Genomic DNA, 63,103 nt, shown 5'->3' with positions numbered 1-63,103 from the left:
AAATTACATCATATTTGTTATTAATTATTTATAGTTAACTAAGGATCAATACAACAAATTAGTATATGTTTAATATAATTAAATAAAATTACATAGTATGTTTATTCTTTTTGTTATTTTATTAGTAATAGTCTTGTTGAGTAATTTTTTGAATTAACATATGTAATATATGATGATTTGATTTTAATTTTTATTATTTGTTTAAATTTTTTTCTCAATTATTATAAATAATTTTTATAATTTAAAATTGTACAATTAAATTTATACTACTAAATATGATATAAAAATTATAATAAAATTACACTGTATTAATTAAACACATTTAAAAAATTAAAATCCATTGTAATGCTAAAATGTGTATTATTACCATAATAATGCACATTATTAAAGAGAAGCACGTGTTAAATGCTTAACACCGTTATAAGATTCAAGAGATAGAAGTGGTCATCAGTCCACTGGACTTTACCAGTGGCTCACTCCAACTAGAGAGGAACCGACAGTGTGTGGCGAAAGCAATGGGGGAAATGGGCTTCCTATCTTTCGTTTAATTAGGTTTTCCTCTATTTGGGCAAGGCAGTAATATTAAGTTTTCTGGGTTTTTTTTTTTGTAAGACGGGATAGGAGCAACTTTTTTTTTAAGTGATGGCATTAAACTCTCAATTTTTTTTATAAAAATAACCTTAAAATATTAAATAATTTCGAAAATGATCTGAAAATATATATATATATATATATAAAAATAACCAATTTGTTTCGGTGAAAGTCGATGTCATTTGACTAACTGGCGGGTATCACCTCCTTTTTCCCCAATCATTACCTAATAATCATTTGTAAATAAAAAATAAAAAATAGTGTCGCCACTATGTTAGGCAACACCTGTATGTATTTTTTGAAATACCCATTAAGAATACGGGTATTAACAATGAGAAAAAAGAAAAAAATATTTTTTAATGTGTGTCGGCCTATTAGGCAACACCGGTCAAATTTATTAAAAATATATATTTTTTTAGTGAGACAAAAATTATAAAAAAATTCGTGTCGTCGCCATGTCAGACGACATCAGTGGTTATTAGGGGAATTTTTTTTAATGGGTGTCGTCGGTGTATCAGGCGGCGCCAATGACATTTTTTTAATTAATTGGTGCCGCCATGCTATCAAGCGGCATCACCCACTATATATACCGTATCCCCGTGCAAAATCTGTATATGTTGAAGTGTTTGGTTATTTTTAAAAAAAAATTTGTTTAAGAGAAGAAAAAAAGAAAGAAAAATTTGTGGTTAGTAGTAGTGGAAAAAAAAGATAAGTGTTCAATAAAAAGGAAGAAAATAGAAAAAAAATGCTTTTTTTGTGTTCGGTGTTCGAAATTAGGGGAGCAAGATTTATTTGTGTTGGTGTTTTAGGGGGAAATTGTGATAATTTTAAGGTATGTTTGAGTTCACGGTGATGCGGTGGCGCTCGGAGACCCACAAATTTAATTTGCCATGTGGGGGGAGTGCACCATCATCTTAGAAGATGTTGCATTACAACCCGGGCTCCCAATTAACAATGGTTATTCGGTCATGAGTTCAAGTATAATGTTCAAACTTGCACAAGGAAAGCCTTATCAGTTGATGGTAGTTATGCGGTAAAGTTTAATGCCACAAGAATATGATGTTTTATAAACCTCATACATAGTTTAAGATTATAATCATTGGGAAAAAGGGGTTTAATCAACTTATTATTTTTCTCTATCAAAGTAGCACCTTTAATCTCATTGTCCAAAACCTATGTTAGATGGATGTGGAGGCAAGAAGACTTTCAAAGGGGGAGTGACTGTGACGGTGGAGAAAAGCCAAAACACCACTCGGGACGGCAACAGTTGTAGTTATTAAAGTGGTGCATGAAAGAAAGGGTAAAGTGAAAAAAATAAAACAATTGAAAAAAAAACACAAAGAAAAAGAAAATATGGTGGGAACGTGACCGCCACTATATCACGTGATTATTCTAACTATAGTTAATGTTATTATCATACAACTTAAAATAATAATAGGGATTATCATATTTGAATCTATTATTCATGTAACTAGAACTAACACGTCGACGACAGCACTAAGAATGTGGATATTTTGTGATGATGTTTGAGTTGATACTTGACAGCAGGGTAGGGTTGGGAAAAGCAAAAGGATTTTGGAATATTATAAGATGAGAAAATACTAGCTTTAGATGGAACAAAACTGTCACTAACTATATAACTAAATGTTCGAAATCCATGAAAAAGACCTCCGGTAATAAAAATTTCCAGGGTTGACCTTAATCAGATGCTAATCATCGAATCCATGCAAATTGTGAGGAACAAGACGATGGAAGTATAGATTAAGGAGTTGGGACTGAGTTGTATGGTTCAAAGCAAAAGAAAATCGGTCCATCATGTGATGAGACACTGATATTATTGGAGAAAATGATATTGCAGCACTGTCAGACAATAAAGGGTAGATGGAGTTAACTTTTAGCCTTCGAAAAATTGGATTTTAAATTAATTTAGATTTAGAAAACAATGCATATTAAGTAATAATAAATAAAGATATAATATTTATTATGAGAAAGGATTATATGAAACAGTGACGCCATGTCATCTGTATTATTTTTTAATAGTTTTATGTCACATCAATATTTTTATCTTGAATTTCAGTATTTTAATTTAGATTTAATTTTTTTAAGATAAAATCTTAAAATTCAAGATAAAAGTACTGATGTGGAATAAAACTATTGAAAATAGATACAGATGACGTGGCGTCATTGTTTCATACAATCCTTTTCCTATTTATTATTTATCAAATCTAAGAATTTGTAGGATGTTTATTTAGGAATTTGAAATTTTTGAGAAATTTATTAATTTAGAAAATGCATACTTTTTACACTTACAATTTATACAGATATTAAATACTAATCTAAATTTTGAAGTTTAAGTTCCCAAACATTGTAAAGTTGGTCCAAAAAGTTAACTACTAAATGTAGGTGGCACACAACAAAGACGTGTAACTGGTTTGACTTTTTTCATGTTATTTACCACGTGGCTATTAATTTATAATACGATCATTGATAAACATTGACCAATATAAATGAATGTTTACTTTACTAAGATTTATTTTCTACATGATCCAAATACTATAAATATCTAAATAATTATAAAATTATATAATAAAAAAAAGTGTCGCGCACCATCATGGACTAATATATATGTATTCAAAATTGTGTTCCCATCTACTTCTTAAAAAAATTGTTTTCTTATCTCTATAATTGCTCATCTCACGAGTTGCAACTTAAATTCAAAAAAAAAATTAAAATCTAAATTCATTTTTTGGTTAATTTAGCCTGACCCAAAAGCTTATTTCATTAATCAAAATATTAAAAAATTAAAAATATGTTTTTAAACTAATATTTATATATTTATAATTAATTACAATTTAAAAATACTTTTTCCCATTTAAATCGAATTCAAACTAGGTTAAACTAAAAAGGACTTTTTGTCGAAGCCCATCCTTAGTTGGATCGAGCTTTCCAGCTACCATGCCTTTGGACAATTGACTTTTACAAAATCAATTGATTTTTTTAGACATTTTAATGATTCTTTATGATTTATAGTTTTTTTAATAATTTTTACAAAATTTAAATTTTTTCATATTTAAATGAATTTAGATAAATAATTATTTGAATTTAAATAAACATTGATGTCCATTTGTTTAGGTTTATTATGGACATGTATTTTTAGTATTTTTTAATTTATTGAATAATTTTGACAATTTTTTTAATATTTTATAATATTATTAACTACGTCCAATATGAACCTGAACAAATTATTTATCCAAATTTGAATGAAGTTGACATTTATTTATCTCGATCAACGTTTGATCAATGTTGATCATCACTAATTAATGATCAACAATCATGTTATCGATCAATGGTTATGTCATTGATGACATATGAAAAAACTAAATATATGACACGTTAACATCCGTTGAGTGGGTCACATTTTTTTTAACACTATTAATTTTTTACATCAAAAACTATAATCATGAAATTATGTATATTCTAAAAACGAGATAAAAAATATTTAAGTATAAAAAAAACATAAATAATTTAGAGACCATAATCATTAAATAAACAAAAGTATGCTCGGAAAAATATTTTTTTCTAGTTTTAATAGATGAAGATTCGAGAGTTTTAGCGGTTGATGTACCTGAACTCAAGCATCTCTATTACACCGGAGATGGCAAAGCAAAACCCGAAACAAAGATGGTCTAAAAAATATATAGGATTTGACGGGTGGCGACCCACTCAACATTGCTTTAGTTGGCCAACATGATTGAAGTTTAGGAGAGACAAAAGCTGGTTTTATGTCTCATAAAAAGCATCTATATATATATGTTTTGTACAACCCATATCCCTCACTCGTAGGAGACTTGTTGATGACAAAAGCACTTCCCCCACTTGAAATAACTAAAAACTACCCACCAAAAAAAGCTTCTACCTTTAACTGCTCTGTCTGTCGTCCATCACTTGATCATAGGAAAGGATCTGCAACAATCAAAGACAACTTTTGAGCTTCACTAGTGCCTTGCACGTGGATTGTCCACAATCCTGCAATGCCCGCTGTTGATAATCAAGAATACGTGCCACTAAATTTGGTTATTTTTCTCTCAAATTTCTTGAGCAACTAGCATACATGTTATAGACATATGTATGGTATTGTTGACGTGAGCAACTAGCATGACTAATGTTTAGAATGTGAAGTGGTACAACAAATGTAGTTATAAAAAGAGGCGTTTATTTGCCTTTAAGATTGTAATTAAATGATTTTGGGAAGCACATCCGCATCTAATCAACCTATTTTGGCCAATAAATATATTATACAACATAAAGAATGTAGGTACTTAAGGCTAGAAATTGGGAGGAGCAATAGGCCAACTAAGTCTGGCTTGTGGCCAATAAGGACTCAAAAATTCAACGCAAATCTAAATATCTGTTTCTAATTTGGTTTGATTGGGTGATTTTGATTTAAACAAAACCCATTTCCTAATTCACAAGGTGGCGTATTGGCATGGGCCTATAACCAAATGTGAAGATACCTTGCTTTATTCCTGATAACAGGAGACGAGAGAAATGGGCATATCATGTAACATGTGCTATATTCATATTCACATTCTCATACAGTAATAGTAGCTTTTACCATCCATACACGTGGCATGATTTTTATTTGAACCGAAGAGGACCACAATTGCACTGCAAGGGCCAAGCCAAGGCTAAAAAGGGACCTTAAAAAATCTCAAGTCGTTTTCATCTTACCGTGCTACATGCGCTATACTAAAAACGCAGCGTTGGACATTATTGTAAGAGCACATCACATGGATCTCCATCTGTTATACCGTTGGTAAAAACTATAAAGCTGTGAAACAAGTGAAGCCAAGGAGGCTATAGTCGGCTTCAATCATCTGGGCTGGACCAGCGCCGCACCCACCTCAAGTGGCTCACAGCTAGCTGTCATTTCTCTTACACTTTGATTGGGCCAGATTACTCCAGGTCCAGGCACTTGTTTTCTATTATCCTTTCAATAATAATAAATAGTAGTGTCCGCTTACTGGAACTACAGAACCCAGGGACATCGGACAGGAATAAAATAAAAGTGTCGGTCATCGATGGTATTTGCTAGGCTACGACTTCCTTCTCAATGAAAACAAAGTTTTACATTTTAGAGAAAATAATAGGCAAGGATTTATAATTTATGAGCTATGATTAATCTTTGTCGCCATACGTACTCAGCATGTTCTGAAACTAGTTATCTCCAACAGTTTTAAATTTACTGTTATGTATTTTTATAAAGTATTTTATATGGTTTAAACCACTTCATATGAATAAAAAAGATTAAAGTAGACGCCTCCACAATGAAAAAGATAATAACCAAGCAATCAAACATGACTCCATGTGACCAAGATTAGTAGGTGTCCAATAACTAATCAAAAGAAAAGAAATGGTACACCAAATTCAATGTACTAAAAGACAAGTATTTGTATGTATGTATATATATTAATACCAACATTATTCTAAATCTCCAAACCTAAAATAATTATCACCAAACAACATGCAGTATTCACTAAAGAAAACTAAGAGAACAGCCTTACGTGTTTGATGAAATACATGCAAGACAGCGCGACAAAAAATACAAGTACTCACCACAACCATATGTTATTTCGCAGGTAGGCGGCAAGCATGATTATTTAACAAAATTCGACCACCAAATATAGTTAATCTTAGGTGTCTTTGTGTTTATTGTATTCTATCCAAAGATTGCAGCCCATCAAGGGTTTGTTTCTTGTTTAGGTTCTTTCTTAGGGGAAACAATCAAGGAAGGAGCTTTCGTAGAGATGGTTGGAAAGAACTCGAGGTTCGACCTAAAGATCATTTAACTACCCCCGAAAGCCTGAATTAACTACCTCTTTAACAAACCAAGAATCTGACAAGATCAAATACTTTTTTAGAATTGGAGAAAGATCACTTTTTTTTTACCAAAATGAAGATAAGATAAGATTTAAGCAAAAGTGGTAGCTCTAATAATGGTGATCCCGCAAATGATATCAAAGAATAGAGAATCTGGGGATGCCTTTGTCTGATATTCCTAATTCTCAAATCTAAACTAGATTATAACTACACATTAATGAAGGCGGTAATGGTTGACTGAGGATCCAAAGCAAGATATAGGCATTTCAATGAGGCAGCTTGTAAAGCACCTAGATAAGGAACCACCATGTCCCCACAAGAAATCTTTTCTACTCATAAATGTTGGAACAATAAGGGGGTGTGGTTTATTCTGAGAGTGGTTAAAGGCCAAGGGCACCCCCACCTTGGACAAATTTTCCTGATTCTTTGCTTGCTTTAGCACCACTTCCATATTATCACCTTTCAACAAAAATAAGTACTCTAATTATGCACAAGAAAGTATGCATAATATGCAACATGGTAGAAAAGAAGGAATTAGCATTCAAGCATCATAAACATTATTTGAGAACTTCTGAACAGCGCCCCAGAAATATAAAACGAAATTCCAGTAAGTTGTATTTGCAATTTCAGAAGTTGTCAAATATACAACAACTGTCACCACCTTAACCAGGAAATGAATCAGCTTCTCACCAGAAAAACAAACAAACAAAAGAAACCAGAATACCATAGCAGCAACATCAATATGTCCAAAACAAAAGGCACATACTAGAGTTTTGCAGTCAAATGTTTTCTTCTACTGGGAATTGCATCTACATTAGACAAACAAGTAGAGGGGACTCACAAATACGACAATGAATGAGTATTAAGTCATAAAAGCTGAAGAATTTACTGATTATTGGCTTAATTAATTCTTCCAGATAGAGTTTGATAGATTGTGAGATACTAAAATAAACCAACCTCCCCTGCCTGTCTGAGTTTGCTACTCAGCACCTCCAAGCTGAAGCTGAGATAAGATTCCTCTGCTGCCAGCAAAGAACAAGTGAAGCCTGGCGCTTCTCAACATGAAATCCCCTTACTTGAGCTCTCTTCACCACACAATCTGCCTGAGTTTCAGTGAAGTTACTGAATGTTACAGGGGTGAATCCAGCTGAGGAAAAAAGTGTGCTCCAAAGAGGCATCTTCTCAGGTGTTTGCAGATGCCCCAGCACGCTGCTTTCAATTCTTGGTACAAAAAGGAACCTCTCAATCTTGTTCACAGCATCAGATGTCGCATTAACAGCATCAAGTGATTCTAATAGGTTTGTATATGACTGGAAGGCATGGATCACATGTTGTGGGAATGTCAGATCATTTCTATCACACCCTTGGTCTAAAGACACCACAATTTTTGGTGAAAGCTGCTTCACAAAGCGCATAAGATGGGGCAAAGCAGAGGGCCGATTCGAACAAGACCAAACAGGGAAATTCACAGCAATTGCCTCATTTCCATTTGATTGAAACATTGGCAAAGAATGAGGGTTCTGATCTAAAGAATCGAAATTAACCACCTCAAGCTCAAAACTTAGACCAATTTCATTAGCAAATTGCATAAGAATATCACGCATAAGCCCAAGCTCAATAGAATGGTGCGTTGAAGGGGAGGCAAAGGCAGTAATTCTCAATGAGGGAGCTCCTCTACTCCTCATGGGAAGCTCCTGCATAAAGGAAGCCCATTGAGCACCAAAACCAATATCAAAGTCCACAATGTGAATCCGATCAGTATCATCAAGAGCTTCAAGGATAGCCTGATTGCAAGTAAAATTAACGAATTGGATGAGCGGAGAAACTTCAGAGAAGACCTTGTAAGCCCCCATTTTGAAGATAACATCGAAAGCGGTGGGGCTCCTTGGAGGCGGGGGAGAGACTGGGTTATTCATGAGGAGGAGTACTTGTAAAGCCTCCTTGAAGTAGAAAGCAGCCCTTTGGAGGGGCATACCTACAGGGGAGACCTGGTGATTGAGCCGCGCCAATATCAATTGCGCGTGTGAAAAATTCCCAGTCCCTACCAACTCAGCAGCCTTGTAAAGCTGGTCCAACAATGTGGCTTGTTGTTGCTGGTGTAACTGGTACTGATGCTGTGGCTGAGCCATCTCCTCTCCTGGGACCAACACTCTTTTCTTTTCGACCATCAGCGGCTGCTGCTGAGGAACATACTGGACTCCCTGAGAAAACCCCATATGCTGTTGCTGCTGTTTTCTCGTAAATAACTCATGCCCGGCATCAGCGAAGGGGAGTTTTGGGATCTGAGAAGAAAGTTCTAAGTTACCAGAATTGAGGCGCTGTGGTAAAGGCTGGAAGAGGTGATGTTCTTGAGCCAATGGCAGGAAAAAGTTCGGATATTGGGGATGCTGTTGCGGACCAATGAAAATCCGAGGTTTCTCTTCTTGATGCTGCTGTTGATAAAGGATAGGCAAAGAAACAGGAAGGCCAAAATTGCTAGCCGGAGAGCTAAACAATGGATTTTGAATGTTACAATTGGACCCAACAGTAGCACCGAGAACCTTGATATTGTTAACAAGCTCAACTGGAGAACAACTTGGTTCATTCTCATTGTTGGCATTCGGCACAAACCCAGAACCAGGTAAACCACCCAAATTAAGAGCAGCATTTGAAATCCCATTACCAGAACTAGAAGAAATTAGGCTACCAATTGGGTCAGAAACTGGACCCTGATCAACAGCCCCCACCCCTGCATTGCCTTCAAAATCAACACCCTGATTAGGACCACTACTCCCACTTTGAAGCAGCTGCTTAAGACCGAAGGAAGGGTCATCCACCTCACCAGCGACCCAACGCAGAAGCGAGTGATCTTGATTCAGAGACACGGCTGACTCAGACAGCATAGTCTCCCAATCTTCCAATCCGCTATTGCATCTCTGAGCGCCTCCAGGCCCTGGAACAAGGTCTAGTTCACTCGGGATAGGTTGAAGCTCCGAGGCCCATTCTTCCTTGCTATTGTTTGGAGCTGTAGTCTCAGGTGGTGCTATGGTGGCCGCCGTGGTGTTGGTATTTCCGGTGGAATTGACTCCGCCTCCAGAACCGGTGGCTCCGCCGTTAAAAGAAGAGAGAGTGGATGCTGATGTGGGTGGGCTTTGGCTTCTTCTTAAATGAAGAACAGAAGTTGGTTCTGGTTCGTTGTTGTAGTAAAAGCTGTTTTCAAAGTTAAAGCTATTAGCTTCTCGCTGCTTTATCCACTTGTTTTGTTGACAAATCGAAGCAAAACCCGGGAGTTCCACCGCCCCTTTAGCCTGTAACTCAAAGTGCATTTGTATTGTAATACAAACGAAAAGACAAAGACACGCTAAGTTTTTGGAGAATCAGAGATAATAGAAAGACAATATTTTTACCAAGAGCAACATAAAAAACCTTTCTTTGCCATAAAATCAATCTCCCCCAACTTCGACCAAAAAAAGAAAAGAAAAAAAGACCCATTTCACCAAACTAGCTCCTTTTGTCATCCGTCACCTTGTCCCTTCTCCCTCTTAACCTCCATCCTTATTTCCCCCCCTCCCCCCTTAGGCTTGCCAACAATCTATATTTTTCAGTTCCATCAAAGAAATTATTTTTTCCCTCTCTTTTGGGGGAAGTTAATGGGCTGAAGCTGCTGCTTGTTGGTCCTCTTCTACCCTTGTGTCGTAGCAGTACTGTGTACCCTTGGCTGTTCTGCCAAGGATGCGTGTATCATAAAAAAAGGAATAAAGTACCCTTCCTCTTCCCCGTTTCTCTCTCTGTATTCCTATCTCTCCATCTCTTTCCATATATTTTCCTCTTTTGGCTTGCTTTTTCTTTAATTTTTTTGAATAATTATTTATCTGATAATAGAGTGTTAATTACATGCCCAGATTTAATCAGATTGTGTATGTAGCTTAAGTAATACTTATTAAAAAAATAATAAATACATAATAAAAAATAGATTAAACTCTTAATTACTTGATTCCATACTTAAAAGCTCAGCACATTTCATAACGTAAGTGGTAATCTGCAAACTCCATATGATCTTGACCTTTTGGACTTTGGGGCACACTCTTCTATTGTAATTTACACAACAGGTCCCTCCTTTTTTTTAGTATTATCAGAATAGAAAATATAGGTAGCTTTTTGCTCTTTGGCAGAAACATTGAGGTAAACTATCCAATCTATATTCACTTTTTTCTTGGGTTTTATAAATTTCGTTTACTTTTTCTTTTTTCTATATATATTTTTTTGTTGGTAGTGGATCAAGAATATTTGATTTGATTAATGACTGATGTAGAGTTGTTAGAATTATTCTTTTTACCAAAAATAAATATAAAGGCCTAATAATTAAATTTACTTACTACTAATCCGTAAAACAGTGAAATGAAAAATGAAAATCTTGTGGCAATGACCGTGGCAGTGGCAGGCACATCTCTGTAATGGACTTTTCAGACTGCTAAGGTGGAGCTAAAGGCAGGGCACCCAAATCAATGAAAGATTTACACTTGTTTTTTCACCTACACTGACAGACTGACCCCTTGTTCTAACATGTAATGAAGGTAAAAAGTAAAAAAATTTAAAAAACCAAAAAGTTAATGTTCTTACTGTCCCTCAATTACCCACATCCTTTCTCTTTATTACTTGTCCAAGTAATTTGGTAATTTTGATTTGCCCCTATGATGTATTTTCTTCTGGGCCTGTCTCCTTCGCTCTTTGCAGTAGCTTTACATCTCTGCAACTACAAGCCCATATCATTGGCTTGTGAACATTGAAGGGCCCTCACCTTATTGAACACTTCAATTTTCGAAGTCAAGCCATTTTGATTATGACCCTTTTTCTTTCAATCTGCTTTGCCAGCTAAAAATGAACAAAATATCTATTGCAAAAGAAACCCTTCATATATTTTCAGCTTAAAAGGTAAGAGCGCAATGACTGGCAGTGTTGGATTTGGGAGTCAAGGCAATTCTCTGAAAAGATAAGCTCCCTTGTCTACACACTTCTTAAACAAAACAAGATTTAGGGTAATTTGTGTAGGGTGGAGGGGACAAAACTTCTTTGAAATTTATAGGAAAAACATGATATGGACATGTTTGTCAGGGTGAAGAAGGGTTTTTATTTTATGTCCAGCTCCATGTGATGCCTAACCAGACCCTCTCTCCGTCCATCTTATGAACTGGAAAGTGACACAGCTCTAGTCCTCTTTGTCCCCACAACAGTATTTTTTTATGGGTTTTTTCCCTATTTTTATTGGTTTCCTTTCCTCTCGTTGTTTTCAGGATTGTTATGAAGACATGACTTCACCAGGTCTCTTCCCTCTCATCAAGGCCAAATATTGAAGGACCCCAGTCCCACACCTTCCCCCCCTTTCTAATTTACATTTTCATAATAATATAAGATATTTAAAGTTGTCTACCAGTCCCCATTGAAGATCTTAGTGATTTTATTTATTTTTCTCTGCTTGCTGGCTTTAGAAAAGCAACTATAAATAACATGAACATACATACATACGATGTTGTTATTGACTTTCATTCACCTTAATGAATTCATGAATCTACCAAGGACCAAATCTCAAGAGTTTTAACAAATAGATTCAATCATCATATAGGATAGAGGAGTAGGAGTAGGAGAGTAGGACCATAACAAAGCAGATTTTTTTCTTGCTGGAGTTTTCACATCATAGACCAGTAAACTTTCAAGATCTTTTTTTGAATATTATAATGTATGCCTTTAAATTATTTTGGATTTTTCATTGGAATGCTTAAATCTATGTTACCCATCTTTAATGACCTTTCAAACTGTAAAGCTGTAGCCTTTTTGTTTATAGTAATATTTTAATTCATGTAACTTTGGTCAGCTTTTTAACCATTATGATAATGATATATCAGGACTGGCTTTAAGCCTGAACAAGGTAACCAAATAAAGTTGCATTCAACCCTACTGTTTAATTAATTAACCAATTACTATTACCATACATATAAAGTTGAGAATGACCACATTTGGGACCAAAAGAAAAACTAATTAATTAACCAATTATTGCTAATGACTAGAAAGTGATGGATGGCTTTAGTAGATAAAAATAGGGCATGATGAGTTGGGTGCATGTCGGGGAATGGTCACCACTCACCAGCAAATTCATTAGCTTAACAAAACTCTTATAACCAAAGTGGTAACAAAAGGAGGAGACAAAGCTTTGCTTTCGGCTGGGTTTTTGCTTCTTGGTTTGGTCTAAATTTGCCTTTGCCTCCATTGCATGCTTGACCTTTCTTTCTTCCCCTTTGCTAAATTGTTTTGTGGATGTTGCATACTATTTGTTCCCTCTGAAATGAAGAGATTAAGTGCCTTTTTCTCCTTGTTTGTTTCTCTAACAACAAAAAAATGGTCTGAAAATGATTAGATTTGGTCAAGTAGAATAAGTAAGACACTCAAAATGAATCCTCCCAAGTCTTATATATTCGTATCCAGATAACAGGAAGATATAGACATTACTAGAAGGGATATCGGTTCATATATTTTCTTTGGGTGCCATCATTCCCATGTAAAATACGAGGACTGGAGAAGAAGGATAAAGATAGATTTGGGCTCTCTTTTTTTTTTTTTTTTGAAATGTGGTTCAGCATCATTTGATCTTTGCTTTTAACATATTTCTAAAGCAGCCCACAAAAAGTTTGCTGCCAGTTTTGCTCTTAACTTGGGCTCCAATATTGGATATTCCTCTTTTTCTCCCTCTACGTTTTGCTTCCGGAGAAGCACGGAAATGACAATCTTCTACTATTAGTCCCTGTACTCTACATAAATTGTGAATTTATTTTCTATATTTTAATTTGGTTAATTTTTAGTTCTTACACTTTTTAAAATTTGAAATTTCAATCCAAACCAAATGGTAGTAGTTAAATCCATTTGGTTAAACTTTACTATTAGTCTTGTACTATGCCTAAAGTTGTAGATTTAGTCTATGTTCTCGAATTAAATCATTATTAGTTTTTATATTTTTTGAATTTTAAAATTTTAGTTTTAACATAAACGACAATCTTTAAATCCATAGTTGAACTTTTTGTAAGTAATATGTGAAAATAGCAAGTTGATATGACATTATATATATGATAATATGTTGCCACATCATATTTTGGAAATAGCATAACTTAATGAATTTAACTGTTTGATGGGGATTACAATTTTAAAATTCATAAAATATATGAACTTAAAATGATCAAATTAAAGTATAGGTATTCGATCCACAACTTACACATAATATAGGGACTAATGACAGTATTTAACCGATGGCAAAATCTTAATTCTATTACACAGTAAATGACAAACATTAATGAACTCAAGGATTTGCATGTAATTAAATCTTTTTCTCTCTGCCTAAATAACTGAGCAAACAGGTGAGTCATTAGTCTATGTTTTACTTTAACAGGGGTTGCCTCAATATTAGGATCAAATCAAACTCTTTATCATATGTAATAATTGATAAGTGTGACCATATGAATCTGAACCACCTAACTCTCGCCCTTGTAGCTACCATCTACCAAGTTGCATAAGAATTTTAGCTTTGGGTCCCAATTGGAGACCCATTATATGCAAAGGTGCACTGGATTCGGATGTGTATACATTAAGTTGGTGAGGCTCATGTTTCTCACCCTGTGTTCCGAGCCAATATGTCTTAATTCAACATGCCATGGACATAGAGAGACAAAAACTGAAACAAGAGGAAAGAGACCATAGAATCGACATGGACACTTGCTGAGGTGGTCCGTGTGAAGGGCCCAGTGACTGACGTGGCAGCATAAGATTTGTAAATAGCATGCGGTGAATGCCATGTGGCATGAGGGCGCTATGGTGGGGGAACTTGACCCTCCTTGTCCCTCCTGTGGAAACGCAAGGGGCGGTTTGGCCATGCAGCTTTGCCTTCAAACCATTGGCCTCTAACCCTTCCTGGCTTCCTCCTCCATTTCATTGTCGGTCCCATGTGTTCCATGCAGTTTGATTCAGACAAAAAAAGACACCCAAAATTTAGACTTAAAATTATCCCTGACGAATATGGTTTGTTTACGTATGAGTTCCATACATTAATATATACACACACACTCATAGTCCTAATCATCATCCTGTTCATAAATAAACGTACAAACGGATGTTACTCATGACTGATCTGAAAATCACTTCTTCAATTTCATCAATTCTCAAGGTTCATGTTTCATACATGTCCATGCGTGAGGAGTCTTATAAGTTAGTGATCGTGAATGAAAAGATAAGAACATAGGTACTCCAATCTAACTTTACAAGGTCAACTAAATTTGTGATTATCCTAAATCTAATTCCATCAGTCGATTCAAAAAGTATGTAATTTCATCGTTTAAAAAATATTAAAACATTTCATTGTATGTCTATTTCTTGGTCATAAACGACACTGCTTCCACACCTTCGATAAGAGAAACTATGTATGAAAAATGAAAAACAAATAATCCAAGGCCATGGGGTAATATTTCTGCCATACATTTTAAGGGTGGGGCAAGGAGTGGACTTCCTCATCACAAACACATGGTAGGACCTCTACTTATTTAGAAATCTCACAAATTCGAAAAACTTAATTAGTTCACGTAATTGTTATTAAAGAAAAGTTATTTGACAGTCAAAAAAATTATTTTATGGTGATATTTGAGAGTACATCACTATAATTCTTTCCTTCTTGATTTGGAATACGTCCCCTAAGGTGATTTAAAAAAGGGAAAAGTAAGGGACAAAGGGAGGCCCCCTAATATCTTGAATTTGGTTTTCAAGATTCATCATCCGAACACCTGCATGTTCTCTTAAAAGAACGGATTTCATTTCAGTACAAAACATGCATTTAATGCGCCCTCTTTGATAACTTCTATCAGTACAAATACCTGGAAAACCTAACACTGAACTCACACCCCCAGACCACATACAATCTTTTTCTCTGTTTCTCAAAGTTCTCATCTGAACTAAGCTATCTTTCATCATACAAATGTATTCGCTAGGTTTTATCTTATTTCTCCTTTGTCTTCCTATGCATGCATGCGATGCTCGTTGTCTAGGTTATGCTGCTGAAGGTATTGACAATCATGCCGATTTTCTTGCCAAGGTTAGCGCATAATATATTTATATATAGTGATTACGATAAATATGTATATATGTGTGACTTATAGTTTATATACGTTAAAACCAGGATGTCAATAAGTTGAAGCTCCACGATCAACTACAGATGAGGTCTTCAATCTCAAAGGAAGTACAAACACAAGAATATGGGGTTCACGGAATAAGAAAACAAGAGAATGAGACTGATGCAAATAATATGAAACAAACACTTTGCAACTTACTTCTCAAGGCAAAAGAAGCTGTTGAAAATGCTATTTCATCAGGTTATTTTTCAAACTAAGACGTCCTTTTTGTATTCGGAATAGTTTATCTTCTTATTTAACAGGAAATATGAGAGACATATCCTTTTGACTTACGCTATGAAATAAAATAAAAACTGGAAAAAGACCATCATTATTTCATGCTACAATTGAACTGCTTTAAGCTTTTTGCACCTTTCATTATCCTTTCACAAGTCGTCCAACTTGGTTTCGCTAAGGAAATTTCAGCAGTGACCTAAGTTCTTAAAATATAACGTGTTGTTGCGTAATCATAGACCTTAGTTTTAGCTTTAGTGTTAAACAATGTTTCATATTATTGATGATGATGATGGCGCAATAGCAATTTTGCTTATATGTTCATGCAGGATATGAAATTATCTTGTCTTCTGGGGTTGATTTCCACGGCATGGCAAAAGTAGAGGTAACTACAACAGTTTTACATTAAGTCATAAATCATGCATTTTTTTAGTATGATTAATATTCCTAAGATTATTTACTGCTTGTGTTGAGTTGGGTAGGGATTGAAGAGAGTAAGAAGGTCAAGGTCCATGTTAGGAAATTCAGGTGGTGACACTGAGGAAGATGTGGGTTCCAAGGAAAAGGATATGGTGGATGGGGACATTGACGACGTTATGGATTATTCACAACCTCATCGGAAACCTCCTATTCATAATGAAAAAAACTAGACAACACTCGTTAATATTACCCAAAATGTTAATGTTTCGTACCAGCTTCTAGTTTCATTTAAAAGAGAACCAAGAAAAGGTTATTATGGTTTCTCCCCTAAAACTACCATCTTTTGGCTACCTGTTCAAGGGTGTTTCGTATGTTATTTTATGGTCAAAATTAAAATATATATGTTAAGTCCAAGCTCCACTGGAACACTATGCAAAAGACACTTGAAATTGCCCAATGTGTTCAAAAACCTCGCTGTGAAGACGGCTTATCAGAACGTGGTGATTTAAAGCTACTGTTGTCTAGACCTTATGGCCTATTCTCCACCCGTCTGATTCGACCTAATAGATTCAATAATTCAAGTTTGAGATAAATTTTAATAACCCAAGCAGATTTGAATAAAATTACCGTTCCAACCAAAAATATCTTTTTAATAATCTCTATAAAGATAAATATCCAAATTATATATGAATTTTAGCTAAATATGTAATGTTATATATAAACTAAAGTTTTATTTAATTTTGTATATGAAATTTTAATTTGATTCATTTTTCACAAATTACAAACACAATTATTAATATAAAATCATTTTATGTTTACAAATTGCATACATAAATAATTTTATTTATTTCTTTAAATATGTATACTTGTATCAAAATTAAATTTTTATATATATATTTGAATCACAATCAAAATTTCGTGTATAATTACACGCAGTCAAAGCTCGTATGTCACATCAAAATTCATGTGTATTTTTTAGATTTATCTCTTCTATAAATGTTCTTTTTTAACTCACCTGACCTAAATCTAAACGAGGAAAAAGAGTTATTTGGACTCAAGCCCAAACCAGCGTGTGCGCATACATATTATTATATATACTGACATCTAATCCAAAGATTATGCATGTACAGACTGATGAGATAAAGTGTTCTCACCTCCCGAAACTCCTGCATTAAAAATAAAACATAATCCAAACCAACACGAGTTTCCCACATTTACATGGCTGAAACATGTTGAGAGAAGAGGACTAAAAACCGAGGCTTACATGTTTATTTAGGTTACGTTGGAGGAGGATGTTAAACGCAATGAACTGGAGCCCACTCTGAACTGTCCAAACGACAGTCTGCAATGTACTGTCCCCTGTATAGAATTCAATAACCAAGCCCAAAATTGTGCAAAACGTGGCCATCTGTAAATCATGTGCCACCATTGCCAATTAATTGATCTCGTAAAACAATCTGGAAACGGGTTAAAATGCATCACATTACTATGAAAGAAATGTTCCCGAAATTTCAGGCTCTGATCCCTAAGAAATCAAATTTTCATTCCTATCTAACAATTCCACCTTACTACATAACCAAAGTACATGGCTGTCTCCGGAGGACTTAACATTTCCAATTGCGCAATTGACTTCCAAAATTTGATAACCAAAAGAAACCAATAAAAGATAAAGCATCATTCTCGACCGGATAGGATGCCCATGTGAATGGATTTTCTTGAAGGCTTTAGTAAGTTGTCTTGAGTTTAATTTCTTTTTATTTAGTTTGTGGAATCAATGGTAGATAATTAGGTACCACTGCAGCTGACAATGAAAGGTTTGACAAAGTTTATAAATTCAGAGGTTCTGATTCCCAGCTTCAAATCAACCTCGCCTCCACCCAACCAGAAGAAATCTGGAACAAGCTTTACAATGGCTTCATCTAAAATTACCTGCAATCAGTTTCAATTTTCCCGTTACTAAGAGTATGATGAAAAGCATGAAATCTTTCTTCCTGCCTTTCATGGTGTATGCATGCATGGCCATGTCTGAAGTCATGCATTTTAGCTAATCACACAGATCATACCATCAATATGAAACAATAAACTTGGCTTTTTGCTTCTTTATGAAATTTGTAATATAGTATCTCAATTCTGATTGCTAATCACCCCTTAATGTGGACTGTCACTTTTGTATTATATGAACTTAGTCAGTTTCAGGTAAGTTACATACCCTACAGACTACATGATAAGAAAAGAAACTTCATTCTAGCACCTAAAATTTCAAAGCATCTTAGGCTTCCATCTCTAACAGTTTATGCAAGCTGTCGTCTTATGCAAAATGAATATGCTGATAAACTCCGCAGTGCATTTTCAATGTGACAGACTGACAGGAAATTATTTGAGCTGACATTAGGAACAGTGGACCAGCCAGAAAGCTGGCAGATAGATTCAAATTCATGGACAAGGAATTCATGTGTTGCTATACTCAAATGCATGTTACAGACTTAATAAGTACTTGATTTTACTTGTTCGATTTTGTATATAAACAAGCCAAACGGTCCTAAGCATGATAAGGATGGATATCTACCCAGGCAATTAAATCCTCAGGGCCCCATGTGCTCTTCCTACAGAAGGACAGGGATCGAAGGGGGGTACTGTCTAAAAGACAGGTGCCAAGAACATTTTTACACAACAAAAGCCTCTCAAAACAATGAGATTCCTAAAAGAAAAATGAACCAACATTTTTATTTGAAACTTCTGTTCTTGTTCCCTCTCTATTTTATTGTTCATTATACCATATTACAAATTGAACATAAATACTATATTGAACAATTCCCAATACATTTCATTTATACAGTAACAGCAAACCAAGTAGAAAAAACAAACAATACAAAATCAATATACTAACAAAAAACAAATAAAAAAACAAAATTCAATACATTAGATGTTATGTAAAGCTAGCATACAAAGGTTTGCATAAAGAGCACTTACTGGAATGTCAGTTTGCATACCGATGCAAGTAACTGCATTGTGCTCATAGCCAGTCAACTTTATTGATGTTTCCTCAGGAGCAAGTCTCACTGAATTATTCAAAACATGTAATAATTAACTAAATATTTCGGAGATCCCAGCATTAAATAAATCTTCTAACCATAAAGAGAATTATAGGAGCCAATATTGAACCAAAAGTTGATTGGTTTCTTCAGCCCATAAATGAAGGGAAAAAGATGACAGCATTAAGAAAACATTAATCAACAACTTGACCATACAACAGAATAATCAAAAACTTTACAAGCTGGGTTATGAATACATCTTCATAGATGATTTAACAAAATTCAAACAAATAGTTATTGCTGTTGAATCAGAAATAAGGATCACCAGATAGTTATTAACATTAGCAAAGTCATAAGCACCATTGCACCATGTTAGTCAACAGCTTTTGCCTACAACCCAAAAATGTGACGTTGAATTGGTCACAGCTTGCAGTTTATTACTCCTTAGTTCTCTCTCAATTAATCATTCAGATGATGGTGAAACTAGTCCTCGAAAACAACAGTAAGTGAACTAATGTTTAGACCATAAATGTAACAGTAAGTTGGTGATAACTTGCAATTTATTACTCCCTAGCTTTCTCTTAATTAATCATTCAGTTGATGCTGCAACTAGTTAAATGACAATAAAAGAACAAATTTCAGCCCCCGTTTAAATAAATTCTTTTTTTCTGCGAGGGATGCAAACAGCTTCAGGTTTCAACTACTTACGTTTGTGTCTACACTGACATAAAGTGCAGGCTACCAAATATAAGCAAACAAAGCTCTTGCAAGTCAGTGGTAGTAAGAATGCATTATTACCAATACAAATTCATTAGCTCTTCAAAACTGAAATAATGAAAAAGAAAAAGAAGGTGACAGCAAAGACATAAAAGGAAGGTCCATGAGACTCTGACAATTGATTTATAATATGATTCATCCTTAGCAAATTATAAGGCAACTGAATGACTAGGTTAACAAGAAAATAAGCGAAATTAGGAATCCATAGCTCTTTCCACACAAAGAGCTTAATCAAGACTTAAAGGCATCATGTATTAATGAATGAATGATGTGTACTGGCACCAACCTGCCAGAATTTAATATTAAAACAAACTATAATCAGATATGCCAGGATCTTTACACCAGACCAAGTTTATCTACTCTCTGCTACATATAGGTGCTTTGAATCATCATTACAGAAACAAGTTTGTATTGGGTTTTTAGACATAAATAACTCATTTCAGAATGGCTAGAATAATCTAATAATAATTTCAATGAAATACCCTTGAGTAGGTGTCTTTTTTTTTATCATAAAGAGGATCACAGTTCACAAATAAATAAACTTACAGTTAAATTTCTTCTTTGATATCTTTCCATTGTTGAGTGTGTAGAGAAAATTTTTGACAGTTTCAGCGATGAATCTAGCAGTATACTGCAAATATTAAAGGGTTCAAACGTAAGATCCTTTCTATATGGGGCATCATGTTGGTACATAGGGAAAAAGGAAGTTACCTGAACTACAACAACATAATACTTTGAATTGTTTCGATCACTACAATCAATTACATTGGACGGGGCTTGAGTATTAACCTGAGCAAGCAAAGCAGCCTTAGTATGGAGCCTGACAGATTAAAATGAGCAAATCAGACTTATGGTCTTTTGCACTAGAAAAAGAAAAGTCTCCACAAAAATGGGAGTGGAAGTAGGTGGGTGTCAAATATTTTGAAGGTATGAGTCGTATGACTGCCTGTATTTATTTTCATCTGTATCTCCACTACCCCTGATTCAAGAGTATGCTCTGGATGCTTTGCAGTTTAGGGTGCATTTTGTTAATGTAATGTAACATTCCATCTCGTAATCTCAAATATCACACTAAGATTACCTTGTTTGGATTCGAAACACCCCCACCACCCCATAATCTCACTTTTCCAAGTAGCATCAAGATGCCAGAATATAGGGTGTAATCTCAATACCCCTCTTCCCCCAAGTTATCTTAGATTCCGAGCATAATCTGAAATTTTGGAAAAATTTACCTTTTTTTTATTATTTAAATCAGTGTAGTCCTTTTTTTTCCCAAAAAAAATTTTAAGTCTAATAAAAACACAAAAACCTCTCTTTTATATGAGAACTATTTGAGAAAATTTTAGTTTCACTTCTCTTTTCATAATAAAAGCAACCACACTCTCGAACACAAACAATTGACAAACCATATAAATAAGTTATCATAATTAGGTTCAATTGTTCAAAACAAAAAAAGGTTCAATGGTTGTTCGATTGAATTCATGTGATAAAATTGAGGTGTAATAAAAGTGAACTTCATAAGTTATTATAATTATATGGAAAAATTGACACTAAAAATGTAAAAGGAAGTGAACTTGCAAAAAACTTTCTTTTAGATAATCTTACATTCCAACAATCAAACACCAAAATCCTACATTCCAGCCAAATGAACCAAGCAGGGTATCTAATATACCTAGTAATCTTACATTCCAATAATCCTATTTACCCAAAGTAATCTTACATTTCTTCAACCAGATGCCCCCTTAGTGTTTTAACACTCCATTAACAACCAACCACTCTTAAAAGCATCTTCAACAATCCACATGAAACCCCTTACTACAGAATCTTTCTCTTCAAACATGAACCAATTAAACAAAAACCAAGACAGGTACTAATATATTCTTTACACTCCATACGAATATGACTTTGAATGCTAAAATGCATTACTTGAAAAGAAAATAAAAAAGGAACTGAAGCATAAAATGGCAATATTTCACTGTTCATATCAAAACTTCAAGCATTTGATCATCCTAACAACATATTCTCCTCAAGACCATTAAATTTCTACACGTAGAAGGGGCAAGACCATAAATCATATCACCTCAAAAAAGCCCATCTCAAGTTGGTGATGCAAGCTTTTACGGCCGCACAATATCAACCATTTTTCCAAGATGACAAATAGGCATTTGCATAGCATTTCTCCTCCTTAACTAAAAGCAAACCAACTTGTTCACCTTCTGACACAATCAAAATCACATTCTCCTATCTGCTGCTACGGCACTTCAAATAATCTTTCTTCAATTATGTAAGTTCAATGTAAGCAATATATGCATTATTATTATACATAACTAAGATGGATAGTCTTGAAACTTCATATGAATTAAAAAATTTTGAGTGTAGATTCACTGCTTAATTACTTCCTAATCTCACATTTATCGCTAATTAATTGAATCCAATGACAAAAGTCGAACTAATGACAAGGAAGTACCAGAGCAATTAAAGAAATTCACACAGATTCACTATCTCATACTCGTAGCTAACTAAAAAAAAGGTACTAAAATGCAACTAATTGATCGATGATTATCAGTTCGAAGTAAAATAGTAGAATGACAAACCAAAACGATGCTTTTGCAAAGATGGTGAACAGAGGCGGCACCGAGAACGTCGCGGCGGGACTCGAGAGGCCAGTCGTAGTAATCGGAGGCGACTCGCTTGAAAATGAAGTCGTTGACGCCATTGGATCGTAGAATATTAGAGAGGCAAGCTTCAACATCGGAGCTAGCATCGCTGTTAGTGAGAGGGGATGAAGAAGGGATAGGTTCAGCATTTTGAGGCAGGTGAGAGAGCTCTAGCTTCGATATTCGTCGAAGGATTTGAAGCTGGACTCTCTCTAGCTCTGCCAACGCAGCCTCCATTTTCACAGGGGAAAGATCAAAGTAAGCAAACAGCTACTATTAGGTATTGCCCGCGGTTTAAAGATGCTGGAGAGAGGGACTTGACGATCTCAGGGGACGATTGGTACGATCGATTTGAATTGGTGGTTATGGTTGAAAATTAAAATATGGGCTGGGTCGGATCCGCTTAAAAACGTTTAACTCATATTTTAAAAATTGCTTTTAAAAAATAAAATTTGTTCTAAACATGGTATTCTAAAATAATAAATTTATATTTAAATAATATTTAAATTAGTTAATATTATGATATTTTAGTAAGAATATAAAAAATAATTTATTATAACTTATTTTTAATATTTTAATATATGAAATATAAATTTGAAATATTTTTAAGCAATTAATATTAATTATTTATAAAATTTAATTAGCATATATAAAGTATATTTTAAATATTTAAATATAATCATTAAATATTTGTAATCAAATATTAACAGATTTGTATTATTTTAAAAAATATTTTTTTATTTTTAATTAGTGATTTAATATATAACCCATGTTATATAACATTAGCATTTGTAATTTAAAGTTAATGAAAATTGGGAGAAGAAAAATAGAGGGGTGAAAAAGTAATAATGCTTCCATAAGTGTTTTTGGCTAAAAAAAGTTAAAATTTTCATCTTACGAGTAAAAGTGCTTTTGAAAAGTCACTCATTTCAGCAAAAAATTGTTTATTTAGCACAACTTTTCTTCAAAAAGTGTTTTTCAATCCAAAAGTATTTTTTTAAAGTATTTCTAAACGCCACATTACACAAATGATTTCACCTATTAGTAGGTCTAATAAATATGTATATATAAAATTAATTCATAAAACTAACTAATTTTTAAAAGATGAAAAAAAAAATGGTTGTGCGACAGTTTATTTGTGGCTTGGGATGTGGGTATTTGGTGTTTAGTGGTGAAATCTGATAGCCAGATTGTGGTGGACCTTGTCACGGCTGTTATTGGAGAAGAGATGTTGGAGCTCGTAACAGTTGTTCGCGGCTTTTTGCCTCTGTCATGGCAGGTATTAGCACGTCATGTTCTGCAGGGAGCTAATGTGGCAGTGAATGCTATCACCAAGCTCGTTAAGGATCACCTATTGGCGTTGCAATTGGTTTGGCATCCTCCTTCGTCTATCAAACTCATGGTTGAATGGAAAGAGAGACCATTCTTTGTCAATGACGGTTAATTTTGGCTAGCTTTTAGTTAGACCTAATAATGAGTCGGGTCATCTATCTAGGTCTAAAGGCCTGCTCAAAAAGTGAGAGAGTTTGAGTAAAAATATAAGCCCGAAAAATAGACTTTGACAAAAAATAAGGCATGTTTTTTAAATGGGCCAAGCCTAGGGCAAGATTTTTTGGCTCAACTCGACCCGAATTTGACTAATTTTTCTTTCTACTACTGTTTACTGCTGTTATGTTTTTGTTTTGTTATTGTTATATTGTTATTTTGCTATCATTTCGCTATTATATTGCTACTATTTTGTTATTATTGTTTGGATATTGTATAACTCTTATTTTATTGTATTTTGATACTATTTTAGAGACATTTGCTTGCTAAGTTGAAACTATGTTAGTGTTATTTAAGTAGAAAGATTTTTTAAATTTATTTTCAATTTGTTGGGAAATATTTATTGTAGCACCCCTAACCTGTATCCGTCGCCGGAACAGAGTTACGCAGCATACTGGAATATACAGATCAAATACAAACTTTTCATATTATTTAACATTCATGTCATAAATTATTCATAAAGTCCCTTATATGAGCCATTAAGACCCAAAACATGCATTAGAAACAAGTCGGGACTAAACTGAGTGCTCAGAGAATTTTTCGCAAAATTTCAAAATTTTGCCAAAGTGCAGGGGACACACACCCATGTGATTAGGCCGTATGGCTCACACGGTCAAGAGACACGCCTGTATCTCAGGCCGTGTGGGCATTCAAAGTAGGGAACACGGCCGTGTCCCAGCCCGTGTCCAAAATTAGGTGCTCACTGACTTGGGTTACACGGCCGAACACATGCTCGTGTACTAGGCCGTGTGAGCATACTGACTTGTATTATTTAGGTGCAGGGGTTACACGGCCAAACCACACGCCCGTGTGCTAGGCCGTGTGAACATTTCAAGCATTTTGTTTTGCAAAATTTAAAGATGCAGGGGACACACGATCAAACCACACACCCGTGTGCTAGGCGGTGTGTCAAACACGACTGAGACACACGCCTGTATCTCTGCATGTGTGGACAAAATAGGCCATTTCTAAACCTTATTTCTCACCTAATTTGTCTTCCACCTATGTTTACACTTAACCACATTCACAAGCCAATACAATACATTCAAATCAAGCTATAATTAAGTCTTATGCATGACATATCAATTCATATGTTTAACTATCTAAACTTATCAAAACTAACCATATATACATATAAATATATTTTATCCATTATTCCATCACAAATCAATCACCAATATGCCTATATGATTTTCATCATTCATTCATTTCAAACACATATCAAACATGATATGGCCTCTTATATAACCATCAAAATATGTCTAACATAAGTCATTCCAATGGCTAATCATAATCAATCACATACATGCCATCCTTAACCACCTTTAGCTTATACATACCATTATAACCTAAAATTTAATTTACTATTTATATTGAAACGATCTGATGGATAGTGTGAGACATCTCCGCCAAGCTTCCAACCTAAAGAACTTCCGAAGTACTATACGCTGATCGTTTTTGTAACATCCCGAATTAGGGCCTAGTTAGAACAGTGGTTTCGGGACCACAAATTAGACACAATAAAATTTATTTTTATTATATTTTTATGGTCTACAATTTCACAGGATTATTTCATGAAAATTTTGTTCGAAAATTTTGACGTTTGGGCACTCAATTTGGTCAAAAAGACTAAATTGTAAAAAGTGCAAAAGTTGAGTTCTACATGTTAGAGGTGTCTAATTGTTATGAAATTTTAAATTGGAGGCCATTAAATGGTAATTAGACCATTGGATAATTTTTTGGACAAAAATGGACATGAAATGGGTGAAATAGAATATTTTTAAGTTAGGGGCATTTTGGTAATCTAGTAATTAAAATGAATTAAAAACAAAATTAAAAGCCAATTTTTGTCCATCTTCCATCCCATGGCTGAAACTTGCATGGAGAATACATATCTAGGGTTTTTCAAGCTTCCAAGCTCAATTGTAAGTCCGTTCTAGCCCCGTTTTTAATGATTTTTACGTTTTTGAAATCCTCGTAACAAGATCTACTCATTTCTACCCATATTTTGAGCTAGAGTTTGTGTTTAAAAATTTTCCCATGGATGACATGCATGTGTTTTGATGTATAATGGTAGAATATGAATGATCGATGTGTAATAAAAGATTTTTACTAAGTGATTTTTGGTGAAATTATCAAAAAGGAATGTTTTGTAAAAGTTACAAAATTTGTCATAAAAGTGTGATTTAGTGGAAATTAGGGGCTACTACAGTTATGAAAATGATTCAGCTAGGCTTAAAATGCAAGAAAATTGAATAAAAATAATTTTACGAGCCTAAGGGCCAAAGTGAAAATATATAAAAGTTTAGGGGTCAAAATGTAAATTTGTAAAAGTATGATTTTTGGACCCATCTGAATAATGTGACTAATTAGTAAGCTAAATATGGTATTATAGATCAAGGAAAATGAGATTCGAGCGTAGATTGGAAATGAATGAGATTATGGACTAAATCAAAATATATAGTCGTACTCAAACCCGAGATAAGTTCATGTGATTTTAATAATGCAATATTGTATTCGAATGTTAATGCTTCGATATTACACAAGTTGTAAGTATATATATGTGAATGATTTGATATTATGTGATTATTTTGATGATATAACATGTTCTTGATGTTTTGCTATTATGATGAAAATGTTGCAATGCGATGTGATTATAAGATATTGCTATGTGAATGAAGCCACAATTCGAGTACGTCGGGTAAAGGTTTGGAAGTTTGATGGAATATGATGTTTCTTTGAAATGAATAAGTTTGCATGTAAATAATATTTCGATTCTTTTTATGTTATTATCTTTTGTTATTATATGAGATGTGGCTGCCTATAGAATGATCAATTAATGTAAACTACGAATCGGAATTGACTAAGAAAGAGTTAGTAAAATGTTGAAAAGTGAAGAATTTTCCGATTGAACCTTCAGAATAGAAGAGATACAAATGATCCATTGTGAGTCATGTGTGTAGTACTAAGTTCAGGCTACTACATGTATCAAATGGTTAAGTCACGTGTGTAGTACTAAGTGTAGGCTACTACGTGTACCAGATTGATAGGTTGCATGTGTAGTACTAAGTGCAGGCTACTATGCGTACCCGTTAACTTCGATCACGTGTGTAATACTAAGTGCAGGCTACTACGTGTATCAAATGGTTAAGTCACATGTGTAGTACTAAGTGCAGGCTACTACATGTACCAGATTGATAGGTCGCATGTGTAGTACTAAGTGCAGGCTATTATGCATACCCGTTAACTTTGATCACGTGTGTAATACTAAGTGCAGGCTACTACGTGTATCAGATGGTTAAGTCACGTGTATAGTACTAAGGGTCTGTTTGATTGGCAGTAAAATGTTTTCCGTAAAATGATTTCTGAAAAATGTTTTACTTTTCTGTAAAATGACTTACTGGAAAATATTTTCTGGTGTTTGATTGAATCTGTGTAAAATATTTTCTACTGTTTGACAGATTTCCTGAAAATATTTTTCGGAAAAGTTATTTTTTACATATATTAATATATATTAATAAATTTTTATATTTTAAATTGTTTTTACATATATTGCAATGATTTATTTATAATAATACTCAATAATAAGCTACAATATTGATCGTTATAAATTAAAAAAAATATTATCCACAATGAGTACTAGTAAGAATATTGAATAATTATAAATTACTTCGAAACCATAATGAGTACTAGAAATAATATTATCCAAATACATAATTAGTAGTACACCACATAGTAACAACATTGTCCAAGTGCATAATATTACAGCACATAAAAGTATCAATATCTTCAACCCTAAATTAACTACCAATGAACTAACAAAACGAGACTAAATTAGGAGTTGACAAAAGTCCAAACATGACAGTCTCAGAAATTTTTCCAACCATAATCATTCTTATAGAAGAACTACAATAATCTGTATTAGTATTTGACGATTATTAGAATGACAGCTCCTTCCACTCCAAAGGAAGCAATGTGTAAGAATCAAGAAACCTTCCATAAAAGATATATCAGATAACAAAGCAATGTTCTAAAAACGGGCACATCAAATTAAAAAGCAAGATTAACCAAATCTATTGGGAATTTGAAATTACTATTTATAACCTTGACAAGATAATATGTTCACAAACATGATTCATCAGGATCATCATTTAAAAAAGACATGAACAACCTCCATACATTGCAACAGTTGTTCATGTTTATACAAAACATGCTCATGAACTTCAAACAAACAGAAATAGAAAACTTATATTAGTAAGAACACATAAAAAAAGGAATCAAATTATGGACCCAAAGGCAATATACAACTCTTTGAAAAATAAAACAGTAATGCTAGAAACATAGTCTATTTATTGTAAAAAGCCAAAAAGAACTCAATTTGCTCCAAAGGAAAATATCAGCATTGCATGCAATTCTATGTCATAAAAACTTTAAACCAAGATCGAAACAGATACATTCTTCACTAAATTTACAATCTTTCATTTGTAAATTTGTTTAATGAACTTATTGAAACCTTTAATGTAATGTAATGTAACGCAGGTTCTTTATGGGCATAAATGTACTAATGGCTCACCCACCTAAAGCCTGCATATTGATATTTGTCCATGTTTACAGCAGCTACACAGACTTGAGTGCTCTGCCAAGAATTAGGACAACTAAAGAACCCATTAAAATTAGTTCATAACATAATATTTTCCAGAGAGCTAGCAGACAATAATAACATAATTATGTCTTTAGTTCATAAAATAATATCTACTCAACAAGTGGAATGTTGTTTGCATGTGAACATATTTTAGATTTCTGGGTTGTCCACTAAAGTGCACAAAATTTAAGAGTAAATGTTGTTTGCATGTGAACATATTTTAGACCTAAGAATCTAGTCACAAAAATAAATTCCAGTATCACACAAACTCCATATATTATGTAAATTGTTTGATCTTACATCAACCAGTACACAAGTAGGTACTCCAAGAAATAGAAGATAATTTAACTTGCTGAGTACTTTTCTCTTCTACTCTGACATGATTCAATTATTTTCTTATATATTTATATGATCTACCCTCAGGCACAACCAACTTATTACATGGTCATTAGTTCAACACATTCTGCTTACAGGAATTACACATAATTAATCCAACTCATGTCATGAGGGGTAACACTACTGGAGATTGTCCTACCACTAACAGGTAACATATTCTTAGACTCTTAGTGGATATAAAAGTTATGGACTGCCCATGTTTACAAAACCCTAAAGGATGCAGTTCACCAGATTGATGATTAGAAATTCCAATGGTAACCTATGGAATGCATTTCTTTTACAAACTTATACAAAAAAGGATATAGAGGTAAACCTTAAACTTTCCTTCAAGTTTGTTTGTAAACTAGCTGCCACACTCTGTCTTCAGCTGCAGCATCGCAAGAACATAACAAATTAACAATTTAATACAATCTTCTGAAGACACACCATTTAATGCGAAGAACATACTGACCTTAGAAATCATGGATTTCTCTGCATCAATAGAAGCACTCTTCCCTAACAGCAGCCTTTTAGCAAGATCTTTCTTATAGAATGCTTCAAAAACATCCTTGCCCTTAATTATCAACAAAAATGCCATTCACAACTCTAGCATTAACTAGTGAGGCAAGAAAGAAAGAAATGCACAAAAGGAAAACTGTTACTTGGGGGAAAAAAGTAAATTTAATCATTTTTGTGGGAAACTCTACCTAGATGAACTTGAATAAAACCAAAACTTTATCAAGTGTACCCTCTAATTCCTCTTCAGAAGTACCCTTATTACCATCACGAAGCTTTTCATCCAGAAACTTAGCAATAAGCTCAGCAGGTCGATTCTATTAAACACAATAAAGTTCGACCATCAGTCAAGTTCAAAATATGATGATCTAAATTAGGAATTTACTTTACTGGTTTAAAGGTAAATGAACATGCAGTTTAAAAATAAAATAATCTCCAAATACAAAGGACAAACATGCTAACCTGACGAAGATTAATTAGATGCTCAAAAGAATCCTTAATGGTGTTGCAAAATGCCTCATTCTTGGAAAAGCTTTCTTCTAATATGGAGTCAAGTGAAGCCTTGAATTCTAACAAGGAAGACACCATGTCCTTGTCTTTCTCTTCATCCATGACAATGCTCTGCCCAGTTCTCCGAATATATGAGCTTATGGCCTGCCTGAGTGATTTGCATTGACCCTTGAAAACAGTGAGTACATCCTCTGAAGGTCCTCGATACGGTGTCCATCCATCAGCATCATAAATCCCTACACAAATTAGAGAAACCATAGCTACTAAGAAGATGCAAATTCAAGGTGTTCAAAGCACAAAGAACAACCAAAAATTCAATTCACACCTTATCAAGAATGGCAGGTATATGGCGTTCCAGCAGTTGCCTTTCTGCTGTTGCTATAAGCGGCTTTCTCGTAAAAGCATCCAGGTAGAGTAAGCATCTTTCATTTTCTTCATTTAACCTCATCTGAAGGAATACGCACAAAAAGCCATTTCCACCTTCTGGGGTTCCTGATTCAGGGCAGAATTCCCAGACTTGATGAACGCCGGTGTCTGGTGTTAAGAATCGGTGTTGGCTGATGGCAAGCAGAAGATCAGGTGTCAAGGATAGGGGAAGGGGAAGGGGAAGGGAAAGGGAAAGGAAAATTTTCCTGAAAATGTCTTACCGAATCAGAAACGGTAAGACATTTTCCAAAACTAAAGGCTACTATTTCCCGTGTTTGTAATTGATTTTACATAGGGAAAATATTTTCCAACAAACAAACACCGGAAAATGTGGAAAACCAATTCCGAAAAATATTTTCCCCCTATCAAACAGACCCTAAGTGTAGGCTACTACGTGTACCAGATTGATAGGTTTCATGTGTAGTACTAAGTGCAGGCTACTATGCATACCCGTTAACTTCGATCACGTGTGTGGTACTAAGTGCAAGCTACTACGTGTATCAGATGGTTAAGTCACGTGTGTAGTACTAAGTGCAAGCTACTACGTGTACTAGATTGATAGGTCATATGTGTAGTACTAAGTGCGGGCTACTACGTGTATTAGATTGATAGGTCACATGTGTAGTACTAAGTGCAGGCTACTATGCTTACCAGAGAGCTTCAGTTACAAGGGTGGTATATGCACGGCCACCGGGTATCTATTATTATTCCGATGAGTTCAACGGGAAATTTACTAAGTGAAAATACATATGTACATGACTATGAGATGAATAAGTGCAAATATATCTATGTGAAAAGTTGTGAGCAATGTGCTCGATAGTTGAGCGAATCTTTTGGTAAGATAAAATGGAGTAAGTGAAATTATGTAAAAGTGAAATTTTGTAATAAAATAATTTTGGACAGCAGTAGTTGTGTGACTTTGAAAAATCACCAAAAATGATAGAAATTTAATTAGAGGTTTAATAAGATATTAAATAAATCTTAATGAGTCTATTTTCTCATAAAAGAAACGATGAAGGCAAAAGAATTTCATATTCTGTGATAATTGGATTTTTGTGAGACAGGGTTAGAATGATTTTGAAATCCCCTATTCTGATTTAGGAAAATCATTAAAAATTATAAAAAATACTTATGGGTCATAATTTGTATTCTTAAAATCCTTAATGAGTCTAGTTTTTTGAAAAATTAGCGGTTCTCAATTTGGAGTCCAGTACCATGAGATAAATATTTTTTAGTGAAGAGAGGTCAGAACTGTTAGATAGTGAAATAGGGGTATATTTAATGAATAAATTGTACTTATTGGCTAGGCAAAAAATTATTAAAATTTTATGATAATAATATATATGAGTCTAGTTTCAAAGAAAATTAACGGGTCTTAATTTTGAGTTTTTTAGCTCCAGATATAAATAAATTAGTAACTATGACTCGAGAAAATAACATGACCAGAAAATCAGCAAAAGTGTAGTTATGATTACATTTTCATGGAATCATGTTGATAATTTGCTTATTATTTTCATATGGACTTACTAAACTTTAAGCTTACTCCTTCCTCTCTATTTCCTTAGTGTTCTCAGGTCAGCTCGGGGTTTGAGACCGTCGGAAGTAGCATCACACTATCAAGCCAACAACTCTGGAGTATTGTCATATGTATCTTAAATACTTTCAAGTTAGTGGCATGTATAAGGACTAGTTTTTATGTTAGATGTTGTTATTATTAGCCAAATGTATCGGCTTATATTGATTTATTGTATATCGCCATGAGATGTGGCTGAAATGGTTATAGCTTGTAAGCCTAATTATTCTTGCTATGTGTTAATGTTTGTGATGTGTTTATAATTGGCTGTTATGAATGATTAGTATAACACATTGTAACAATCAAATTATTCAGTGGTGTCGGAAACAGGGATTCGAGATCACTAAATCCGACGAGTAATTTTAGAAATTTTAACAAATAATAATTATAGGCCAAGCGCGAACTTAAAAGAATTATTTTTTAATTAGTGAATTTTGCGACTTTAAAAGAATTAATCAAGAAATTAGGGTGAAAACGAGGTATCGAGGCCTCGGATTCATAAACCGAGCCATAAATATTTTTATAAATATTTATGGAGTGTTATTAAGTTAGTATTAAAGTTTCGTTAGAAAATTTTAACGTTTGGTTAGTCAATTAATTAAAAAGGACTAAATTGAAAATAGTGCCAAATTTATTAAATTGTGATTAAATAGTTTAAGTGATTAAAAAGGAGGGATTTAAAAGGCAATTGGACCCAAATTATATGGGCTGGACGGTGGGGCAAGAAAATCAACAAAAAAGACAAGGAGAAACAAGGGCAAAATGGGAAATTTTGTAAATTAAACATATAAAACAAGACAAATTTGAAAAATCTAGAGATATCATCATTTTTCTTCAGCAAAAACGCCATGGGAGGTCTGAAAGCTGCTGGTTTTTCATACTTTGACATATGTGAGTTCAATTCTTGCCCTTTTCTTTGATATTTTTATGTTTTTGTGACTTTTACAATTAGGTCCAAGTGTTTAATTCATTAGTTTTTGATTTTATGAACAAAATTAAAAGCTATCATTGATAAGTGTTGGCTGTTTATGATGATATAAAATGAATTTGAAGCTTTGATTTTGTTGTTTGATGATTTTATCAAGTAATTTCAATAGAAATTGATTTTAGGACCTAAATTGTGAAAAAGTTGTGAATTAAGGTTTAGTGTTAAAATTTTGATTTTCAAAGGTTGTGTAATAGTTTAGAATGATGGAATAAAATGTTAATTGAGAAAAATTAGCTTAATAGATGGGCTAATTGAGCAAGGACTGAATTGTATGAGCTGTGAAATTTAGAGGAAAAATGGTAATAAACATCTTGAACTAAAACAGTTTTGGACAGCAGCAGTAGGTTGACTTTGAAAAATTACCATAAATTGTATAAATTGAATTATAGGATGAATAAAATATAGAATTAAAGCTTATTGAGTATAGTTTCTTATAGAAGAAACGATGTAAGCAATTGAATTGTAAATTATGAGATATAATGAATTTTGTGAGACAATGTTAGAACGAATTCGGGTTCCCCTGTTTTGACTTTGGAAAATCACCAAAAATTGGATAAAATTAATTAGAGGCTCAAATTGATATTCTTAGAATCCTTAATGAGTTTATTTTCAATAGAAATCAATGGGAACATTATCCGAGTTCTGTACTGTGATATAATTAATTTTTAGTGAAGAGAGGTCAGAACCGTAGGATAGTGAAACATGGGAAAATTAAATGAATAAACTGTACTAATTGGCTAAACCAAAAATTCTAAAAATTTTATGGTGGAATGATATTTGAGTCTAGTTTTAGGAAAAATTTACGGATCTTAATTTCGAGCTCTGTAGCTCAAATTATAAATGATTGAATGACTATGACTCGTGTGAACAGCTTGATGTGAGCATTAATAAGTAAATTGTGAAATTGTACTTACAAGAATGTTATATACATTAAGGATGTGGAATGGAGACGAGGAGGAGGAAAACAAATGATATATGTTTATAAGAAAACAGTATGAGAATGATGCATATCATGACATGTATATATATGACTAGTTTCAATATGATGCTTGTTGGGTATGAAGTTGGATTGAAATGTCTAAGGCAAGTATTTTATTCCGCGCATCTGAAATGTGGTATTTTATAAAGATATGATCTAGCTTTAAATATATATGCTTGATGATTAGGATGAAAATATTTGGTAAGATGATAATCATGGTATAAAAGTATAAGTGGTACCATAATAGACAAGGTAAAATGAGTATGAGAGACACATGTATGATGACATACAAATGCTATGTTTGTAGTTTAATTGAGAATGTTTAATCATTAAATGAATACCATGTTATATGCTTTTAATTTTGTATAAGTGTGTAAGAGATTAAGGTTGACCAAGGCTTGGAAAATAGCTTAGATATTGACCACACAGGCAGAGACATGGCCGTGTGTCTCAGCCGTATATGGAACACGACTTTAGGACACGGGCGTGCGATGTGGCCGTGTGCCCCTAAATTGATGATGATATCATAAACAGAAAGCTCCACGGACAAGGGACACGGACGTGTCTCAAGCCACACAGGCATGTGGAATCCACACGACCTAATCACAAGGGCGTGTGGGTACTGTTCACAAGTAAACTTTTTTAAAAAAAATTAATTAAGCGAAAAATTTTACGAGAAATCAGTTGAGCTCCGACTTGATTTTAATGTTCATGTTGGGCTTCAAGGGCCTAAATAAAGGTCGTTATATATATACGATCTCAGAAAGTGAATAGTAATGTTTCGATTAATCTATAAATGTTCTGTATGTATTGGTAACACTCTGTAACCCTGTTTCAGCGATGGATACGAGTTAGGGGTATTACACACATGTACATGATTAATGCTCTAAGACCATTCGAGGTGGTTGTGGCCATGGAATGAATGTGTGGCATGGTAGTAAATTGATAATGATTGAATATGGAAAATTGTAGAATGTGAATTGGAATGTCTAACTTGGTGTAACATGTGTATAGGTAATAAACACATGTATGACAACATGTAAATGCTGTAACGGAATTTTACTAAAGGATAATTAATCATTAAATTGATGTTATAAGATGTGTTTATAATGTGTATAAGTATGGGAGAGAATTAAGGACAACATAAGGCTTGAAAAATAGCCTAAGTTCTGGCTACACGGGCTGAGACATGACCATGTGTCTCAGCCGTGTGGAGGACACGGCCTAGCACACGAGCTCGTGGCTTGGCCGTGCGGATCAATTTGTTTTTTTGACGTCATAAACAGAGAGTTACACAGCCTGAGGACACGACCGTGTTGAAGACACACGAGCGTGTCCTTGTGTCCACATGGGCATGTGACCCTGTTTCATGAAAATTTCTCTAAATTTTCCCAGAGCTTTCTAAAGTCCTCGGTTTAGTCCCGAACCACCCCGATATATGTTTTAGGCCTCGAAGGCCTGCATAAGGGACGATCTACATGTGTTTGAAAAGTTTTAATTTGGATGAAATTTTATGGCCCGGTTTTGTATGTTTGTGAATGTTTAAGTCTGGTAACGCCTCGAACCCTATCCCGGCTTCGGATACGGGTAAGGGGTATTACATTTTTATGAACCACTAAACTAGACTACGATCACAACTAAGGCAGGTGCACCATCGAATGGTAGTATAGTTACGGTGAGTCTAGAGTATCGTATCCACAATGACCAAAAGTACTAGTATTAACTTTCTTTCTATTATTTAGCCTAAAATATAAGGGATTTGTTTTAATCTAAAATTAACTAACTAATTAACTATTGAACGTGTGTAACACCCCTCGCCCGCATCCGACGCCTGGACGGGGTTCGAGGTGCTACCTGACTTTTACTAACACTTCCATACTAAACAGGACCATGAAATCTCAAATAATTAAAAACTTTTCTTTTCTCATGCAATCTGTCCTTTATGCGAGCTTACGAGGCCCAATACATGCATTCGGGATGGTTCGGGACCCAACCGAGAACTCATGAAAAACTTAGGAAATCTCTTGTATCAAGGCTCCACACGCCCGTGTAGGTATAGAACACACGCTCGGGTGCTAAAAACACGCCCGTGTCCCGAACCCATGTCCAAAACCTGGACAAATACAAGGCTATTTTCCAAGCCATTTTGTCACACTCACAACACATGCACGCATACTTATACAATAGCATACAACATGGCAAAATTAGGCACTTAAACCTTCCTAACATGACATGACCATGGTAATTTCACATGCAACCATTACAATAAGTTTTTCTTTCATCTTTACCATATTAATGCTATAGCTATCAACATGTCATCAAACCTCATGTCCATCACAAAGCATAAATAATCATATCCACAAACCATTCATGAAGCATTATTAACTATTTACCAATCACTTAATCCTGCATTAGTTATTAGCTCATCAATGAATCTCAATTCAATCTCTAGGCATACATGTTGTAAGCCACATCACAAGAGATAATAACATACATGCATAAGAATAATCATATGGCCCATAACGATATTAGCCGACATAGGCCAATTTACATGACTAATACTACCTTAATAACAAGCCAATGCCTTTGGCTAAATCATAATATTACATACTCACATTAAAACCCTATACATGCCATAGACTAGAATCACTTGAGTTTACTTACGCCGATAGCGTTAACTCGACAGTGTGATAATATCTCTGACGGCCTTCAACCCGAGCTAACCTGGAAACTCTAGAAAACATGGGAAAGAAGGGGGGGTAAGCTTTCGCTTAGTAAGTTCATATGAAAACAATAAGCAACTCATTAACTTGTTTTATCAATGTTTACAACATATTCTCAAGTTCACTGCAAGCTGTCTTCCTGAGCAATAGTCACTAAATTATTTATATCTGGAGCTACGAAACTCCAAATTAAGTTCCGTTAATTTTCCCTGAAACTAGACTCATTTATCTTTCTTTCATAAAATTTCCAGAATTTTTGACTTAGCCAATTAGTACAGTTTACTCCTCAAGTTTGCTCCTGATTCACTGTCTGACAGTTTCAACCCTTCTGCACTAAAGTTCAATTATCTCATAGTACAGGATTCAAATAATGTTCTCGTCTATTTATCTTGAAACTATACTCATATGTATACTTACTAATTTTTTTCTAGAATTTTTGGTCAAGCCATTTAGTACAGTTTATTAGTTAAAGTCTCCCCTGTTTCAGGGTATGACCACTCTAACCCTTGTGCACTACAAACCGAATTTCTCCCTGTAAAAAATTCCAACGACGATGCCATTTTTTTCCCTTAAAAATAGACTCAATAAGGAATCCATGCATGTAAGGTATGACTCTTAATAATTTTTTTACAATTTATGATGAATTTCTAAAGTTAGAACAGGGGATCTCGAATTCATTCAGACCCTGTTTTACAAGAATTCAAATATCACACAATATAGAATTCTTTTTCTTCCTCTGTTTCTTTCATGTGAAAATAGACTCATTAAGCTTTAATCTCATATTTTATTCTGCCTCTAACTAATTTTCCACTATTTTTAGTGTATTTTCAAAGTTACATTACTACAGTAACTCAAATCTGTCAACGCTAAGTTACTCATTCATGATCATTGTTCACAAAATTAATACAACATCATTTCATCCATCATGGTAAGAACACATATTATGCATCATAGATCATCACATATCAAGGCATTCTCATAGGCTTAATATACATACTTGCACAACTCGTAACATAACTCAAGTGTATACTCACCAATGACTTACCTCGTTGGGACCATCATCAACTCTTTCCTTGGATTACCCGTTAAACACTTGGAATACTAATTGGATACTCGGAAAAGCCTTTGCACATAAGTGCCTCAATTGTAGCTAAAGCTACCTCATATCTCATGACGTTTCAATGCTCACTCTCGAGCTAGTCATCTAGACTCATAATTCCTAGTGACATGTCACTCGTATCCTATTTTATTTCTAAGGTTCAAACGGGATTTTTCCTCGTCTATTAAGGCTTTGTCTTATCATATTTCTATTAATCACATACACTTAATATCTGTACAATTCATGTCATGATAACATTTAAATACATGTATAGCATGGTATTGTTTACATACAAACTTACCTCGATACCACAAAGGTGAAAAGGACATAATCATCCCTTAATCGATTTCTTTCTGTTCTAGGTCCAAATCTTGATTTTCTTGATCTATAATATCACATTTAGCCTACCAATCAGTCACAATATTCATATGGGTATAAAAATCATATTTTTACAAATTTCCATTTTGACCCCTAAACTTTTGCATATTTGCACTTTTGCCTCAATGCTCGTAAAATAATTTTTATCACATTTCTTTACTCCTTGAGTCTAGATGAACCATTTTCATAACTATAGCAACTCATAATTTCAACTATTTTACACATTACAACTTATTTTACAACTTAGCAATCTAGCCCTTTTTTAAGGTGTTTTCATGTAATTTCTTTCACAAAAGTTGTTTATTAGACAACTAGGACTCATAATCTTCCATAAAAACACAGCAAACAGCACATTTACTCTCATGGCAAAACCCTAGACTCTTCATCATTTTGCAAAATAGTCCCCTCTTATGAAAGCTCATGCTTTAGGGGTTCCAAAAATGTAAAAATCATCAAGCAAAGACATTAAAATCACTTACAAGCAAGGGAAATATGTTGCTGAAATTTTCCTGCTTCAAAACCCTTTCTTTGCTGCATATTTCGGTGAAGGAGAAGAGAAAAATGATAGCTTTTTCTTTTTGATTTGTTAATAATAAAACTAGTCAAAATTGGTGACCAAATTTCACCTAATTTTGACTTTTCAACAATTTTGTCTCCCATGGCCGGCCATCACACTTTCAATGGCCTAATTTCACTTTAAAGACCCCCAATTTAAGATACAAGGCAATTTAACACACCTTTAGGTATTAAAACACAACTTTTACCTTTTACGCGATTTAGTCCTTTTTCGGAATTGGACTAGAAATTGCTAAAATTAACTTACCAAAATTTACATGCACTTATAAAATTATATTATAACACATAAAATAATACTAAAATAATTTTATCTAGCCTCGAAATAGTGGTCCCGAAACCACTGTTCCGACTAGGCCCAAAATCGGGCTGTTACATTTCTTCCCCCCTTTAGGGATTTTCGTCCCCGAAAATCTTACCAAAAAAAGTTGCTCTCTACTTTCACGAGTTCACTTATATCTTTTTCTCAAAACTTACAAAACAACTCAGCTGAAGCTGATACTCAGGATTTCTGTAACCTTTCCACAATTACCATAAAATTCTCGGCTCAATTCGAAATACTGAAAACTGACATTCTAAGAACTATAAGCTTAGAAACACAACTCGTCCCAATCCGTCTAACAATACCTCTGTATATACCAAAATAGTCATGCGGACTACTATCATCAATCTATCACAATCCATTATGGTATCTCTTATTTCCCGGAGAAGAGAGACATCCCGATACAAAATTCATACTAATCATTTCTCAATTTTCTCTTTCAATGTCAGCATTGACAATTATAATCTTGAATATATCTGATAATCGGCTTTCCCCGGTAGTCAATTTAACATCCTTTGGAAGAATAAACAAAAGACTGTTGTGAACTCTGTACACACTTCTCTGCATAGCCTGGAGTTTCTCAGTACCCTAATCTTACTCTGAAATAATAGTAACAGAAACCAGAAATCAAATCTTTCTTGCAATTCCAAATTAAAAGTCGAATCATGCTGTACTTGTTTAATTTACCACTTATAGCCACATTTCTATACTCTGATCATCAACTGTTTAGAAACTTTACTAACATGAATCAAATGATTCCAACTTCATAGATGTGGTCTCTTTACTAATCAGGATAACTATACTTATAACATCTCTCGGACAAGAGAAATCCAACTAATATGTTTCCATAACATACTTTTAAGAATAAAACCCCATCATTTCTGACTGTACGACTACTTACCAAAGAACATGTAATGGTATTCTCGAACCAGAGAATAAACTTAAATGCACATAACTCAGATTTACTTTTGCAGAATAACCATTCATTTCCCCAAGATTTTAAAGAAATCTCGACACTGAAATCCCCACACTTTTATGGTCGAGCCAGAAGCTTAATCATAACAGATTCTAATATCGCAAGTCAAAGATTACTTGTAAAAATAAACCAAGCTTGATAATTCTCGAAACAAGAACGAGAGAAAAATCAATATAAGAAATTCCAAGATATAAAGACTATACCAGAAATCCGAGAATATAATCCAGAAGAAAATAATGAAGATGATCCGGAAAATCCCTCAGAGAAAACCAGAAAGAAACTACTGTCTGTACGCTCTAGAATTTCTCGTAACAGAGATAATATAATTCTCGCATATATAAACCATAATCAATAGAACATCAGAACAACCTTACATAGATTTTTACTGTCAACTTCATTTCCAATATATCAGAATAGAAATCTGAAGAGATGAGGAAATGTAGATCATAACTAACTGGACCAATAGAACTTTTCATCTAATATCATAGTCACTAGCATCCTCACATAATAGAATTCTCAATCGAAAGGGATAACCATACGTATTCCCCAGAATAGAGGAAAACATAGAATACTCAAAAGAGAAAGATAGCCATCACTTTTGTTTAATTGAATTCGTCATACTCAGACATCTGTGCAAGTCCGACATTATTCCTCTAACTAATTCTATCTTTGCTAATCTCATACTATTCCATTTTTGTACTCTTCGGTTTCACTTTTGCAAGCTTATGCAACATATCTCTCGAGAATCTCATCGTATAACTCTATTCTGGTAAGGGGGCGAAGATTGTAAAGCCTCTAAACTTTTGACTCTCAAGCAAATACATATTCAACAACAACATAGCTTTACGCATATTGATTCAAACATTTCAAATTTCCAACTTGTTATAAACACATTTTCACATATCTCAGTAATACATGTAATTTTATTTCATGCGAATATTAGCTAAACATAAGTGAATTTATCATAACTCAAACTTTCATTTCTTTTTCTCAAATTGCCCTTAATGTTTTATCAAATTCTCATATTTAGTCTTAATCACTTGCCAATATTTATCAAATTGGAGAACGTCTTACGATTTTGAGTACATCGTTTACTTGATGCCATAGTTCAACTATGGTCTTGTACTAGCTCTCATCCATCTGTGTCGATGCCGTGTCCCAGACAGGTATTATACTGACTCATGTAACCGTGCTGACGCATGTCCCAGACATGTCTTACACTAGCACATCTCGTAGCCGACGCATGTCCCAGACATGTCTGACACTGGCTAACATCTCGAGGCCGATGCATGTCCCAGACATGTCTTACACTGGCTCTCATACTGTGGCTGATGCATGTCCTAGACATGTCTTACACTAGCCCTCTTCTCAATGTCGATGCCATGTCCCAGACATGGTCTTACACTGGCACACAAATCTCATGTATTGCCACGGTCCAACCATAGTCTTTTCCGTCAATTCATTAGTGAATGATCGTACACATTCCCTGCGTTCCACCCAATTTGATCTTTCATTACAACTTTCATGCTATTGTGACATTTATGATTCTGTAAGTAAGATTATAAGGCATAACATTTCGGCATCTTGACTTCATTAATCTAGACAAAAATGTCTACCTCATGTATATACTGATTACTAATCATGCAATTAAAGCATTCATACATACACTCTGTCACTTCAAGCAAATTTCTTTCTTTTCATAAACACTTGGCCAAATCAAGTTGGACATTTAACATCGTATGAATACTAACATGCATAAAAATGTTTTTCACAACTTAACTGTGTTTTACTCCACTATTTCACATTCTTTAACTCAAGAGTATCACATAGTGAATACTAGTTCATATGAAAATCATGAATATCTTTTCATACCTTTCCCATTTTCAGCATGTCACAAGTATGATTCAATAATCTCAACTTTACTCTTATCTTTATCAAGATTTGCTCGGTTCGAATTCATTCCTGTCTTAACCAGCAGTTTTGTTAGGGCCGAGAGATATCACACTATCACGAGTAATACTATGGCATGTATAGCTAGACTCTCTTACGCTAGATTAGTCCGAGAACCGACTAAACCATGCTCTGATACCACTAAATGTAACACCCCTCGCCCGCATCCGACGCCTGGACGGGGTTCGAGGTGCTACCTGACTTTTACTAACACTTCCATACTAAACAGGACCATGAAATCTCAAATAATTAAAAACTTTTCTTTTCTCATGCAATCTGTCCTTTATGCGAGCTTACGAGGCCCAATACATGCATTCGGGATGGTTCGGGACCCAACCGAGAACTCATGAAAAACTTAGGAAATCTCTTGTATCAAGGCTCCACACGCCCGTGTAGGTATAGAACACACGCTCGGGTGCTAAAAACACGCCCGTGTCCCGAACCCATGTCCAAAACCTGGACAAATACAAGGCTATTTTCCAAGCCATTTTGTCACACTCACAACACATGCACGCATACTTATACAATAGCATACAACATGGCAAAATTAGGCACTTAAACCTTCCTAACATGACATGACCATGGTAATTTCACATGCAACCATTACAATAAGTTTTTCTTTCATCTTTACCATATTGATGCTATAGCTATCAACATGTCATCAAACCTCATGTCCATCACAAAGCATAAATAATCATATCCACAAACCATTCATGAAGCATTATTAACTATTTACCAATCACTTAATCCTGCATTAGTTATTAACTATATACCGTAGGGCTAGAGAGAGGTGCGTCGCCTTCGAGTGACTCACGTCATAGTTAGTCAGGCCGCCTGTGGCTCTACCCAACATCACGAGGTCGAGTAATGAATCGGCGCTTATGAACTCCTTTGTGTAGAGTCTCAAAGTAGCACCGAACTCTGAGACACTCATGTGTCACACCAACCCGCTAAGGCAAAAGGTGATGGTGCATGACTCATTATGGACTGATATGACTTGTTGGACTGAAAATATGGTGCCGAACTCTAAGGTGAGCTCCGAATAGGTGGGCTCGACGATGGTGAAGAATCTATCCCATAGGGCTGTGGTAATAATTGCGCGCACATCGTCAACCAAACGTACCTGCTCTAACATGGCCCAACCAATGCAGCGACCCACATCGAGGGGTCGTACTCAATGAAACTGGTACAGTTCCTCTGTAACGACCCAAAATTTAGGGGTATCAAAAAAAAATAAATTTTCGGGTCATTATTTTCGCAAAATGAATTCGTAAATATTTACTAGAAATATTTACGAAGTTAGTAGTGTGGTTATTAGATTTTGGTTAAGTAAATTTAGCTTAATTAAGGTTAATTAGGTATAAGGATTAAATCGAATAAAGTGTGAACGTTTAATTATAAACTATAGAAAATTGAAGGGACTAAATTAACAAATAAGCCTTATGTGGCAAGTGTGTGGTAAGTATAAATACATGTGTATTATTTTAACTGGTACAAATATATGTATATATATGTATTTGCTTATTATTTAAGAAATAATAATTATAATAAAAAAATTTAATCTAATAATATAAATTAAAATAAAAGAAATAATAAAAAGAACAAAGAAACAATAAAGAAAAAGAACAGAGAAGTGGAACGAAATCAGAAAGAAAAAGAAAGGAGAAAAGAAAAAGAGAAAAATTAGGGTTTTGAAGCTTAAAGCTTAATTTGGTAGGTTAATTTAGTCCATTTTTTTTGTAATTTTGATGTTTTTGGAATCCTAGAACAAAGCTCTACTCAAATTATGTTGAAATTTAGGAAGTTAGTGAATTTTTAGATGTTAAATAAGTTGAATAAATAGATGAATTATGATATAAAGTGATAGAAATTCAAGTTAGAAGTGGGAGAAGGACTGAATTGTAAAAAAAGATATAAGTTTTGTTATAATAGGGACTAAATGGTCTAAATTGTAGAATTTATGTTTTATATTGAATATGAAGGGCTAAAACTTGTTTAAAGTAGGTATTAAATGAAAATATGAGATTTATTTGAAGAAAAAGAATGATTATGGTGGAAAGACTAAATTGAAATTTTTGTAAAAATTACATGGAAAATAGAAAAGTGTGTTATTAAATGATATGTATTGATGATTTTAAATGTTAATTTTTCTATAGCTAACGTAGCACCGGAAACATCATCGAAGAAGGGAAAAGAAAAAGTAAACGAAGATAACGAGTAAACTCGAGAACCACGGTTTGTATTTCTATAACCAAACTTAATAGTTATTTTGATACATATTATTGATATTATGTATGGCTATTGAAATTAAGGTAAGTATTGATATTGTGGTATAGTGTTGAATTATGAATATTTGAATTGAAATGTATATTGGTTGATGATGATGAATTGAAAGTGAAATGAAAACCCTATTCACAGTGTCGGGCTAGTCGGATATAGTTGGCATGCCATAGGATTGGAAGTGTTCAGGGATATTCTGACTTTGTGTCAATGAGATACTCAAAGTGTCAGCTACTGTTACTGTTCTGGATTCATTCCGATGAGGTACTCTATGTACCGTTACTGCTATTGTTACTGTTACTGTTACGGTGTATTCCAGCTTCAGCTGATACAACACTGTATGCTATCCCGGTGTGTAGGTTGGATCCGTGTATCTGTCTGAGTCCGAGTTATGTTAATAGGGGTAAATTACTGCACTGAAGACTGAATGATACTGGCTGAATTGAATATCTTATTGGTTTCGATCTTAATGATAAATGTTATTATGTAATTAAGACAATTAATTGAATGTTCATTATGCATTTATTTAATACTTATCTATGGTTTAAGTATAAATGCATAAATTAAGTATTGGTTTATAGAAATACCACTAAGTGTATACTCAACATATGGTTTGTTTCCGTGCGCATGTTAAGTACAAAGTGACTAATGTCTCAACATCCAAGGCAACTCCCGAACTCAAATACTTGGTGATGTATCTTATCTTGAGGAATGGTATATACCTAGGTTATCTTAATGTTATTTTGAGTATGAATATTGCTAGTGTAAGGATGATAAAAGTTAGTCTATATAAGCAAAATTTATGTTTATCAAATAGGCAATTATATAGTTTATTTTGAATTAATTTGAATGGTACTTAAGTACAAATTTTGAAGTTACTTTGTTTAATGGCTAGGTAGTAGTGTGTTAATGTAAAATGCATAATATTGGCATAGATTGGCTGATTGGTTGGTTTTAAATCGTATATAATTGTGTTTAAATGCAGGTAATGAATGAAAGAGTGAGAAAAGTGACCTAAAACGGCCTATTTTCGACCACATGGTTAGACACGCGGGCGTGTGTCTAGGCCGTGTGTGACACACGGTAAGCCCACGGGCATGTGATATGACCATGTGTCCCCTACTTCCTTAAATGTAAAGTCAGGATAATACATGGGTAAAAGACACGACCGTGTGTCTTGGCCGTATGAAGGACACGGGTTTTAAGCATGGCTGTGTGTCAAAATTATATGAAAATAGTCTAAAAATGGTGAAAAATCAGATTACCACACGGCCTAGCCACATGGTCGTGTGCTCCTCTGATGTCTAAGAATTTGCAAGTCAGATCTGTCCACGGGCTAGCCCCACGACCATGTCCCAGGCCACATGGACGTGTGCCCCTATCTTCAAGGAAAAGTTTCCAAAGTTGCCAGTTTAGTCTCGAACCACTTCCAAAGCATGTATTGGGCCTTTAAGGCCATATTAGAAACTTTATAGTGAAATTTGAAAAGAAATTATCTAGAATACAATTTTATGACTCGATTTTGTATAAATGTTAGTGTATAAGTCCGGTAACGCCTCGTAATTCTATTCTGGTAACAGATACGGGTTAGGGGTGTTACATCTTCTTGGGGGCCGCAGATAATCTGAGGTAAGGATGTCGAACCTCAGGATAGGCGCTCAAAGAAGTCGCCCTCGAGGAAGTTGCGCTAAGATCCTTCCGCTTTTTTGAAGCGGGGACGGCGACTTTGGACTTGCCGCGTGTGTTCGCCATAATGCACCTATACAAGTAAAAGAAAGTAAATAAAGTAGTACTTAAAATAAAAAGAATCAAGTAGGCCTAAAATAACAAGTACTCCTAAACGATAAAGAAACATAAAAATCTGGAAAGTAAAATAATAAGAAGTCAACTGAATAAATTATTCTAAACTAAAGATAAAGAACAATAGAAGAAGAACAGTAGGTAAAAAATATGTAACCAATGAGTAAGGAGTTAAAAATTAATAATCAAAAGTAAATCAAAATAGTGAGATAAGCAATATGATTGTAATGAAAACTAAGCATGAGAATGAAGGTTAACATATTCGACAACTAATTATCAGAAATAGGAATAAATAATGGAGAACGAATTATCAACAATCGAGAATCATATAATGAGTACGCTGAAAATAAAATAAAATAACAAATAATAATTAAAGAAAGAAAATAAAGAAATAAAGAATGAAAATAAAACAAAAATAAAGAAAAAGTTAAGGAATAACAAGAAACCAATGGAAGGTAATTTGAGGAGGGTGGGGTCTGTTCGGGTTGGCATTGTGCGCAGGAGGAGAGGGGAAGTGTGGATGTGGTTTGGCCATGCTACGATGGTGCGGTGGTTCAAACGGGGCTGGTTTGTAGGGTGTGAGCGGGACAATGTGGGGAAAGAGGATGAGAAGGAGAAAGGGGAAAAGAAAGGGGTGGGAGAAAGAAGATGATGGGAATGGGGGAAGAAATGGTTAAGGAGGGAGTCGTGAGGGAGGAAATGGGGGTAGGTGGCGGTGGCTGGAGTAGGGAAAAGGGGAGCAGCGGCTAGGGTTGATTTTGAGTGAAGAAAAAGATGAAAATGAAACTAAGGGTTAGGGCTTTCAAGGTGACACAGTCATGTAACAGCTCGTGTTGGGCCACGCGGTCGTGTCACACACCCGTGTGTCTCGAATTTCAGTCCGTGTTTGTCAAGGAAAATAATGGCCCACTCGGCCTTGGACACACCCGTGAGTCCAGACCATGTGGTTCACCGTATTGTATGCCCGTGTGCTACGTTGTTTGCTTCTCCCACGCCCGTATGTCCGAACACACGGCCGTGTACCTTGCCCGTAGAGCTCTCTGACTTGTTTAAAATTTCAAAACATAGCTCTAGCTTTCATGCGGCCATGTTGTACGTCCGTGTATCCTCTTTTAAGCCCGTGTCTTTGTTGATTTTTGGGGATTTAAGCTTCAAGGCTCACACAGCCTAGGACACGCCCGTGTGTCCAGGCCATGTGGTTGTAAAACCTGCACTTAAAACATGAAAATTAGATAAACTAAGCTATTTAGTGGTGTTAGTACTCGGGTTGCCTCCCGAGAAGCGCTTATTTAGAGTCTAAGCTTGACTCACCTCATATTTGCATGGTTATGGTGGTTAACAGAGTCGAAACTCCTCTTTCCTACTATCAATTTTATCAAAATAAGGTTTGAGTCGAGTACTGTTTACCTTGAAAGTACCAAAATCAGTATGTGTTACCTCGACTATACTGTATGGGAAAACATTTAATATCGTGAAGGGAATTGCTCTATTAGGCTTAGAATTGGTGATACGAGGGTCTACATCATCCAACAGTACCTTGTCCCCAACCTTAAATTGATTCGTTTCATCGGTAGGCTCGTCATAGATTCGTTTTGGTTCCTCTTGTACTCTCGGTTTCTCTTTAACTTGTGTTAACCATTCATCTAGTTCCTCATTCTATAATCTTTGTTCTTCAAGAGACGTCCTGTTGGTATTGAATGAGTTTGACCATGGCTCCATTACGTCTTTAAGAGGAATTTCCTGTACAGAGAGTTGAGTTGTAATGATACTCACATCAAAATGACTTGTAATATCATCTCTATCACTAGACATTTTAATAGAATCACGAGCTTAGAGAATAATTGTGTCATCTCCTACATGAAGTGTGAGTTCACCTATTCCAACATAAATGATAGATCTAGCAGTTGCTAAAAAGGGTCTGCCTAGAATTAAGGGTACGCCACAGTTCTCATCCATGTCTAAGACAACGAAATCGACTAGGAATATGAATTTGTCAATTTTAACAAGCATATCTTTAACGATACCCCTAGGAAATCTAATAGTTTTATCAGCTAATTGTATGCTCATCCTAGTTTTTTTAGGTTTCCCTAGTCCTAGTTGCTTAAACATCTTGTAGGGCATGACATTAATACTTGCACCTAAATCAGCTAAAGCATTATTAAAATTCGAACTACCAATTAGATAAGGAATTGTAAAACTCTCTAGATCTTTCAATTTGTTGGGTAGCTTGTTTTGCAAAATAGCTGAGCAAACTGCGTTAGGCATCTGCGAAAGAGCTTCAATAAACGGTAAGTTAATATGTAATTTTTTAAGTAGTTTAAGGAATTTACCGAATTGTTCATCTGTGTGGTCTTTCCTTGCCGTATTGAGGTATGACACACAAGGTCTATATTCTTTGCTTACCGGTGTTTGTATACCATGACTCACCTCAACCTTACCATTTCTTACTACAGCTTCTTGCCTCGTTTTAGATTTAGGTTCAGCTAACCCGTATTTGTCGCGCACAGTGATGCCATGGTGTTGCTCCATTTGGTTAGTTTCTGTATTACTGGGCAAGCCACTTTGTGATCGTTCAGAGATCAACTTAGTAAGCTGACCTATTTGAGTTTTGAGCCCTTGAATCAATGTTTACTGACTTTCATGTGCTATCTCGATATTCTGAAAACGAGTTTCTGACACCGAGATAAATTTTGTAAGCATCTCCTCAAGGTTCGGCTCTTTCTCCTATTGGTAAGGTGGTTGTTGAAAACCTGGAAGGTGTTGTGGCCTTTGATTCCTTTGACCACCCCACGAAAAATTGGGATGGTTCCTCCAACCTGTATTGTAAGTGTTATTATAAGGGTTATTTTGAGGTCTAGAATTGTTACCCATATAGTGGACTTGTTCTCCCTCGGTGCTGGAGTTGAAGGATGGATAGTCTGTGTTATGCATCCCTCCTCCATTTAAATCACACCTCATCACTGGATGTACCTGAGTAGAATCATACAAACATCAATCTTTTTATCGAATAGTTCTACCTGGTTAGATAGCACAGTAATCGCGTCGAGGTTGAAAACACCAATTTTTTTTTCGGCTTCGTTCTCATGACTTGCCACTGATAGTTGTTTAGTGACATCATTTCAATAAATTCGTAAGTCTCTTCAGGTGTTTTATTGTTCAAGGTTCCACCGGCAGCTGCATCAATCAGTTGCCTTGTTGAGGGGTTCACACCGTTGTAGAAGGTCTGAACCTGTAACCATAAAGGTAACCCATGGCGAGGGCACCTTCTCAATAAATCCTTGTATCTCTCCCATGCATCATAAAGTGTTTTTAAATCCATCTGCACAAAATAAGAGATATCATTCCTCAACTTAGTCGTTTTAGTCGGCGGAAAATATTTAAGCAAAAACTTTTCGATCATTTGTTCCCAAGTAGTGATTGACTCTTATGGTAATGAGTTCAACCACTGTTTAACCTTATTCCGTAATGAAAAGGGAAACAACCAAAGGTGAATGCCATCTTCAGAAACGCCATTTATTTTGAAAGTATCACAGAACTCTAAGAAGTTGGCCAAATGAGTATTTGGGTCTTTATCCTGCAAACCATCAAACTGAACAAACTGTTGAATTATTTGTATAGTGTTAGTTACAGTTCAAAATTATTTGCAGCAATTGCAGTTCTAACAATAGTCAATTCAGCCCCCGCTAAATTAGGCTTAGCATAGTCGTACATAGTACGAGGAGCAGGACTCTGATTCACTGGATTTGCAGTAACCACAAGAGGCAGTGGATTATTTTGATTTTCAGCTATCTCCTCGGTAGTATTGGTATCATCCTCTTGCTCTTCCTCTATATACTATAGACTTCGCCTTATTTCTGTTCTATTTTTACGAGCTGCGCTTTCAATTTCATTGTCAAAAAGTAGAGGTCCTGACGGGTTTCTTCTAGTCATAAACTATAAGAACCTGCCAGAAGCAAATAAAAGAAAAATTAGTAAATTAAAATAAAACAAAAATAAATTGTAAAAAAAATAAAAAGGGCTAAAGTAATAAAAATTAAGAGTTCCTAATATCATAGTCCCCGGCAATGGCGCCAAAAACTTGATGGTTATTTTATGAGCCACTAAACTAGACTACGATCACGACTAAGGCAAGCGCAACTATCGAATGGTAGTATAGTTACGGAGAGTCTAGAGTATCGTATCTATAAGGACTAAAAGTACTAGTATTAACTTTCTTTCTATTATTTAGCCTAAAATATAAGGGATTTGTTTTAATCTAAAATTAACTAACTAATTAACTAATGAACACGACAGAGAGTGAAGAAAGTAATCGAATAAACTAATAATAAAGAAAATACCCAAGGAAGAATCCACGTAAACTTTACTTATTATTTCGATTCTGAATCTAACGATTTATTCACTTATCTTGATCCGTAGAAATCCCTAAATTATGTTAATATCTCTTTCGAGACTAAAAACAACTGACTCTAGGTTGATTAATTGAAATCTCTTTCTAATTAAAACCCCTATTGTCGCATTAACTCGATCTATGGATTCCGTTATTAAATTTGACTCTAATCCGACAGATTTATATCGCCCTATTTCTAGGGTTGCATGCAACTCCACTTAATTATGTGAGATCTACTCTTAAACAGGGACTTTTGCTCCACTGAATAAGCACATCAACTTGAATCTATATCCTAAAAATATTAAAACAAGAATTAAGAAAACATAATTACGAACAAGAACAAGTATTTATCATTAAATCAGAACATCAAATAACAAGATCAGTCTTAGGTTTCATCCTCCCTAGGTATTTAGGGAGTTTAGTTCATAATGTAATAGGAAAACATCTCAAAAATAGGAAAATAAAAAAATAAAGAAACCCAAAAACTTCGAGAGAGAAATTGGAGGGAGATCTTCAGTCTTGCAGGAGATCCTACTTCCGAGCTGAATCTGTTGGCGTTCTTCGAGTAATTCCTATGTTCTACTCTGCGTCCCCCCCTTAGATCCTCTTATCGTGTGTTTAAATAGACTTTGGAATGCCCAAAATAGCCCAAAATTAGCTTTTTTCGAGTAGAATTAAAATAGGTCTCGACAGGGACACGGCCATGTGGTACGCCCGTGTGATGGTGCTCAGGCCGTGCGTAATTCTGATATGGTTTTAAGTCGACATGGCCATGACACATGGGCGTGTGGTCTACCCGTGTGTCTCACACGGGCATGTGGATTACCCGTATAGAAGTGTTTGGGTCGTGTGCAGCACTGAAATAAACCTATTTTGTCCGTTTTGGCCTTTTTCTTGCACTTTTCGCTTTCCTATGCTCATCTGGATATAAAACATGAAATTAAAGGATTAGGAGCATCACATTCACTAAATATTATAATAAATCATCCAAAAATATGCCAAGCATGGGGTTAAAATATATTACTTTTAAGGTTTATCACTATAAAATAGAGGAAATAAAACAGAGTAAACATTTAATGCTTAGTAAGTTCGTATAACAGGAAATTAACTTACCATTTAATTCACATTTAAGGTAAGCTAACTAAACATGCTCAAACCAATTTGGCCAAATGCCTAAACACATATCCTGATCAAACATGTTAGTCATGTATTTCAAATGAATATCAAGAAACATGTATGAGTTCATCAAATATCAAATTTCCAAATTCATAAACTTTCCACATCTTATGTTCATATATAAATTCCATGTATTTCACGTATATACAAGTAGTGATTCACTTTTAAATTCATATATTTTCTCATGTCAGGATTTTACCCATTGAATCATTTAAAATATCGATGGATACACGGGTAGTACACATAAAGTGTACAAAATTATAATCCGTCAATTCATGTACATGTCTATTTATACAAACATGTAAACGGGAAGCTCTTCTTAGCCATATAACGGGAAGCTCATACGAGCCATGTAACGGGAAACTCCGAAGAGCCATTAATGGGAAGATCATACGAGCCAATATCTTGAAGGTTCAAGCGAGCTAATATCTAGAAGCTCCAGAGAGCCAATTAATCGCGAAGCTCATGAAAATGCCTTTAATGGAAAGCTCCGAAGAGTCATATATCGAAGAGTTGTGGTGTGTCCACAACACATGTAGAATCACAACCAATCGAGATATTTCGAAGAGCTATTAACAGGAAACTCACAAGAACCGTATAATGGGAAGCTCATGAGAGCTAATAACCAGATGCTCTTTCGAGCTGTGGTGTGTTCGTAACACATGCAGGACCACAACCAATTCGGGAACCCTGTATCCATCGAATCTCATTTATCCAAATGAGACTTATTATTTATCGGACATTGTTGGATATGTGATCAATTTCTTATATATGACATTTATACCATTCAAAAACATAATATTCAATTTAAATATATAAACATATATAGTTTAGTTACACAAATTTACCTCGATAATTATTCGTGTATGCAAAATCTACTAATCCTACACTTTTTTTTCCTCGATCTGACTCCGTATTTGGTCTATCCGGATCTATACGAGTGAATTTAACATTAATTTAATACAATTAATACTCAATTCAATCTAATTCACACTTTAGGCAAAATTATCATTTTGCCCCTACTTTTAATTAATTACAATTTCGTCCCTAGACTTGGAAAATGAAATTCATGCAATTTAATCCTTATTCCAAGCCTAGCCGATTTTTACATGTAACATTAATAGCCCATGTATTTCATAAAATTCATAATTTTTCCATGAATTTTACATATTTATAATTTAATTTCTAAATCACAATTTCATCAAAATTCACTTTACAAATGTTGTTTATCTATCAACAACCTTTCATTTTCTACCATAAAACTTCATAATTCAACTATGTTCATCCATGGAAAAACCCTAGTACTTTCATAACTTTACAAATTAATCCCCGAGATAGCTAGATTAAGCTATTATGATCTCGAAAATATAAAAATTACTAAAAACAGGACAAGCAACATACCTAATTGAGCCAAATAAGTTTGCTCAAAACCCAAATTCCATAGCTAGGGTTTCCATATATTTTGATTTGGGAAAGATGATGAAATAAGATGATATTAGATTTTTATCATATTTAATTATTTCTCTTTCCAATTTAGTCCTTTTCTTTTCTTAAATTTTCAATGATGAATCATCACACTTATCTACTAACTCCACTAATTGGTCTATTCACCATATAAGGACCTCAAATTTTGAATTCCATTGATATTTGATACGATATTTCAATCATAATGCAGACTACGAAATAATATTAAATTAGTTTTCTTTTTGAACTTGGATTTGTGGTCCCGAAACCACTGTTTTGATTTTTATTGGAAACGGACTGTTACATTTATTTTAATGTTTTGATGTATTACATTTTTTAAATTTATTTTTATATAAAAAATAATCTAAAAATTAATACGGATGGGCTATGCCAGACTCAGGTTTAGCATTTTTATCTGGGTCGGGCTTAGGTAAAATTTTAGGCTTATTTTTTAGGTCGGATCCAAGCCTAAAATTTTACATTGATTCGAACTAAACCTGGCCCATGATTAGGTTTACTTTTAGCCTAGCTTTTTCTCTTTTTTGAAATTAAAAGCCAGCCACTTTTATTGAAAAACGGAGAAAAAGTTCTTTGGAAAATGGAAAAACAAAAAAAGAAATCTAACTGTCAAAAACCATGGGCACTACCCCTGGTTTTTCACCTTCCAATGGTCAGATAGAAATAAAAGAAACCAAGAAAATAAACAGAAAAACAAAACCCTAAAAAATGTTCCCTCTTCAATTTTTATGTCGTCGTGCTTTTTTTCCCTGATGGATTTTAGCTTTTAGATTTGCAATCTGCATTGTATCTTTACTGCTTCGATCCATCCATTTCTGAGTTACTTAGATTTCTTATGACCCATTCCCTTATCCGGACTCAGCCTTCTCTTGCAATAAACATTTCCTTTTAGTCAATTTTCCTATATTCTCTGGTTATGATGGCCTCAATTTCTGGTGGTGTTTCTTCAACCCAGAAGTGCGGCGTTGCTCTTCCTCTTCCCCATGCAGCTAGCGCATGTTTTTTGTTAAAAAAAAGGTTAAATATATAATTTAGAAATTTCATTCTACTTGTTTTTTTCTTTATTTTTTCTGTGGGTTAATTTCCATCAATGTCTTCAAAGTATGGGTTCATTTTTAAATTAGTCTATAAACTTTAAAATGTTTTAACTGAGTTCTTAGATTCAAATTAGGTCATTACATAACAAATGTTACCATTTGTCTGCAACACTCATTTATTTTAAATTCAAATTAGGTCATTTTATAACAAATGTTTTGAAATAGTTTGGGTTCAAATCATCGTTGTAAAAAAAAAAGAAGATATAATTTAACAAATTTTATTCGAAATTTTGGTTAAACATGCTCCAAGTCCCTATGTTTTTTTGTACTTTTGGATTTTAGCCCCTCTACTTTCCTTTCTAGAATTTAATCCCTATACTTTTCATATTTTAAAATGTAAGTTCAATTGTTAACATTGTTAACAAAACAATTTTAGCTGTCAAGTGGATCTGAATTTTTAATTTTGAAAAGTAGAGAGAATAAATTTTTAAAAATAAAAGTAATGGGATTAAATTCTAAATGGAGAAAGTATATAAGGATTTGAAACATATTTTAACCATCAAAATTTTACTTTATAATTTGTCCAAAAAAAAAACAATCAATCAAATGCAAAGAGTGAGTTGGAACCAGACTAGTAGATATATGAGAAAAAAAAATTTACTTCTATTCTGTAACACCCCTTAGTCACAAACATGCATGCTTATCAACGACCCATCATTGTGCCAACCTTAGAACCATGTTTCAGAAATTCGAATCACATATCAACCATGTTCATTTTCATATCCATATTCCACCATAAATCATCGTAACATCCATGTTAAGTTGAACACGTGTTCTCCTACAAGGTTGAGTCGTGATCTGTTAGTTCAGTTTGCAATATAATTTCCCTACTGGAGGCATCACAAACATATCACTTTTCCATATTTTCATATATCACAACTTGTCTAGTACTAGGCTCGTGCAACAAGGAGGGTGTTTTTACATCGACAATGACCATACTCACACATACAATATTAATTTATTACACACACGTCCAAACACAACATATCAACTCATTTACAATAGAGACAACTTACCGTAAAAAACCACATATCACGAAAGTTTCATAATTCAAAGGAAGTAAGAAGGAACTCACTAGTAACTCTAAAACAGAATCTACTCTACTGGTTATTTGCCTCGATTGCTCGGACCTTTACTAACTTCTTGAACTAAATAAGAAAAAATTATAAACATCAAACCATTTCTCTATTAAAAAATGTAACCATGCATGCATGAATCGATTGCATGCAATCCGTAATCAGGAAGTCTCTGTAACACCCCTTACCCGTATTCGTCGCCGAAATAGAGTAGGAGGCATTACCGGAGTTTACCGAATTAATTTTCCATTAATACGAGTTAAATACTATTCATTTACTAAAATATGTCATGGCGTCCTTTAGATGGGCCTCCAAAGCCCAAAACATACTTCGAGACCAAACCAGAATTAAATCAAAACTATAGGGAATTTTTCGCAAAATCCCAAAGTTTTTTTTTTGCTCAATATAACCCCTTTATAAATATCTAACATTCCCTGCAAATTTTAAAACCGAGACCAATCCAACCAACCAATTCATTTCAATCAATTTGATACCAAATTATACTACTATTATAATTATAGTATTTAACATATTCATCATTCTTTACTTTAATGTATATTTATTAAACAAGTCTTAGTATTTATATAATCATCAAACCTTATACATGCCATATAAATCAAAAAGAAATTTACAAAAGCTACCGGAGATAATCTGGATAGTGTGATCCTCTGTGTTGATCCGATCCTCTGTATACTTCTACGTCAATCTACAAGAGACATTGATTACACTCAAGTAAGCTTATAGAAGCTTAGTAAGTTCATAGGTATAAAACATAAATCTTACCAAATATTTATACACTTATACAATATACACAATTATTAATTTCACCTGTCAACCACAGCCATTGGTGAGTTCCCTTGTATAAACTTACTACCTCTTATCCATTTCCTTTAATTCTTTTGGGCCCATTTGTCACATATCATTCTTTAACCAAATTAGGGAATGGTTACGGAAAATTGAGTACTTCACTTTCACTTTGCTATAGTATAACTATGGTCTTGCGTATGATCACTTATCACCTTTTGAAGTCATAGTACTGCCACGGTCTTACACTGATCACATATATCACTTGTCACTGATCAGATAAGTGTAGCTAAAGCTACCACTTATCACTTGTCACTTGTCACTTATCACTGATCACATAAGTGTAGCTGAGGCTACTACTTATCACTTGTCACTGATCAGAAGTACTCAAATCCGACATTCCGCTCAATTTAATCATTTATTCGATTTTTGGGTTGTTATTTTATTCTCTATTTATCAATAAATATATTTCATCATACATATTACATTATATAATTCATAAAATTAACATATAATCATTAAACTTCAACCATATGAACTTACCTATGTCGATTTGCAAAATTTGTGAAAGTTCAGGGACTAATCAGCTACTTTTTCTTTTCCTCGACTTGCTTCGGGTTCTCGATTTGCAGTAAAAATATGAAAAACCAGCTTAAGAAAACCCTTCTATGGTGTTTTTGCTTATGAGAATGCAGAAAAATAATGAGAAATCTAGATAATTCCACTTTAGTCCTAGGTTTATTAAGTAAATTTTGCAATATTCCAATTTTGCCCTTAATTCATCAATTTTCCTGCTGATTTCATGCCTCTTGCCGTCCAGCCCAAATAGACCTTGGGTCTATTTGCCTTTTAAACCCTATTTCTTTTATCATTTAAGCTATTTAATCATTTCCCATAATTTTACATTTGTTACAATTTAATCTTTTTTATTCAATTAACTATCGAAACTTTAAAATTTCTTAACGAAACTTTAATACTAACTTATTAACACCCCATAAATATTTATAAAAATATTTATGACTCGTTTTAAAATTTTCAAACTCTCGATATCTCATTTTCAATTCTAATTTTTAAAATTTTTATTTTTAGTACACTATTCGCTATTTCAAAAATTTTCCTAACTTCACACTTAACTTATATTCACTAAATTATTAATATTTTCTACTCATTTTTCAGATTTAGTGATCTCGAATCACTGTTCCGACACCACTGAAAATTTAGGCTATTACAATTCTCCCCCTCTTAAGAAATTTCGTCCTCAAAATTTGTTACCTGAAAATAGGTTCGGATATTGTGATCTCATTGATTCCTCTGTTTCCCAGGTTGCCTCCTCCACACCATGTTGATGCCACAACACTTTTACTAACGGTACCCGTTTGTTCCTTAACTCTTTAATATCCCAAGCTAGAATTTTCACCGGTTCTTTTGAATAAGTCATGTCGGGTTGGAGCTCTATTTCTGTATGAGGAATTACATGTGATGGATCTAATCTGTACCGTCTCAACATAGACACATGAAACACGTTATGAATCTTTTTAAGCTCCAGGGGCAAAGCCAATCTATAAGCTACCGGACCAATTCTTTCAATGATTTCATACGGCCCGATAAATCGTGGGCTGAATTTTCCCTTTCTACCGAACTGCAAAATTTTCTTCCACGGTGACACTTTCAAGAATACACGATCACCCACATTAAACTCTACATCTCTTTTCTTTAAATCTGTATATGATTTTTGCCGATCGGAGGCAGCTTTTAAACAATCTCGAATAATATGAACTTTTTCTTCGGTTTCCCGAATCAAGTCTACTCTTATTAGTTTCCGTTCACTTAATTCAGACCAATATAATGGAGTTCTACACTTTCTTCCATACAGAGCTTCAAATGGCGCCATTTTAATACTAGTTTGATAACTATTATTATAAGCAAATTCGACTAAAGGTAAATACCTTTCCCAGCTGCCGCCAAACTTAAGTACAAAACACCTTAACATATCTTCTAAAATCTGAATCACTCGCTCTGACTGCCTGTCTGTCTGAGGATGAAAAGCTGTGCTGAAATTTAATTTAGTGCCCAAAGCCTCCTGTAATTTACTCCAAAATATCGAAGTAAATCTCGGATCCCGATCCAAAATAATAGATATTGGAACTCCATGTAATCTCACAATCTCAGAAATATACAATTCCCCTAACTTCTCCAATGAAAAATTTGATCTGACTGAAATAAAATGTGCCGACTTTGTCGATCTATCAACGATAACCCGATTGAATCTTTCTTTTTCGGAGTCACAGGCAATCCTGATACAAAATCCATCGTAATGTGTTCCCACTTCCATTCAGGAATCATAATAGGTTGTAATAAACCCGTTGGTACTTGATGCTCTGCTTTCACCTGCTGACAGATTAAACATTTTGCAATAAATTTACAAATCTCTCGCTTCATACCAAGCCACCAGTACATTCTTTTTAAATCGCAATACATTTTTGTACTACCCGGATGAATAGAATACTTACTATTATGAGCTTCAGCAAGAATATCATTTTTCAATTCTGGATTATTCGGAACACAAATTCTATTACAATAACGCAACATACCACCATCATCAACGCTATATTCTGAACTCAAATTATCCTGAACCGTTTGTTGTTTCAGCACTAGTTTCGAATCATCACTCTGTAATTCACGGATCCGTTGAAGGAATGTAGATTTTGCTTTCAACTCTGCTAATACTGAGCCATCTTCATTAAAGGATAAATGAACATTCATTGCTCAAAGTGCAAACAATGATGATTTTCGGCTAAGTACATCAGCGACCACATTAGCTTTCCCCGGGTGATAATCAATAACAAGATCATAATCTTTCAATAGTTTGAGCCATCATCTCTGCCTCAAGTTCAGCTCTTTCTGTGTCATCAAATATGTCAGACTTTTATGATCGGTATACACATAACATTTTCCCCATATAAATAATGTCTCCAGATTTTTAAAGTAAACACAATCGCGGCCAACTCCAAATCATGGGTAGGGTAATTTTTCTCGTACGATTTTAATTGCCAAGAAGCATTTGCCACTACTTTCCCTGATTGCATTAAAACACAACCCAAACCATTTAAAGATGCATCACTATACACAACATATGGTATACCTGATTCTGGCTGAGTTAACACTGGAGCTTCTGTCAACATCTTCTTCAACTGGTCAAAACTTTGTTGGCACTCTTCAGACCATACAAATTCAACATTCTTCTGAAGTAATCGAGTCATCGGCAAGGCAATCATTGAAAATTTTTTAACAAATCAGCGGTAGTATCCCGCTAAACCCAGGAAACTCCACACTTCTGTTACGTTCTTTGGAGTTTTCCAATTCACCACTGCTGACACTTTACTTGGATCTACTCGAATTCCTTTAGCTGAAACAATATGACCCAGAAATCCAACCTCATGTAGCCAAAATTCACACTTGCTGAACTTTGCATACAACTGCTTTTCTCTCAAGGTCTGTAACACACTTCTCAAATGTTGTGCATGATCAGGCTCGGTCTTCGAATAGATCAGTATATCATCAATAAATATAACCACGAATCTATCCAAATAAGGTTCAAAAATCCGATTCATCAAGTCTATTAATGCAGGAGGAGCATTAGTTAAACCAAATGGCATTACCAGAAACTCGTAATGATCATACCGAGTTCTGAAGGCAGATTTTGGCACGTCACATTCTTTAACTTTCAGCTGATAATACCCAAATCGAAGATCTATTTTTGAAAAACACAGCAGCACCTTTCAACTGATCGAACAAATTATCAATGCGGGGCAAAGGATATTTGTTCTTGATTGTAACCTTATTTAATTGTCTGTAATCTATACACAATCTCAACGAGCCATCTTTCATTTTTACAAACAAAACAGGTGCACCCCAAGGAGATGTACTCGGTCTAATAAACCCCTTATCTAACAATTTTTGGAACTGAGTCTTTAACTCTTTTAATTCAGTCGGTGCCATTCTGTATGGTGTTACAGATATTGGAGCTGTTCCCGGGATTACATCAATCACAAACTCAACTTCGCGATCTGGTGTTAAACTTGGCAATTCCTCAGGAAACACATCAGCAAATTCATTAACAACTGGCAACTGTTTCAACTTTGATTCAAAATCCTGAGTATCAAGAATATAAGCTAAATATGCTTCATTACCCTTCCGTATTAGCTTCTGAGCTGAAAAGGCTGAAATAATTTGAACATTATCTTTCATATTTCCAAACTTAGCCGAAATCATTTCTCCTGTCTGATTTTTCAAATCAATCTGTTTCTCTTGACAGTTCACTACAACGTCATGTTTTGTTAACCAATCCATCCCCAAAATAATATCAAATTCTTGAAAGGGTAACAACATCAAATCAGCAGGGAATTCACAGCTTTTCACTTTCAGTGGACAATTACGATATATTAAATTAACCATCACACTTTGACCTAATGGATTAGTGACTTGTATATCATAACTAGTGGACTCAACAGATAATTTCTTTTCAGATGCTAGCATAGTGCAAATATATGAATGAGTAGACCCAGGGTCTATTAATGCATAAACAGTAACATCATAAAGATAAAAAATACCAGTAATTACATCAGGAGCCGTAGCCTCTTTCCTTGCTCGAATGGCATAGGTACGTGCTGGTGCTCTATTCTCTGATTGACTAACTGGTTCTCTCATACCCGAACGGGTAACCCCTGTAGCACTGCTCTGGCCCGAACGTCTACTTATTTGGGAGTGGTTCTCTGTATCTCTTTCTGATCCACTTCATCTTTTTGCAGCTGGGGACAATCTCGAATAAGATGATCAGTAGCCCCACATTTATAACAATCCCCCATCTTAGTCCTGCATTCACCAAAATAATGTCTTTCACAATATTAACACTTAGGCCAGGGAGTATTCTGAACACTGCTCACACTTGCTGCAGGTCTATCAAATACCCTGAAACCAGATTGTCTTGATCTACCTCTACCTAATCTTCCTGGCACTGATGTAGTTCGACTAATTTCTTCTCTAGATTTCTTCACCGGCAAATCTGAAAATAATTTAGAAGCACCTCTTTTAAATGACTCTTTATTTTTCCGATCTCGTTGCATTTTTCTGTTATACACTTCTTCGAGCTTTTGAGCACAGTCTGACAAAACAACGAACTCTCGTATTTCATTACCCCCAATCATCATTCTAATCTCATCATTTAACCCTTTTTCAAATCTGATACACATTTCTTCTTCAGTAGGTACAATGTCTCGAGCATATTTGTTGAGATAGACAAATTCTCTTTCGTATTCAGCCACTGACTTATTTCCCTGCCGTAGGTCAAGAAATTCTCTATTTTTCTTGTCTAGATATCTTTTCCCCACATATTTCTTTTTAAACTCGTTCTGGAAAAATTCCCAAGTAAGCTTCACTGTAGGTACTACAGCTTCCACAGTTTCCCACCAATTATATGCTTCTTCTTTTAATAATGAGATGGCACATCGTAGATAATCCTCCAGAGAACAAACCATCTATTTAAAAATTCTTACCAAACTCTGTAGCCAATACTCAGCTTTTACAGGGTCATCATCTGATCTCCCTCGAAATTCTTCAACTCCAAAGTTCCTAAGCTTTTCAATCGGAGAACGTTTACTAGTTTCAATTATTGAAGGAGGTAGAGGAGCAACCGGAGGTACCACTGATTCATAACTCCATAAATCATATTTTTAAGTTCTCGCTCTCGCATCATAAAAATTGGAATATCACTACTTGTTCCTTGTTCAGAACTCTACATTCTACTGTTAGCTTCCTCCTGTTCAGTGCGTTCAGGTCTATCTGACATCTTTATAATCGAAGAATATCTATAAAAATGACAAAGATTAGATCGAATCATACACATCACACTATCACAGATTTATATGGCATGTATTTCTAAACACTTTACACGTAACACATATTCCGAGAATCGGCTAAATCGGGCTCTGATACCACTAAATGTAGCACCCCTTACCCGTATTCATCGCCAAAATAGAGTAGGAGGCATTACCAGAGTTTAACAAATCAATTTTCCATTAATACGAGTTAAATACTATTCATTTACTAAAACATGTCATGGCGTCCTTTAGATGGGCCTCCAAAGCCCAAAACATACTTCGAGACCAAACCAGAATTAAATCAAAACCATAGGGAATTTTTCACAAAATCCCAAAGTTCTTTTTTTTTTGCTCAATATAACCTCTTTATAAATATCTAACATTCCCTGCAAATTTTAAAACCGAGACCAATCCAACCAACCAATTCATTTCAATCAATTTGATACCAAATTATACTACTATTATAATTATACTATTTAACATTTTCATCATTTTTTACTTTAATGTATATTTATTAAACAAGTCTTAGAATTTATATAATCATCAAACCTTATACATGCCATATAAATCAAAAAGAAATTTACAAAAGCTACCGGAGATAATCTGGATAATGTGATCCTCTGTGTTGATCCGATCCTCCGTATACTTTCACGTCAATCTACAAGAGACATTGATTACACTCAAGTAAGCTTATAAAAGCTTAGTAAGTTCATAGGCATAAAACATAAATCTTACCAAATATTTATACACTTATACAATATACACAATTATTAAGTTCACCTG

At 34.5% G+C, this 63,103-nt stretch overlaps 3 protein-coding genes, 2 non-coding genes and 1 pseudogene across 5 annotated transcripts; 2 read left to right on the top strand and 4 right to left on the bottom strand.

The window, feature by feature from the left end:
• Positions 1-7,063: 7,063 nt before the first annotated feature.
• On the bottom strand, positions 7,064-10,380 carry LOC107940843 (scarecrow-like protein 22). The gene is made up of 2 exons (XM_041083506.1): positions 9,858-10,380; positions 7,064-9,758 (listed from the first exon to the last, which is right to left on the bottom strand). Exons 1-2 carry the CDS (start codon positions 9,867-9,869, stop codon positions 7,455-7,457), a joined length of 2,316 nt encoding a protein of 771 aa, XP_040939440.1. The 5' UTR covers positions 9,870-10,380; the 3' UTR covers positions 7,064-7,454.
• A 4,966-nt stretch (positions 10,381-15,346) lies between these two features.
• Positions 15,347-16,921, top strand: LOC107940842 (uncharacterized). Its single transcript, XM_016874303.2, has 4 exons — positions 15,347-15,571; positions 15,656-15,848; positions 16,211-16,266; positions 16,364-16,921. The coding sequence occupies exons 1-4, from the start codon at positions 15,455-15,457 to the stop codon at positions 16,529-16,531; spliced, it is 534 nt and encodes a 177-aa protein (XP_016729792.1). The 5' UTR covers positions 15,347-15,454; the 3' UTR covers positions 16,532-16,921.
• Positions 16,922-17,693: 772 nt separating this feature from the next.
• On the bottom strand, positions 17,694-23,145 carry LOC107940831 (uncharacterized). The gene is made up of 5 exons (XM_016874293.2): positions 22,705-23,145; positions 20,822-20,899; positions 20,657-20,741; positions 19,272-19,360; positions 17,694-18,230 (listed from the first exon to the last, which is right to left on the bottom strand). Exons 1-5 carry the CDS (start codon positions 23,002-23,004, stop codon positions 18,087-18,089), a joined length of 696 nt encoding a protein of 231 aa, XP_016729782.2. The 5' UTR covers positions 23,005-23,145; the 3' UTR covers positions 17,694-18,086.
• Positions 23,146-28,838: 5,693 nt separating this feature from the next.
• Positions 28,839-28,944, bottom strand: LOC121211610 (small nucleolar RNA snoR103). Its single transcript, XR_005906829.1, has one exon. It is a non-coding gene; the product is annotated as a small nucleolar RNA snoR103 (small nucleolar RNA).
• Positions 28,945-30,016: 1,072 nt separating this feature from the next.
• LOC107940836 (uncharacterized) lies at positions 30,017-59,207 on the bottom strand (annotated as a pseudogene).
• On the top strand, positions 49,668-49,774 carry LOC121211624 (small nucleolar RNA R71). Its single transcript, XR_005906843.1, has one exon. It is a non-coding gene; the product is annotated as a small nucleolar RNA R71 (small nucleolar RNA).
• Positions 59,208-63,103: the final 3,896 nt, after the last annotated feature.

The sequence above is a fragment of the Gossypium hirsutum genome, chromosome A12 (genome assembly GCF_007990345.1).
Source record: "Gossypium hirsutum isolate 1008001.06 chromosome A12, Gossypium_hirsutum_v2.1, whole genome shotgun sequence".
In the NCBI taxonomy this organism is placed as follows: Eukaryota; Viridiplantae; Streptophyta; class Magnoliopsida; order Malvales; family Malvaceae; genus Gossypium; species Gossypium hirsutum.
This window is presented reverse-complemented; position numbering and strand designations above follow the sequence as displayed.

Excerpts from the sequence above, each read along its gene's own strand:
- LOC107940842 (XM_016874303.2), top strand. The coding sequence starts at position 15,455 with ATGTATTCGCTAGGTTTTATCTTATTTCTCCTTTGTCTTCCTATGCAT. Across the intron at positions 15,849-16,210 it reads TGAAAATGCTATTTCATCAG|GATATGAAATTATCTTGTCT; the intron begins GTTATTTTTCAA and ends ATGTTCATGCAG. Across the intron at positions 16,267-16,363 it reads ACGGCATGGCAAAAGTAGAG|GGATTGAAGAGAGTAAGAAG; the intron begins GTAACTACAACA and ends TGAGTTGGGTAG.
- LOC107940831 (XM_016874293.2), bottom strand. The coding sequence starts at position 23,004 with ATGGAGGCTGCGTTGGCAGAGCTAGAGAGAGTCCAGCTTCAAATCCTT. Across the intron at positions 20,742-20,821 it reads ATTATGTTGTTGTAGTTCAG|TATACTGCTAGATTCATCGC; the intron begins GTAACTTCCTTT and ends TAATATTTGCAG. Across the intron at positions 18,231-19,271 it reads GTATGCAAACTGACATTCCA|GTAATTTTAGATGAAGCCAT; the intron begins GTAAGTGCTCTT and ends AACTGATTGCAG.